Source organism: Saccostrea echinata, unplaced genomic scaffold (genome assembly GCF_033153115.1).
Source record: "Saccostrea echinata isolate AGI-Se365-2 ecotype Australia unplaced genomic scaffold, CSIRO_AGI_Sech_v1 ptg000001l, whole genome shotgun sequence".
NCBI classification, from domain to species: domain Eukaryota; kingdom Metazoa; phylum Mollusca; class Bivalvia; order Ostreida; family Ostreidae; genus Saccostrea; species Saccostrea echinata.
Genome location: NW_026889750.1, coordinates 32593517 through 32655654, shown reverse-complemented (window position 1 = coordinate 32655654; position 62138 = coordinate 32593517). Strand labels below are relative to the sequence as shown.

General features: G+C 33.1%; 1 protein-coding gene across 1 annotated transcript; it reads left to right on the top strand.

The window, feature by feature from the left end:
• The first annotated feature begins 16018 nt into the window (after positions 1 to 16018).
• Positions 16019 to 60085, top strand: LOC133196872 (uncharacterized). Its single transcript, XM_061332724.1, has 34 exons — positions 16019 to 16235; positions 16625 to 16747; positions 17384 to 17557; positions 21106 to 21187; positions 21363 to 21457; positions 21726 to 21911; positions 22007 to 22252; positions 22591 to 22704; positions 22933 to 23155; positions 23796 to 23913; positions 24086 to 24239; positions 24334 to 24401; positions 24520 to 24673; positions 25691 to 25860; positions 25947 to 26055; positions 26209 to 26404; positions 26566 to 26629; positions 26898 to 27118; positions 31780 to 31930; positions 32085 to 32189; positions 38019 to 38023; positions 43679 to 43824; positions 44061 to 44240; positions 48564 to 48710; positions 48869 to 49060; positions 51333 to 51454; positions 51820 to 51973; positions 52067 to 52137; positions 52281 to 52434; positions 52583 to 52752; positions 54410 to 54518; positions 54904 to 55099; positions 59608 to 59761; positions 59855 to 60085. Exons 1-34 carry the CDS (start codon positions 16019 to 16021, stop codon positions 60083 to 60085), a joined length of 5001 nt encoding a protein of 1666 aa, XP_061188708.1.
• Positions 60086 to 62138: the final 2053 nt, after the last annotated feature.

Sequence of the window (62138 nt, the reverse complement as noted above, 5' to 3'; positions counted from 1 at the left end):
ATCTGACTGTTTTTAGCCATTTACCTGGTGATTCGAAATACCCGGAAGTGACCTGCAATACACTAAAAAGGTGATGTAAATATAACCCCTGTCAAGACCGCTGTATCGTAGATAGACTCGCCGTGTAATGTAGATTTCATTTTTCATTGAATTGGCTTTCCTTTAATACCAACCAACCATTTATAAACTTATTAATAAAATCGTTTACCGTCAAAATGTAAAAAGTGATTCGGAATACTCTAAATGTACTCGTTATAAAAACAACTCATTATCAACTCAGTGGACCGATAATTTACTTCAAAATAAGCTATAGATCAATAAAATTGATTTCAGATTAACCAATATTTTGTTGCAAAGATAATGTAAAACAGAGACCGGGGATTTTGTATTTCTCTGTATTTTAAACACTCGATATGCGTACATTTGGGGCGCTCTTGCATATACATGGACACTTGTACATTCGAATTCATGATCGTGCTTATAAAAAGAGCATGTTCTGTACTTGCATGCATGTATGTATGTATGTATGTATGTATGTATGTATGTATGTATGTATCCGTAAAACTTTTCGATTTTCCCGAGAATTCATCCTCACAATGTCAATTAAGGTTACGAAATCACATGTGAGGATGCCGAGAATTGAAAAAGTCACCTCCACTTACAATTATCATGCATGTGTACATGCAGTTTAAAACACGAGACAGAAAAATAAATTGTTGCAAACTTAATGGTTAAGTCGGCAATTAAAATGCGTAAAACTTGAAATGAATAAATGCACGGGCGGTAAGGATTGATAAAAATAAGCGTGAGATAGAGTAAAATAAAATAATATGTAAGATTCGAAATGATTTCAAACCCAATTTTCCATTAATCGCTATGAGTACACAATGTATTTTAATACCGATATGACCCCGGCTCTCTGCGGCCACGTGTGCACGAAGACTGGTTTACAAAGCGACAGAGCAGAATGTAAACTGTGCTGTAAGAAGGCGTGAATTATTGTATGTTTAAAAGTATTATTTGATGTATATACATGTAGTTTAATATTTAATTGAAAAATTAAATGAAGAAACAATTAGGAGACTAATAGTAAAAATTATACTTTACACAAGTATTAATACTTAATACTTCCATCACTAATTGCAATTATTTGCCTTAGCACCTTTTCAATTACAATTGAAATAGAATACAATTACACGGGACAGAGAAATAAATTGTTTGTTTGTTTTTTTAAATCGTATTTCTGTGTCGACAGTGAACAGGCCGGTAAAAGCGATTAAAATTCGAAATGATTTTATGCACTAGTGTTTGAAATTAAGACTAAATCAAAGATGCAATTACACGGGACAGAGAAATAAATTGTTTTTTTTTTTTTTTAAATCGTATTGCTGTGTCGACAGTGAACAGGCCGGTAAAAGCGATTAAAATTCGAAATGATTTTATGCACTAGTGTTTGAAATTAAGACTAAATCAAAGATGCAATTACACGGGACAGAGAAATAAATTGTTTTTTTTTTTTTTTGTTTTTTTTTTTTAAATCGTATTGCTGTGTCGACAGTGAACAGGCTGGTAAAAGCGATTAAAATTCGAAATGATTTTATGCACTAGTGTTTGAAATTAAGATTAAATCAAAGATGAGATTAAGTTATTTTAAAGATTCAATATAAATTTAAAAAACACAATGTTTCATTAGTTGTTGTTTCTACACGATGGATTTAAAACGTGATCACAGTCTTCACAGATATTTGTTTTGTTTACATGGTTTATGACCGCAGGTGGCTGGTCGATGGTGACCTCGGCAACGTGGGATCGCGGGTTGTGTTACATAACTAAAAACATTTAGGTGAACATGGAGAAATGCGTACTGTTAATGATCATTAATTATTCGATGCTTAAAGTTTAATATTACTTATATAGTTATATAGATACATTTAATTCCTTCCTTTATTTGAAGACGTGTTCCCTTTAAATCTAAATTAAAAAAGAAAAGAAAGTTGTAAAGAATAATTTATGAGTGAACCACAGAACACGTTTAAAACCTTATTTAGAAGAAAATTAGCATTAAATACAGTAGGGTATATAATTTATTGCAAGTTTGTTAAAGTTATACACATGAAGAGTTCCGATTTACTTGCCGAATGAAAACGCTTACCTGTTTACGGGACCTGCTTTTAACCTACATATTACGACATATTACGCAATACTCGAACAAAACAACATTTGTATGAGATCAATAAGGTGTTAAAGAACAACTTTAATTCCGAAAGCCATATCGAAATATTTACCGTTTTTGAGTTATAAAGCGAAAACTTTCAAGGGCTCTAGATCCCTAATTTTAGGGGCCAGCCCCTTTTAAATGATATCAAATGAAAGCTCTTGCTATTATGCACAACTTTTATTCTACATGTTTTAACAAAATATTTTTAGTTTTAAAGATATAAAGGAAAATATGTCAAAATTTTTGCTCTTTTCCGCGTTCTAACTTTTGACCCCTCTCTAGCGCCATTTTTAATGCAAAAATCAAAAAACAAAAACCGATGTGCACAACTTCAATGCTTCTTCTTTTCAATTTCAAAGGGTTTTGTGCTCCAATTATTACAGTCTCAGAGCCTTTGTCTGGAAACCAGAGGCATAAAAATTTCAATCAAAGGGGAATAACTTGTGAACAGAAGGTAATTTCCGAATTGTATTACAGTATTCTGAGAGTGTTTTGCAAAGTCTAAAAGCTCTGAAAATTTGAACAAAATCCGTTCAGAAATGAGGAAGATATGAAGCTTCAAAGTTGGCGTCTAGGAAAAAAAAAAAAAGAATAATAAGAATAATCTTAACCATCAGAATCAGTAGAAGGTCTTCCGTTGGAAACGGAAGACCTTAATTAAACTTTAAGCATCGAATAATTAATGATCATTAACAGTACGCATTTCTCCATGTTCACCTAAATGTTTTTAGTTATGTAACACAACCCGCGATCCCACGTTGCCGAGGTCACCATCGACCAGCCACCTGCGGTCATAAACCATGTAAACAAAACAAATATCTGTGAAGACTGTGATCACGTTTTAAATCCATCGTGTAGAAGCAACAACTAATGAAACATTGTGTTTTTTAAATTTATATTGAATCTATAAGATAACTTAATCTCATCTTTGATTTAATCTTAATTTCAAACACTAGTGCATAAATCATTTCGAATTTTAATCGCTTTTACCGGCCTGTTCACTGTCGACACAGCAATACGATTTAAAAAAAAAAAAAAAAAAAAAAAAAAAAAATTATTTCTCTGTCCCGTGTAATTGCATCTTTGATTTAGTCTTAATTTCAAACACTAGTGCATAAAATCATTTCGAATTTTAATCGCTTTTACCGGCCTGTTCACTGTCGACACAGAAATACGATTTAAAAAAACAAACAAACAATTTATTTCTCTGTCCCGTGTAATTGTATTCTATTTCAATTGTAATTGAAAAGGTGCTAAGGCAAATAATTGCAATTAGTGATGGAAGTATTAAGTATTAATACTTGTGTAAAGTATAATTTTTACTATCAGTCTCTTAATTGTTTCTTCATTAAATTTTTCATTAAATATTAAACTACATGTATATACATCAAATAATACTTTTAAACATACAATAATTCATGCCTTCTTACAGCACAGTTTACATTCTGCTCTGTCGCTTTGTAACCCAGTCTTCGTGCACACGTGGCCGCAGAGAGCCGGGGTCATATCGGTATTAAAATACATTGTGTACTCATAGCGATTAATGGAAAATTGGGTTTGAAATCATTTCGAATCTTACATATTATTTTATTTTACTCTATATCTCACGCTTATTTTTATCAATCCTTACCGCCCGTGCATTTATTCATTTCAAGTTTTACGCATTTTAATTGCCGACTTAACCATTAAGTTTGCAACAATTTATTTTTCTGTCTCGTGTTTTAAACTGCATGTACACATGCATGATAATTGTAAGTGGAGGTGACTTTTTTAATTCTCGGCATCCTCACATGTGATTTCGGAACCTTAATTGACATTGTGAGGATGAATTCTCGGGAAAATCGAAAAGTTTTACGGATACATACATACATGCATGCAAGTGTTTAAAATACAGAGAAATACAAAATCCCCGGTCTCTGTTTTACATTATCTTTGCAACAAAATATTGGTTAATCTGAAATCAATTTTATTGATCTATAGCTTATTTTGAAGTAAATTATCGGTCCACTGAGTTGATAATGAGTTGTTTTTATAACGAGTACATTTAGAGTATTCCGAATCACTTTTTACATTTTGACGGTAAACGATTTTATTAACAAGTTTATAAATGGTTGGTTGGTATTAAAGGAAAGCCAATTCAATGAAAAATCAAATCTACATTACACGGCGAGTCTATCTACGATACAGCGGCCTTGACAGGGGTTATATTTACATCACCTTTTTAGTGTATTGCAGGTCACTTCCGGGTATTTCGAATCACCAGGTAAATGGCTAAAAACAGTCAGATAACAACATTATAATTAATTAGTTGGTATTGTTTACCAAAAGTATCAAAAAATAAAAAGAATTATTTTCTTGTTGAATGTTGTTGGGTTTTTTTATTAAGTTATTAAAGCCCCCCCCCCTTCTGTAGACAACACTATAAAACAGCGTTCTCAGAGGCGGATCATGCAGAAAAGCAAATACCAACAGAATATTTACTTTCTGAAATTACCTGATTGTAAAGTGTTGTCCTGTAAATATAATCATGAGAATTATGTAATTTTTTTTTTTTACCTATGTGATTTTTTTAATGCAAATAATTAACATTGAACTGTCATAATTCTACGAGTAGGCTACCAAATAATGATATAATGATGATAAAAAAAAATTGTGAAAAGGAATTAAACCAACTCATGTTTAGATTTCATGATTATCAAGAATGACGTATATCACTGCATACGTGTACTCGTACATATCAACATTGATCAACACTGATCAAGTGTATACCGGGACCCGGGATAGTCTTATTATAGCTCTTGCTTTGTCAAATCATTACTTTCATAGCCCTTGCATTTAAGAAAAACAATGTTATAAAAAAAATAATAATCTGACATATAACAAGTATACATGTAGCGTGTGCAATTTATTTGGCTAGGGGCATGTACACACGTGGTTCGAAACTATAGGGGGCCACAAATTCGACCATAACTAGTATATTTTTGAGGTGTTATAAAAAAACAAATAATACTCACAAAAGCTTATAAAATTGCCGTTCTATCGATACCTTATATGCCATGTTTCATCCACCAACAACGCCACGACATCGATGAGAAATACCATGCAACGTTTCTACACGGGCATTTTCTTCGAAAGGGGTAGGGAGTTGATGAATTAAAATAATTAATTCTTTTAGCTAACGCATTATGTTTACCTCTTTATTTGTTGTATGCAATAAGTATAGACCTTACTTATAATGACTGTTTGGTTGTCACACCTGTGCATGTGTCGTGCGAGGTACAGCGGTAAGGTAAATTACCGAGAATCGCGATATGCGGGGTGATTCGGAATACCCTAAATGATCTAACATGGGCCCACATAATACGACTAAATTCGTTTCATGAATGAACTGGTTCTTAACAAATATATGTACAGTATACAATATCTTTTCTTTAGATCTGTTTGTTTATTATTTTCAACCACAATCTGCAGTTACACGAAATCCATGCTCAACGGCGCTACACCTGTCAATCAAAATCACTCGATATTGTGAACTCAGTCTGGTGTTACGGCAGCATTTCCGAAGTGATTCAAAATATTCTATCGGCTAATTCTAATTTTTCGCGTTGAATAATAATATTTTGGAACAAAGTTGGAATTAAGGCTGGAGCTGCATGCTGTGAATTTATCACACCTGCAGTCTGCAGTCTATGTATATGAAGCATCTGCTGAGTAATGAATCAGAGAGCATAATATGCGGAACAAGTTTGATTGAGATTTTTACTTTTCCTTTAAGATAAAATGATTAATAACATAATTTATGCATCTAATAGATACATATCAATGTACATGTGTAGCTTTTTAAAAACAAGAATATGTAATTGAAAATGTGAAAGTGAAGAGTTTAGGTAATAGTTCTTAACCAAAATTTAATGACAGTTCATTCCTTCCTAGTCTCTATATAACTTTTAATTACGGCCGTGCCCTCTCCCCTTCAATTGATGTCTTATACATGCTTTTAAATTCTGTTTACGTATCAAGAAATTTCCACAGGTACTTGTGGACAGGATCCCCCCCCCCCCCCCCCAATTCAACCCCGATGTTTGTTGGACATTTTTTTCCACAAATTATATTTATTTCACTTATTAATCATGTGTACCATAGGAAAAAATCGAGTACAAGTACCTGTGGAAATTTCTATTTGCCCCCCTCCCTCCAAAAAAACTGAAATTGCTTTCTACGGGCTTGACAAAAGGTACTTGTGGACAGACCCCCCCCCCCCCGATATTCAACCCCGGGGCTTGTTGGACATTTTTTCCACAAATTATATTTATTGCACTTACTCATCATGTGTACCATATGAAAAAATCGTGAAAACCCCATTTGATAATCGTTCCACACAAAAAATGCCTCACTGTGTATAGTTAAAACATTAATTTTTCATATTTCTTGATGAAATTAACATTAAAAAAAGCAACACAAAATTAATACCGGATTACATATCACTTGAATTTATCATAAAGCAGAAAATCTGTTCTGCGGGCTTCAAGGCCAGCTCAGGAACCTAAAGATGTCCTCATTTTCCAAGTCCAGTACAGAACGTAAACTAAATGAAATAAATCACACGATCACTGGGATGAACTCAAAGAAAGAAGACTCTTGAGGAAAAGATATTTTGATTCGACTTATAGACTGAAATAAACCGATATTCTCTTTTTGCCACTCTTTCCTGGTGCCCTGGGACTCTGAATGTAGGATCAGTATTTTTTTCACAGGTCCGTTGTACGGATTGTACCGGGGGGGGGGGGGCAGACCTTCTGAAAATAGTCTTTTGCTGTAGTTTTAATATGTAAATTTTGATTTAGTTGCTGCTTGCACCCTCCCCACTCTTTGTTTCTCTACGGTCATACATAGGCGAATCCCAGCAAAAATGTAATGACCCCCCCCCCCCCCTCCAACACACACTTTCTTTTAAATATGTATTGCGATAGGACTTAAAATAGGAAAACATTTTCTGCATATCTCTATGTCGAAAAATATAAAACAAATATTTTTTTATATTTTCTTTTTAAAACAACATAGATAATTATGCATAGCTAATTAAATACTGAATTAAATATTTATCTTTGCAGACAATATGCTCTGGGTTATAGAACATGATGTGAAAGCGTATCGTAATGCACCTTGTAATCCTTTGGATTTTCAGATTTAAGGCCAATGCGAAAACCCAAAGACGCCGACATTTTTTATGCTACTGTAATCGAAGATCCCGGGGGCAAACAGTTTTTGTCCTGTCCACCTGTCTATTTGTCTGTTAGACTGTGTTAGCCTCTTTGTCCGCAAAAAACTATGCCCATAAAATTTGATTGGTTGGAACTACTGCTTTCATATTTCTTATGTGTATTCCTAGTAACAAGGACTTCCTTCAGGTACCAACATATTTGACCTCTTGACCTTGAACTTGGAGTTTGATCCTCTTTCGCAAAATTTTACCAAACTATAACCTTGGCCAAAACTTTTGAACAGTTGGTGTTATGGCGTTTATACTTCACATCTGTATCCCTTGTGATAAGTCTCCTCCTTGGGTATAAATATGTTTGACCATTTCACCTTGATCTTGGAGTTTGACCAACTTTTAAACAACTTTAGCCTTGACAATAACTTTTGAATGACTAGTACTAGGGCTTTTATATTACATAGGTAATTTTCTTGTGACAAGGCCTGTCATTGTATACCTTTAATTTTGACCATTTTACCTTGACCTTTGAGTATGTCCTACTTTTGAAAAACTTTAACCTTGGTTTTAACTTTTGAACAGTTGGTGCTAAGGCTTTTTTAAAACCATATGTGTATTCCTTGTAACAATTAAGACCTTCCATCAAGTACAAACAATTATGATCCCTTGACCTTGGAGTTTGACCTTTTAAAGAAATTAACCTTGGCAATAACTTTTAAACTGTTGCTGCTATACTAGTATATATTTCACAGTATATTCTTTGTTCAAGACCTTTATTTGGGTAATAACATTTTTTTATCTTTTGATCTTGACCATGGAATTTGACTTGCATTTGAGAAACTTTAACTTTTGCCATAAGATGCCATATGGGGGCATCAGTGTTTCAAAAATCACACGTTGTTCAGTATCCAAATCGGGCATAAAACATTTACAATGATCCTTTAAAGCAGTGAGTTGAACCTAATAAATTACGACTATAGAAATTATGATAATTTATTTCGATGTATGGTCTAAAAAACGTTTATTATACCTCTGTGAAAACTAGCTTACAAGTGAAAAATCACTAGTAAAATAGAATTTGATTGGCCGAGAAAGTCACGTGTCCATCATGTTTGCCCTGCAACAAAACGTCGTGTTTCACGATCGTGACGTCACAATTAAACGAGTGAGGAGTTAGATTGTTTATAGCGACGCTGCTAACTTCGTTCGCGCGGTAACAACAACTAAAAATTCACCCCAAAAAATCACCTTAATTAATGGAATTGCATACAGATAGTAGATTAAACGTTCTTTGTTAAAATGTTTGCACTTTTCAAAATTCGTTTATGGAAGTACAGCTAACATACCTCATGAGACGTCACAGTCTAGACGTTCCAAATGTCTCGTGCTGTTTGAAGAGGCGGATCTTAAAATTAAGTGAACAATGCACTCGCCCAACGGTCGTACCGTCAACATATTATCGTTGATTGATTGTGTCGATTTAAATGTGTAAAAATGTAATGGTGTTTGAATGTTACTGGTGTGATCACACAAACTTGTCACGTAGGATTTTTTTTTTTAATGAAACGAGGCTATTGGTGTACCTGTAACTTACATCTCTTTCATATCGTTCTCATCAAATGCATGTTTGCTTTATTCATTGGATCTCCTTTGTAATTCCTGCATTTTGGTTAATTCGGTATTATAAACAATTTATTGCAGAATAGAGACATAAAGATTTCTTCGCAAACGAAAAATCATATTTCCCTCTGGCGTTGCCTTCGGGGAGTATGATTTTTCATGGGCGAAGAAATCTTCATGTTGCCCTCGCGGAATATGATTTTTTATGGGCGAAGAAATCTTCATGTCTCCCTCACTATCATGCAATAAATGCAAACTGTGAACTTGTCAAGTCCGAAACACACAAAAGGGTATCGCTGATATCATACAGAGTGTATCATTGCCTTGATCAGGCCCATAGGAAGCAAATTCAGTTTTTTTTTTTTTTTTTGGGGGGGGGGGGAGGGGGCACAGCCATACATTTTCAGTTGACAGTTGAGGGGGCACTACTACCATAAATTTCCTGACAAGCAAAAAAAAAAAGGTCACCAACTACCAAAAATCCCTTGACAAGCAAAAAAAAAAAAAAAAAAAAGAAGGTTATCAGACGTTTTTATTGAGGTGGCACAAGCTATAGTATCTATGTCTACTATTGTAATCTATATATCGGCAAAATTATTGGGGGGCACGCCCCCCTCGGTTCCTACGGCCATGTTGATTAAATTTAGGGTCACTAAGGAAAGAATGTTTTGACTGGATGAATGGTCTGAAAGAACATGTGTTAACTTGTCGAGTCGGTTACACATAGATGGGGTTTTCTTATAACCAGAGTGTGTCATGGTTTGATGCAAGGTCATTTGAACGAGTTCAAGGTCATCAACGGAGAAATAACATTCCTTAACTGTCTTTCTACTGGTGAGACATTGCAAGTTGATACCCCTTACAAGATTGCTTATAACCTTAGAGTGTGGCATGACCTTGACTCAAGGTCACTTCTTCCTGTTCGCAGCTCCAACGGAAGACCTACTCGTTGCTTTGCAACGAGCTCTGCTCTAGTTTTTTTTATGTTACAAAGATATAACAAAGATAAACACTGGATTTGTCATAAGGTATACCTACTGTATAATATTAAATTTCAAGGATAAAATAGGCTTATTTGACTTTCAAAAATTCCAGAGTCTTATGTACAATATGTATACAGTCGGGTCTTCTTAATCCGCGTGGTTGTGTTTCCAAGCAAATTCTCCGGGTTAATGAAGCGTCCGGACTATTATTGATACAAATCTTTTATAATTGGAAAATATAAATGCAAATTCCGTTCCATACAAATATCGTCCGGAAGGTGAAGCGTCCGGGTTAACGAATCTACATTGTATTTCTGAATATCTGTCCGAGACGTCGTAACCTGTGCCAAGAAAATCACAAGATTCTGTTATTTTGTTTTGTTTTGTTTATTATTATTATTACTATTATAACCTTTCTGAATGAAGTTTTTCAAGAAGATTTTAACCAAAGCAAAAAACAAAAACAAAACAAAAAGAAAACCAGAAAAATCATTATGATAGGTAAAAAGATTTACGCAAAAATAGAAAAAAAGTTCTGCTATTTAAGTGAAAATGCTTCTTTAATTGAAACAGAGACAAAATTAAACGAAAAACAAACAAACAAACTTAACTGAAAAGCGTTTACGTTGACGTTTTCAAGATCTGAACCTTCAATGTTTCATTTTTGGTCAAGATTATTTTCAATCACGTAACATACAAATCTGTAAAAATCAATCCGTTCTGTTTTTACATGTGCGGATATATGCTATAAGATCTTATTCAAAGATTAAAAAAAAAAAATTAAAAAATGAAGGCCATCTTTAAGATTAATTCTTAATGTTTGAATATTTAGAAATCTATCATGTTATCATTTTTCATGAATAAATTGTACAATAAATCAACAATTTAATTCTGTACTTAATTAATTTTCGAGTAGAGGTAAGCATTATGTGCAAGATATAAATACTCAAGATTTAATAATACCATTGGCATGAAATATGTGAAGAGTTCGACACAATAATACATAACTATATATAATGTTGTAAATTGTGTAAAGTTAATAATAAATTAGCATAATTTATACAACTCATACTTTGTTCCATATAAGTAATTTAATGATCAAATATTTATCTGTTCATACATGTAAAGAACATACATGTAACTAATCTCAGATTAGGCATTACTTCATGTTAATCTTACAATTCCTTGACCTGACATATTTTGTAGATTTTTTTTCTTCGTAGCATTGCTATCAAAGTTTTCAAAAACAATGAGAAAACTACCCTTTGTAGGCTCCTTTAAAACTAAGGCTCAACGTCTTTTGAGGGTTTTGCTGGAGAGTAACAACTGTATGGCTGTATATGACATATTTCATGAAATTTCTTCTGAGGAGTTGGTTATTAGCAATCTATTTTTCAAAGGGCATGAACCAACTGTATCTAATTAAACTGTGTTGGTTTGGAAATGTATTTGATGTAACAGTAACAGTCCTAGCAGGACAAGAGGTTAAATAAGTGAGCCATAGGAATTTTCTCCGTTTTTTTTTAATTATCTCGAAACTTCCAGAACTTGATTTTTGCATATTTATTTCGAAAGCTGGTGTATGTTTGGTTTTTTAAGGGAGCCGACTGGGGTTTTATTGTGTGAAAACTACTATAGAGAAACTCTTTAATTTTATACCATATATACCTTACATTGACTTCAGTAAATATGCCAAGTTTATTGAACATCTACCGTCTGGTTATTTTTTAGGGACCATCTCAAAATACAGGTACATTTACTATAGGGTTATATAGGAAAATACCATTTTTTCGCACTTCGGAGCAAATTATACAAATGCTACTATAGACTTTTTGCTCAAATTATATTATTTGATGGGTAATACTATATTGTACATTTTTTGCAAGAAACACAAAATTCTACCGTCTGGTTTCCAGAGGGGGCATCTCAAAATGTCAAAAATCGTGATATTTTCCTGTTTTTATGGAGTACAACAAAACATGACAGATACCACAGATTTATATAAAAAAATAATAAAAATGATTGTGAGATTCTCAATTTCCTATGTTTAAAATTTCAAGAGCATCTATTTTATACTTTTTTATTTTATGACATAATTAATGACCCCGCTTAAAGAACTTCGGTTATTCATAACATCAGAAACACGCTGTTACGACGTCTATCTACCCATCATTTGAAAAATCGTTTAAAAAATCAGTTATTTAAAAACGTAATTAGATTTTTTAACCTTAGTTTTCCTAAATTTGTTAATTTTTGTAAATTATGTAAAAATAGTTGCTTTAAAAGAGTAAATACGCTTTATTTTACTATGCTGCGCGAAGTATTGCGCAATGAAAACCCCAGTCGGCCCCCTTAAAACGTTTTAGAAATATATAATATTAATTAAAGAAACGTATTAGAAAGTTGAAATATTCGAACCGTCTATCCCTCCGTTTTCACTAAATTGGAGGTGATAAAAGAATTAGAAAGACTAAGTGAACAATATGTTATGGTTCCAGCAGACAGCAGAATATCGTCTTTGTTTGTAATGCTCATTATTATAACTGTATTTTAGAAGAACTTGGTTTTAATACAGTAACTATGTCTGGAAATCCAACTTATACTTAGGGTTCATTTTCTAAGAATGAAATTCTTCAAAATCATTTCAGTCTTAAATACTTTTAACATTCCGGTCAATAATGACGAGTTCGAACTACCCTACCTCTACTGGATTCCTAAACTTCATAAAAATCCTTACAAAGATACATTGCCGGTCCATTGAATGGTATACAAAGCCCCTATCTTTACGCCTCCTCGTCTACCTGATCAATACACAAGGCTCACGGCGGGTATAACCGGTCGATAGGGGATGCTTACTCCTCCTAGGCACCTGATCTCACCTCTGGAATTACCGGGGGTCTGTGTTTTATGCCCTGTTTACAGATTTGTATTGTTTGTTAAAAAAAAAAAAATTGAGATCAATCTTTGTTCATCTTCACCATTTTCAGTAAGAAAATTATTTTTAAACTAGAATTGGTTTCGGATTGTTCTGTACATCTTTTCAATACACAGGGCTTACCGAGGTGTGACCGGTCGACAGGAGATGCTAAATCCTTCGTGGCCTGATACCACCTCTATGATTTCTAGGGATCCGTGTTTTTCTGCCCTGTTCACAGATTTGTATCGTTGGAAGGTTTGATGAGATTTATCACTGTTCGTTATCGTCACCTTAAGCTTTGTCATTAGAAAATATAAGAGACATCCCGGAACAGCAATTATTTCATGCTAAATAAACAAAATTACATATATTACTTTTAAATTTGGCTTAATATTGACATTAACAGGTTCAAAATATTTCAACATCAACTTAACTTCGACATTTTCACAATTTGTTGAAAGCGTAACAAAACATAAAATGATTTCTATGAATAAAGTAGAAAAAATGTACCAAAAACGAATGAAAAACTACAAATTAAAAGGAATTCTTCGTACACTTCCTGCACTACCACAGATTTAAATAAACATAAGGGCGGATAAGACTTTTGACGTGAGGTATTAAAGGTATCCTTGGTATTGATGTAGTTTTATTAAACCTTGTCTGGCTGTCATTTTTAATATTAAAAGCTATTTCAGAACAAGAGGCTTAATGGCCACAACGCTCAGCTGAGAAACTTTGGCCCTGCTGTTCTTCACCAGATTTCCCCCTTGTAATACCTATTGTAGCCATACCCTACCCCGGGGTCATGATTTGTACAATTTAGAATCTACACTACCCAAGAATGCTTCCACAAATATTTCAGCTTTTTTGGTCCAGTTGTTCCTGAGAAGAAGTTTATTAAAGATTTTTTTTCTATATATTTCCATGTAAAACTTCGCTATTGTGGCCCCATCCTACCCCGGGTGTCATGATTTGAACAATTAAGAATCTACACTACCCCAGGATGCCTCCACAAAGGTTTCAGCTTCTCTGGCCCAGTGGTTCTTGAGAATAAGATTTTTAAAGACCTTTTTCTATATTTCAATGTAAAACTTGGATTCTCTATGGTCCAACCCTAACCCGGGGTCATGATTTGAACAATTTTGAATCTACACTACCCAAGGATGCTTCCACGTAAATTTCATCTTTTTTAGCCCAGTGGTTCTTGAGAAGAAGATTTTTTAATGACCCCACCCTATTATTGGCTTTTCTTGATTATCTCACCTTGTAAGGAGACTAGGCCCTTCATTTTACCAATTCAAGCTCCCATTCACCCAAGGATGCATTGTACCAAGTTTGTTTAAAATTGGCCCAGTGGTTCTTGAAAAGAAGTTGAAAATGTGAAAAGTTTACAGACTTACGGACGGAGGGACGAGGGACAACGGGTGATCAGAAAAGCTCACTTGAGCTTTTAGCTCAGGTGAGCTAAAAAGATGAATGAATGTCTCACATAATGCATCCTTAAGTCTGCCCTTCAAAATAAATACTATATTTACTTTTTAAGAGTTTATCTGGAGAAAGTTTTAGCACTATCATGCACACATACACAATCACTATCTTTTTGTTTATAGATAGATTTAGATCTGGAGTCACTGAGTATGAAAGGATTTGTCTTGGTTTAAATTAGCGATTGAATAACATGACTTCCATTCTGGTCTCCTTACTTTGAACCTTTTTCCAAAAATTTTTGTTTTCTTAGAAAGCAGTCAAATCTTATTTGTCAGATTTGAAAGCTCTTTTAAAAAAATCTCAAATAGAAATTACTTTTCAGGAGGATTTGGTAAAGTATATAAAGTAAAACGAGAAAAATCAAATGATTTTACAGGACTGTATGTGAATAGAAACAAGCATTCTGAGAGTATTGCATTAGCAATACTAGTCCCCTGCCGGCATGTGTAATCTGGTTCCCGTTAAAAATTGAAAAAGCCATAATTCCGTCAAAAATCATTGAAGCGGAATGAAATGCAAACTTAATCTATAACTAATCAAGGTAAAGTTACATACCAAATATCAGCTCAATATCTGCAAGCGTTAAGAAAAAAAATTGCGGAAACCCCTTAGAAATTGAAGAGGTCGTAATTCCGTCAAAAATTAATGATGCGAAATGACATGCAAACTTGATCTGTAACTTTTCAAGATACACTCACATACCAAAAATCAGCTCAATATCTTTAAGCTTTTAGGAGAAAAGTGCGGAAAACAAAGTGGGACAGACTGACAGACAGACAGACAGACAGACAGACGGACGGACAGACAGACAGATGGACGGACAGACTCAGAGGAAACCTATAGTCCCCTCCGGTTTCACCAGTAGGGGACTAATAAGGAGAAGTAGACAACAATGTAACGTCGATGTAGAGTTGAAATTAATGTTTTTTATCTTCTTTCAAATTTCCTTTACTTTCTTGTCCTTTGTTTAACAAAGTAAAATCTGTTTTATTAATATTATCACTGTAATTTTCACTTAAACACAAAGTGTGATTGTGTAGTTAACTTTTGTATGCAATTGACAGAAATTGAGTATTAGTTATATTGTATATTGCTAATAATGATATTTGTATGAAAGCTTCACAATAATGTTTTATTTATTATTTTGTTTATGATTTTTCATTGGTAATAAATATTCTGATACATATAAATAAACTAGCAATATCACTAGCTTTCATTCCATAAAATGACACTGCACTTTATATTGGACATTGAGGTAGAATTAACACAAAATGTTAAATGATTATTCAAAATAAAGATTATCGACATTTTCGGCACTTTAAAAAAGAGGAAAATTAAATGTTCTGTGAATGTGACAAGTTCGTGGAAAAATGTCTTTCGAGGACACCAGGCCTGGACTGCAAGCACTGTTGGAAGCCTTATATCTGACGACCAATAAAACATCTGATATCATTTCGTAGACATTTAAGGTACGCGAGCAGTGGATATATAAGTACACAAATTTCATTTCGGAGGATTTATTTAATACGAAACGGAATCAAGAGCACAGCAGTTGTTATTAGATATACACCGTAAACATGAAATTGCTTATTACATTTTTACTTGGATGTTGCATTCTTTTAACGAAGGCATTTTTACCTTCTAAAGAGAGTACAAGTGGACGACCAGATTACACCCATGCCAGCATCACACAGGCCGGTATCTACTACGCTGTTGCAGATGTTATAGCTGACGTCATCAATCCAGGAAAATACAACTCGTCTGATCCCGATGGTACCATCATGAATTTTTTTGGTAAATGTTCTTTTTCAAAATTTTGTTAATTTTGTTTTGACCTTATTCCTTTTTTTATTGTCCAAAATGTCACAGGTATGCATCCATTAATAATCTAAATCAATTCAGTAATATATCTGATATTTACTCTGCACTTCGTTCATGTACATGTACCTTTTCAACATTTAACAGGCCTCAAATAGTCTCTTGATTAACTGTTTTCGGTGTGTTTCAATCTTATACTAATTCTATTTTTTAAATTTAATGAACATATAAGTAGGTTAAGGGGATGAAACATATTATATGTATAGAATATACAAAACCTTTTTAGAAAAGTTATTGATATTTTTGAAATCTCATTTATATATACTGTTCAATTTTTTATTTTTGTTTTTTTTCTTCTTCACAAGACCGTGATGGGCTTATTCATTTTGCCAAAACGGTTGTGGATATTGTAAACAAGAACAACATGGCACAGAGAAATTATATGGACGATGCTTCGAGGACGATGAATTGCGAGCAAATTGTTTCTGGTAAAAGAAAAATATCAAACTGTTATCTGTTGTTCAAGGAAAAATCAAATCTTTATGCATTACAACCAATGTTTACAGGAAGATCATCATAATCAAAATGTTATTAAAAAAATAATCATTCGTTTCTTTTTCCACTTTCACTTGTAAACACAGTTTTTATTTCTAGCTTTGTATTAAGCACTTCCCCCTGATTGATTAAAATATTAAAGTCCATAGGTTTAAAAATACTTGCTTTATAATGTACGTACATGTATGCCTTAAAATCAGTCTTATTGTTGTGCATCATTTAAATATGAACAAAACGTTTTCTCTCTATTTGATGTACATGTAGAAGCTGCCTTTTTATAAATTGTATATACAAACTACAAAAACAAGTTTATGTATGTAACAGAATCAAAAACTTTTTATATAAAAAAACTAATATCTGAAATGACAACTCAGATATACCAACAGAATGGAACAAGCTTACAATGATTCATCCTAATTTTTTCCCATATATCACCGTTTGTGACCAGGGGAATTGAAAATGTCAGCACTTCTTGACTTGAAATATTATCAGAACTTATTTTTTTCACTTTAGCTCTAAACGTTTAATTCATAAAAATGTTATTGAAGTACTTTTGTACTTTTTTGAAGGTCACTTGCTTCTGCAGTCTCTGAGGGATAACATTGTCCACCAATCACAAACAGCTAATCCAAACTGGGATGCTGTCAGAGATTTGATTGGTCAATATCTCTTTACACTACAAGAGTTTTACAGCAATACAAACTGGGTAGAAATGTTTGGAAATCGAGTGTGTCGTGAATTAGGTAAAATATTAATGATTCTTCATATGTTAAATTGAAATACAATTTGAAATACAAATACTGTAAAACCTGTGACATTTTGATAACTAACACTTCTTTCACCAGTAATCTTACTGGACAGCGCTTTTATACCAAAACTTGGGGAAATCTGAACTGCAAATCTTCTAATGTTGTCTGCTGATTAGAATGTAATCTTTGTGGAATTGTTTATGTTGGTGAAACCAAGAGATCACTTAATAAAAGAATATCAGGTCATAGATTTCAGATAAATAATGGGCGTCAGCAGCTTTTATACAAGCATTTTAATTAACCTGATCATTCTATTTTGTCAATGAAAGTTAGAATTCTAGAAAAGATTTACCACCACACAAACAGTCCATCACTGAGTACACCTTTCCGTAGACAACGAGAAGAATATTTTGGATTAGAAAACTAGGGACAGCCTTTCCCTATGGATGTAATGACAATGTCGATAGTGTTGGAAATCTTTCCAGTCCACAGTGTAACAATATAAATGTGATGGGACTTTTTTACCATACACAGAGATGTAAGCGTAGTCATTGGCATCGGTCTTACGATAAACCTTTAATACACGATGTCTCTTTTGATTCATTACTACCTTACATAAATCAACAGTTAGGTCTACATCATATTCGCACCAAACTTTACTCTGTCCCTTTGAAACTTTTAAATAGTCTTCTTGAAAAGGTCAAGGAAAGTCCATTTTTTGATTCCTCGACACCAGAATATAGATTCGGATCTGTGATTATGGATATTGCAAATCACAGGTTTTTTAAACCCCCGCGTTTTATTGAAGAAAATGCAGCTAAAACAATCCGTTTTTTCCTTAAACTTCAATATGCCAACAAAGGAATTGACGCGGTTAATATAAGTAATATCCTTAATCACAAAAGGGTCCAGTCTTGTATTCCACCATATTTCAAGTTAAGGCTACACCTTGTATTTCCTACAAATATACATCGACTATTGCTTCCAAACTTTTTAATTACAAGAAAACTTTGCAGGGCCTGGATATCGAATATCTGAAAGATAATCCTCCATCGTGTTCATGTTCTTCTTCTCCCTATAACTATAGTCCTGCTGGACACATTATTACTGGTGACGTAAATATAGTTAATAATGAGGACCTTAGATCACTAATTTTAAAAGGTCCAAATATAGGGAACCCCGATCCTTCAACTGGCGTCGGAATTTCATAAATATTATGGATTCTGTAGAAGATTACGCCAGGCGATGAACCAGGCATGAAAAAGAAGACCTTGACACTTTGTCAGAATGGATTAAATGTATCGGATGTATGTTAAAATCGCGCATTAAAGATTGAGGGGCAATATGAGAACCATCTATCCTTCTGTATTCAATAATCCAGAAATGAAAAAAGAATTAGATAGATTACATGATCAGTACGTACTGGTCCCTGCTGACAAAGCAGGTAACAACATTGTCTTTGTAAGGCTCATTATATTAAATGTATTTTAGAGGAACTTGGATTTAATTCCACAAGTGGTTATCCAAATTATACTCATAGTTCCCTTTCTAAGGAAGAAATTCTTTAAAATCATATTTCAGTTTTAAATATTTTTAATATTCCAAACAAAAAAAAAATGAATTTGAATTACCATATCCATATTGGATTCCGAAACTTCATAAGAATCCTTACAAACAAAGATACATAGCGGGTTCCAGTAAATGTTCTACCAAGCCTCTTTCTTTACTCCTAACTAAGATATTAACAGTAGTGAAGGAGAAACTTCAAGAGTACTGTGCAACAATATATTCGAGAAATGGTGTAAATCAGATGTGGATACTTAAAAAATCCAAGGAACTTTTGGAAAATTTGAAATCACAAGATTTTACCAAAATCAACAGCTTAAAAACTTACTTTTCAACTTTATACACAACCATTCCCCACGATAAATTAAAGTCCAGGCTTTTTGATATCACTGACAGCTGCTTTTTTCAATAAAATTTACTTACCTTGTCATTGGTCATTTGCAAAATTATTTTGTTAAAAAACATTCGGATTGTACACACAAGTATTGTCAATTAACAATAGTTATTTCCATTCTTATGTCGATACGATATATCCTGGTAAGCTTGAGATAATAGATATCACAGAGTCTGACACATCTATTTCATATTTGGATAATTTACTTGAAAAAGACGTTAATGGTAACCAAACAACCAAGCTTTATAATAAACGTGATGACTTTAACTTTTCAATCGTCAACTCCCTTACTTATGCAGCAATATACCTTCATCACCTGCATACGGGGTTTATATCTCTCAGTTGATTCGATACACAAGAGCATGTTTTACGTATGTACAATTTCCAAAACAAGGTAAATTATTGACAAACAAGTTGATGAAACAAGAATATCATCAGCTAAAAGTCATCATTTCGTTCATTTCGTAAGTTCTATGGTCGATACAATGACATTGTCAGCAAATACAATTTATCATTGAGTCAAATGCTGACTGATGTTTTTCAAACTAATTGTTAGACCATTATTTACACACTGAATTGTCGACGGATTTTTCCGTTATTTCCCGATCATGACAAGGAGCACATGGCGGGTGTCACAGGTCGGCAGGGGATGGTCACTCCTCCATGGCACCTGATCCCACCTCTGATGTTTTGGAGGTCCGTGTTTGCTCTGCTCCTATTTTGTATTGTATAATGGACTTTTGAGCTTGAATACTGTTCGTTATCTCCATATATTTCATACAGAATGTTTCCAAAGTTTTCTATATAATGATTAACGCAAATACTCTGCCCAAAAGTACACGTTTTGTCTTGTTAGAAAAAAGTGATGAAATTTTTTTTAGAATTCATTATTTTAAAATTTAAATTAAGCAAACACTTGCCAGATAAATCGAGATATTAAAGATAAAATTCTGTAATTTTTGTTTGATGATGTGATGTAATTTGAGGTAAAAATACGTATAGACTATGATCAAAAATGACTTTCTTTAAAAAGTCTTTGATGTTTTTATACACAAACCATACACAACAAAGTTGCAGCACAAGAATTTCATGCATTTTATTGAAAACAATTGAAAGGCATCGAAAAATAATAGACAACTGTTTATATCTATAAAAAAAACTAATAGTTTGTTTTAACGACCTCCCGCTCATGCATTGTTTTAAGTGTACACCTACGATTAAGGTAATGTTATTCAAAGAATAATAAGTGTTTATGAAATGTTCATGAAATATGTGTTTACCTCTATATCTGTCATTATTAGTTTGAAAATTCTAAAACGAAAGTTAGATAAATATATTTATTAAACTTTTTGATATATTTCACAACAAATTATATAGAGATAACCCGGGCAAAGACCTCTAGCGGGTAAGTTTCCTGATATTCAGTCAATAGCCCATTATTATCACTAATTGTACCTCCTTACGTTTATCAAAATCTGTTTGACACTAGAAAAAGTCATCAAAAGCTGCACATGTGTATACCCATTTCGACACTATTTATGCATAACACTAATTCATAGTTGGGGAAATTGATATATTTCAGGTGTTTCAGGTCAATCTCTTCCTTATAAGGTGTCTGACCCTAATATGGTAGCGTGTGTCAATTGTAACTACTCTAAGGAAGCGTAAGTTTACTCAGTAATACAAGACATTCCATGATCTTTCTTTTTTTTTATTCAATGATTTATAACTAGTTTCTTTAATTTATAACTAGTTTCTTTTATTCAATCATTCATGAGAATAGAGTTAGTAAATCTACCTCTTGGCATTTATTTTATTTTATTATGTTTTGTTTCCTAGAGTGAAGGACTATTCCTGCGTTGACAACATGCGATCAGATGGTCAACTTCTTACAAGTGGCTATACCAGCTACCAGCACATTAATAAACCAATAGGTATAGTGTTATAACATATATCTTATGAAAGTAATTCTTTTATTAATATTTAAATGGCTTGTTTATAACCTTACTTTCAAAAAAGTAGATTTCACTGAATATGAGACACTTATAAGAGTTATTTTTGTATGTATTATTATCTCCATTTTATGTAGCATTATGTTTTTTTTTAAATAAATGAAATCATGGTATATATTGATTTGAACATATTTTATTATGTAAAATGGTATATGGTATACATCCTTTTAACAAAGAATATTGCAAATAGGTAATTTTCCTTCCGGTATGGGGAAGTGCAGTCATGGAGGGCCTTACGATATGAGTAAAGATATCCCAGCAACAGGGGGTATAAACAAAGAAACATCAAGTCCGGAGTTATCTCCCCATTTTGACCTACATCAACAGGCGGGTCAGGCAGCGATACAAGCTACCTATGAATTTTTCATTGGAAATGGTAACAAAGTTTTTATCATTAATTCTTAGATTGGTAGATATTACAATTTACTTCAAACTCAATAATTTTTTTTTAATTTTAAAAACTTAATTAAGGTACTGGGCTGCTGTCAATTTTGGGAATCGACAGATTTAAGGAAATGCTAGGGATGACATACAAGAACCCATGCTACAACTGTTTGGCTCCCGGTCTCTCTGTGGTATTTGTGATTGACGATACAGGGTCTATGAGTGGAGAGATAAGGGAAGCAACTCAGCATAGCATAGATATCGTCAACCAAGCATCTCTTCTTGGATCAAATGGACCATCAAACTACATACTTTCCACATTTAATGATCCAGGTAGGTGTGCTTAAAATGCTTAGCGTCTTTATTTGGTTCTAAATACACAGGTTTCATATCGAAAGAAAAAATGCCTTAGGGCACTTAGACCTGTTATCCTGAAGTTTATCTTTGACGATTAGAAACGAACGACAGAATGCATGAACAAATAAATCGTAGTCTTTATACCTTTATGATACTTTATTGTTGACTTCAACCTGATTATACACTTCCATTAACGTGTACGAAACACTTCCTCTGTTCCAATAGCTGTATATTAATCATCTGTACAAGTAAAGTTCGGACATCTGATAGAAGGCTAAGAAATATTTTATTTGATTTCCTACATTTTGTATCAGATACAACCATCCACTCTACAACAGATGGATCAGAGATGAAACAATGGCTGCATGCTATGGTGGCACATGGTGGTGGTGATTGTCCAGAAATGGCAATGGCGGGAATCGTAAATGGTACAGTTTTAGTTCCGATGAATTATCATAGTTATGGACTTTACAGGATGTAATCAATTTACATCTATGCATTTATGTTAAGGATGGATTGCAATATACGCCAATTTTGAAGCACTGTTTTTCATATTTTATGTTTTAAAGAAGAACGGACATTTCTCTAACATTTTATATAACAGCCAAATTGTGATGTCCTCTAAAAAAGGGTGAAACACGGCATTTTTTTTCCAGCACTGAAGATGGCAAATCCTGGATCATGTGTCTTTTTCTTTACTGATGCCGACGCGAAAGATCCAGAGAAAGCGAACGAGGTTATAAATTTAGTAAACAGCAAACACATGAAACTTGTGTACTTCCTGCGTGGGGATTGTGATGGGCGTAGACGTCGGTCTGTCTTCAATGTTCCGCAAAATGTCCAATGTATTCCAAATGAAAACAAAAGAAGGACAGGTTTGTGTATCTTGTTTTTGGTTTGTTTGTTTGTTTGTTTGTTTGTTTTTTTGCTTTGTTTTGTTTACGATATTATAAATGAACGTTACGGTTCACGGTAGCTCAGTCGGTAGAGCGCTCGCTTCGTGATCGGGAGGTCGTGAGATCGAATCTCGGCCGCGACTGACCTAAGTCGATAAAAAATAGGTAGCAACTGTTCCTTCGCCATGCGCTCGGCACTTTGAAGTGAAAGATGCGGGTCCTTCGGATGAGACCTTAAAAACCGAAACCCCGTGTCACGGCAGGCGTTGGTACGTTAAAGATCCCTCACTGCTCAATGTCCCTGAGTGCCGAGTAAAGGTCAAAATTTGAAGCCCTTCACTGTTAATTGGTGACGTCTCTATATGAGTAAAAAATTCTCGAATGGGACGTAAAACAACATACAATCAATCAATAAATGAACGTTGAATTACTTGAACAACTTTAGTTGTTTGTAAACATCGTATCAATATTTCTAAAAATATTAAATACTTTATTACGTACTTTTAAGAATTATATAGAGTTATATGATTAAAAATTGTTTGATATTTTTCAGTGCAATTTAAAATTTGAAGAAAGCGTTTTTTTTTTCAATTTTATACATTCTCCCTGTATGTTCTAGAAAGGAGACGCCGAAGCCTTGCAGGACTGGATCTGTTTGACAAAATAGCATCTGCAACAGGAGGGCAGATTGTGCATACGTCATCAACGTCTCTTGGGAGTATTCTTGGAACATTTGTTGAGGTATGATACAGTTGATGTTACCTTCTTCAAACTGACTGACAAATCTAAGCTAAATACATTAAGATAGATTTTATACCCTAGATAAAATACTTAGTATATGAATACATTTTGAGAAGTAAAACTGTAATAAAATTATTTGAAAATTGAAATAATAAAATTGTTTCGTCTCTAGAAAAACATGGGAGTATCGACATTAGAGGTGACATCTTTTGAAACCAAGCCTGGATCTATGCACACGATAACTGCAGATTCCGAACTTTCATTGATGACAGTAAAAATAGAGATACTGTCAAATGTTTTAAATGTAAAGTTGGATCGACCTGATGGTAAACAATGAAAGATTTATCTCCGTATTATATGAAAATGTTTTTTAAATTGATTGACTTCCATCGATAATATTATGTTACATTTACCCCATAGGCTCAGTTCAGCAATTATCCAATAGTTCAGTTGATGTTATCGGACGCACTACAGTGCTTTCTATTCCGGTAAGTGTTTTAGATAATTCCATTTTGATAGTAGATGAACATTGAAGAGTGTATTGCCTTTTGTACAAGTTGGCGTTTTTTGATCATCTCATCATCTTTGCATGTTTTTCATTCTTAGAAGCCGACTCCTGGAAAGTGGACACTTCATAATAATGACGTAAACACGTGGATCGTGAAAGTAGGAGGAAGCGGGAAAATTGATTTCACTTTCAAGTTTATGGAAAATATTCTTGGATTAATGTATCCTATCAGTGGAACCAATCCTATTACAGGCAACTATTTTACATTTTTAAGTGTCACTCGATTATAAATCTCTTGACAGAATTTCAACATTTTATTGCAGAATTTAGGTTACTTTTATTACAGAAGTTTGACTTGAATCAAATTAGGCTCTGAGCAGTACATTTTCTCTCTTATACATTTCAGTGATGAACTTGGCTTTAAAAATCAATGCATATCATTCATACCATTGCAAATATAATGATTTTCTCCAAGAATTATGTCATAAACAAGTCTGTTGGAACGGGAGTGCGTTGTGCGCAATCGCACCCCATTTGAAAAGAAACACACGAAAATTTCATTTTCGAAAGAAAATAAATTCATTACTTACTAGTATATTTTTTTTAAATGCTGCTAGATTTTCTACATTCAAGTTATGAAAAAATTACTTCAAGAATGCACCAGAATCCACCAAAATGGTACCCATTCATTTAAATTAAAAAAGTCTGGCTCAGAGGAGGGGATACCCCCTTTCAGACTCTCGACCGCAACCCTCTTTCCAGAAACCTATTAACTGCCCTGACAAAGAATTATGTCTGATTAGCCACTAAGTTGTAGTACTTTTTGTATCGAAACTATTGATAAAGGGTAACTTGTAGCATAACCTTGTATAGTGAAATAATTTACCTAAAATATTCTATGACTCTCGTGTGCAGTGTTCAAAAACTAAAAAGGAACGGTGCTCAGTATGTATTTTTTATCTCTTTTTATGATTCAATATAAGCAAATGTCCTATTTGAAGTTGCCGACAAACCTATTTAGCACAATAACAATAAAACAATTGACAATAAAACGTTGTGCCGTAAGCTCGAATTCTTTTTCAAAAGTTAACAATTCACTAGCAAAGAAGCATGAAGCACAAGTATAAGATGGTTATTCCATCTTGGTTGTATAGAACTTACGCATGCTACTCCTATGACGATGTTAATTTATTCTAATTACCTTTACTGAAACTTTGATTTGCAATGTTTCCAAGCAAATTTAAATACGTTCCCAAAATATAATTGCAGGTTCAAAGGTTGTCATTAGTATAAGCATCACTGGAATACCATCAACAGCTCGTGTAACTGACATCATTCTTAGGAAACCATCAGGAACTATACTCAACATACTTCCTGTGAAAGACACATCAACAAATTCACAAAGAGACGTATATGCCTATTATGACGTCACATCAGAGGTTTGAATATACCATTTTGCGACGTTACAAATAGGATATTTTTCAACTTGGAAATTATGTGTTGCTTAAGTGTATTGTCTTTGTAGGAGTTTTATGTAAGCATTAATGGAAGCATAAACTCAGAAATATTCACCCGAGAGAAGTCAAATGTTATTAAACCTGTAACTGGGAATATAAAGTTCTCTTCTAAACCAGGTACAATATCCAAATTCATACTTTACGAAACAATCTAGACTCTCATGCTCATATAAAATTTCAATATATTGTCTATAACATTAATGTTTAAGAATTAATGCATTGTATCTATATTAGCCTCGACTTAATACTTCTATATTTACTGCATGTCAGAGACCCTTGTTCTTGGAAAGACTTCTGCAATCAAAGTAAATGTAACAAACACGGGGAGCACATCCCAAACTTATCAGGTGACAGCTACATCGGTCCCTACAGGATTCGTCATTGGATCTTCTCAGATCGTGTCTGTCGGAGCACATAAAAGCCAGGAAAAAGAAATAACACTAACAGCCCCGAATTTGACAATAGCGTAAGAAAGTTACAAAAGCAGCAATATAGATTTCTGATATTCTAATTTTCCCGATATAAAGGATAGCACAGGATCAAAGTATTATATTTCATATTTCATGCTAGAAATTGTGACTGTATTTTTAAATTAATTAATTAATTAATTTTTTTTGTTCTTTGCAGGACTCTGTCTATTAAACTTAAGATTAGTGGAAATACTTTACAAACGATCATGAGAACGCTCACGGTACAATTAATGTTTTGTATTTTGCACTCTGTCGATGCGGAAATCTCTAAACAGTAACTAAAAGAAAAACTCATTACAAAGATAATGCAAAATTATAAATTTGATACAAGTATATAATTCTATAAAATTGTTTTTGAAGCATTTTTATTGAATTAGTCTCATCATAAAAAGGGAAGAATGGTAAACAGCAAAATTGAATCCATGCATATAAATTTTATTCTTTCGTTCACTGAAAATTATACAAAAAAATATTATATGAACATTGTAGGTGACAGCGTTACCACCCCCTGAAATCACCCAAATCAACCGTACAGCTGATTGTCGACAGGAGGTGATGAATTACCTCAACTGCTCACAACAAACCTGGTCTGTCTCCCTCGACGTAGAATTTAAGGCTCATCTGAGCAAGCTGTATGTTACACCAAGTGAGATCGAATTTATATACGTAAAGAAAACAACAACTTCATCGACTTATGTTGCAACGTTAAGGTGCCTTATTAATTTTATCTTTCCTATATATACAGAGAGAGAGAGAGACAGAGAGTCTTAAATAGTTTGTGATGGTTAGATTTTTATGTAACGAGTTGTGACTACTAAGGCGAGGAGATAAATACATTTGTATGAAAATATTATCCAATCACAAAGCATGGGAAATTTTTTGTTAAATAGTTTTTCTTCGAATTGTATTAGTTTTAAATCCCGCCTTATGTTTTCCTGTCCGCAATGTTAATGAAAATACCATGCAGAAAGTAGTGTGTAATGATGCTTTTTCAAGAAGGATCTTCCATTTTCGACGACGTAATTGTCAATTAACAATGGTTATTTCCATTCTTCTTCGATATTTCCCGGTGAGCTTGAGATAAAAGATACCATAGAGTCTGACACATCTGTTTCATATTTGGATATTTTACTTGAAAAAGACGTTAATGGTAATCTAACAACCAAGCTTTATGATAAACGTGATGACTTTAACTTTTCAATCGTCAACTTTCCTTACTTACATAAGCAATTTCGCCACATATGATCCACATATTCATTGCCTTTCATATGAGGATCATATGAGAATCATATGAGAATCATATGTATATTCAAACATATGAGTATCATATGTGACAAATCATATGTGGATCATATGTTTACACATATGTGAATCATATGTTTGAATATACATATGAAACACATATGAAAGTTCCTGCATATGAGAATCATATGCATACTTTGAAAATGATCATATGAGAATCATATGAAACAGATCTGTGTGTGTTTATTTAGTTGTCCTTGTTATGAACAGGTAAAATTCATTTTTATTGTAATTCATTGAGATAAAAAAAAATATATGTTTATTCAATGTTAATCAGTTAACACTTGAATAATTTCCTATTAAGCTTAATATGAATAAGTTGGTGTTATATAATTTAACAAGTAGACTGCATGATTCAAAAATAATTTCAATAACATATATCAAGATGTGTTAATTTAAATGTATATTTATTCAAAAGAATCAAGATGTTCATTTCCTTAAGAAGCTTGGATAAAATGGGAATAAGTACTCTGTTACTCCCCCCCCCCCAAAAAAAATCCTTTCACAAAATTAAAAATTCGTTTTCTTGAAAAACTAAATTCATCAAGAATAAATTAATTTGTATTTTATCCAAAAACTGTTATGGTTGGGTTTATTTTATGAGTAAAATATTAAAATCATTCCACATTTTATTTACGGACCGGTTTCGGTTTTTATCAGATGAAAGTGTACGTCATGTTTGACGTCACTACTGCAGCAGAAGAGTTGGGTGTTGGAAAAAGTAAGTGATCTTAGATACGTTTTAAAAGACTTGTTAAAAGCTAGTTCATTGTGTTCAAATCATTTCATTACGGTTACAGATCCGTATAAACTTTCTAGTACTCTCATCACTTGTATGTACATGTAATTGTTAAATTAATGCAGTTCGTAAAAAGCCGATAAACCTAGTGATCAATAAGTAATTTTGGAATTGTTAACGATGAATGTTCAGGCCATTTAGCATCACTATTTTTTCAGATTTGTTTCCCTTTTGTTAATAGCTACGCTTGGATATTTATATTCGATATGAAAGTGAAAGTAGAAACCTTGTATAGTAGTTAACGTAAAATGTTTGTTGAGATCGTTATTCATTCGGTTCTTTCATCAAATTAATGAGAAATGTGTTTTAAATAATGTTTTTAGAAACTGGAGTTCAGTGTCACAGTGCTGTTTTTGTATTATCTTTTTTTTTTCCAAAGAACCTTGTATTGTATTTCACAAAAGCCACCTGTGTCAGAGTTAAGTGAAATTGCCATTGTTGCTCAGGTGAACAATGTGGTCCCTGGACCTCCTGTTATTATTATAAATGCTAATTATTTTAAAAATAATTTTTAGAGATTATTCTATGCCACAAACAAATTGTTCAGAAAGAGGAAATTGGTGGATTTGCATTTTGAGTACAGGTCAAAGAGTTTTTCTATATGGTGATGGAAGATCAGAGGGAGGACTAATGGGAAAAGTTGACAGAGAAAGAAGAGAAAAGAATTAGGAAATATCAGGAATAAATATGAATGAGGAGGATATACTTAATCTTGTCAAAATTTGACATGCAAGGCTTTCTATATTTATATGTATACTGGAATATCATTTTGATTGTAAAATCTCATTGTAATATATTCACATTTTATATTTCATGCTTTATGCATAAATACATAAACATTTTTATGAAAAACTATATATATGTATATATGTATCTTTGTTTGTTAGATCGAGACACCATCCTTTATGATTTCATACTCATTTATGTGTTAAATATGCTGTAGGTACATGTAATCTGAATTACTTATGATTTGTCATAAATTTACAACAGAGATTACAAATATTGACAAATGTTATTGCAGATATTTCAATTTTGCTAAGGACACTTCCATGTCATATGGTATTTTTATACAAGTTCATGATCTAATTATGTTATTCATTGGTACATGTATACATGTTCATCTACTTGATCATTTTGCTGAAATCCTTTCAAATAATTTGTACTCATTTTAGAATTTGTAAAATACATGTATCGACAAATGCTACTGACTTGTTTGTATACTTTCTTGTTTAAAGTGTGCATTGTGTGAAATTAGTTATTTCTGTTGATGAAGATATTTTGGAAAATTGTGCAAGCATTATCAAATATTTACAGGTATTTAACAGATCATTGGAATGTACTGAAATTTCATCTAAAGCAGAAATACCTGATTTTCAATGTGTAAAAGTGTGTCTTTCCTTTTGATAAATATGAAAAAAAAACACATAAATGTTTCATATGATATACATATGATGTCCCTTTCATATGATTCTCATATGTAAATGACTTGAAACACACTAAAACTTTTCACGTGCAAATCATATGAAGTTTTTTCATATGATTCACATATGTGAATCATATGTGACTCATATGATTTGCTTCATATGATTCACATATGATGCCCTTTTTTTATGATTCTCATATGAAACCAATCATATGATTCACATATGATACACATATGTGGATCATATGTGGCAAAGTTGCCTGTGTATGCAGCAATATACCTTCATCACCTGCATACGAGGTTTATATCTCTCAGTTGATTCGATACGAAAGAGCATGCTCTACGTATGTACAATTTCTAAAACAAGGTAAATTACTGACAAACAAGTTGATGAAACAAGAATATCAGCAGTCTAGTTTAAAGTCATCATTTCATAAGTTCTATGGTCGATACAATGACCTTGTCAGCAAATACAATCTATCACTGAGTCAAATGCTGACTGACGTTTTTCATACTAATTGTTAGACCATTATTTACACACTGAATTGTCGACGGATTTTTCCGTTATTTCCCGATCATGACAAGGAGCACACGACGGGTGTGACCGGTCGGCAGGGGATGCTCACTCCTCCATCTCACCTGATCCCACCTCTGATATTTTGGAGTTCCGTGTTTGCTCTGCTCCTATTCTATAATTAATGTTTAATGGACTTTTGAGCTTGAATACTGTTCGTTATCTCCATATATTTCATTTTATGGATAACATTTGGAATTCTATCTTCATCTTCCATGTATACAGACAGAGACACATGTATTTGTTTAAATGCCATCATAAGGCATGTGAATAATTTTAGTTTACCTGAGCTGAAATCTCAAGTGAGTTTTTCTGATCACCCATTGTCCATAATCTGCCTAGCTTTCCGTCTGTCTGTAACCTTTTAACATTTTCAACATCTTCTCAAGAACGACAGGACCAATTTTAACAGAAATTGGTACAAAGCATCTTTGGATAAAGGGGATTCTATATTGTCAAATGAAGAACCAAAGCCCCCGCTAAGGGAAGATAATGTAGATTCTAAATTGTTTAAATCATGGTCCTTGGGAGGTAGGTTCGGGCCACAATAGGGGATCATTAAATATATAGAAGAAATCTTTATCTCAACTTTCAAGAAGAACCACTGCACCAGAAAAGATGAAATTTAGGTGAAAGCTTTCTGAGATAATATAGATTCTAATTTTTTCAAATCATGGCCCCCGTGGTCGGGTGGGGCCACAATAGGGAATCGAAATATATAGGAAATACCTTTTAAAATCTTCTCATGAACCAATGCACCAGAAAAGATTAAATTTAGTTATGAGCTTCCTGAGGTAGTATAGCTTGTTAATTGTGCAGAATGTGGTCCCTGGGGTTGGGTGGGGCCACAATAGGGATTATATAGGGAAAAAATCTTTAAAATTCCTCTTCTCAATAGCAAATCCATGATGAATTATATTATTGTGGAAGCATCCTCTGGTAGTGTAGATTAATTTTTGTTCAAATCATGGCCTCTGTGTATAGGGTGGACCCACAAAAGGCGACCAAAAATAGAGAGAAATACGTGTATTTTGGGAAAAAAATCTAATGCATAACAGCAGGACCAAAGTGACTCAAGTGAGCGTTGTAGTCCTCGGGCCTCTTGTTTTTTTTTGTTTTGTTTTGTTTTTGTAAGAAATATATATTCAATGAGTGATATCTACTTCATCAAGAGGTAAAATGGGAGAAATATGTAATATCTTTGTGTGTTCTTATAAAATGAGATAAAATGCATTGTAAGACAGTTCTCTTATCATTGCGTGTTTATTTCCAGAGGAAACTGCTGTTCATACATATCAAAGTTGACAGCCATAGACAAGCAGGGTAATATGAAAATGGAACCCGTCAACTTATCAGGTGGACATTTATTTAATACAACAGTAGAAAACATCGATCTTCTCCAAAAGCCCCCTGTGTCTGGAAAGGTAAAGTGGTTTGTGGAGTGACAATGTCATTTCATGGGAGTGTAGGACTCTCTATGGAACTTTTATAATATGTACTGAAAAATTGCATAATTAAAAAGAACTGTCAATAAATTGCTTTTCCTCAAAGTGAAACTTGTTTTATCTTTACACACAGATAAATATGTCAAACAAATCTGAACTAGACTACAACGTGATTTTGGAACTGATTGGTGCCGGGACAGCTTGTTTAATTGTTGTTGTTGTCATAGTAATGGTTGCTGTACGTATAAAACTAAAAGAAAGGAGAGCATTGAAAAGCAAACGAAGAAAGAATATTAAGAATGGTGATTCTTTGAAACAAGTAGAGATAAGTCGCAGACGGTTTGCTATGGACATTTAATGATAATAATTTGTGCCCATACTATGAACGAAACTGCACAAAAAAAAATTGGTTATTTGTATTTTTATTTTTTTTTTCTCTAAATAAATTACACAATAAAAAAAATAGTTAATCCCTTTCCATAGTCTACTTTAATGATATAGATATTCGACATATGTTTCACTTTTCATGTATTTCCATCTCTCTTAAAACCAATGTAATGCTTTATTTCTTGAATTTAAAAATAAAAAAAAATATCTTAAAATTTCGATTCTGCAACGTTGTAACGTTTCAATCAGAAATGTTTTACACAATTCCTTTTCGGATACCGTATACTCCATTGCCAAGTGTTGAATGTACCATATGCGGACTGATTTATATTTGGAAACAAAGGGTTAGATCAACAAGAGAATGCCGGAGCATGGGTTTGAAATAAGAAAATGAGGGCTATCAACATCTTCTTAACATTTCAATTCGCCTGATCATCCAATCTTTTCAACGAGGGTTAGAATTTTGGGAGAACATATATCTTATAGTCCCACTTTAAGTACTCCATTCCGTAGACAACGAGAAGACTAATGCATCAGGAAACTAAGCAACTAGGCACTGCATTTCCGTATGATTGCAAGACCACATAAAATTAATAATTAATAAGAAAGGGAATCTTTCAAACCCAGTGTGAATGAGATGGGACTTTTTAACAATACACCTTGACGCTGGCGTAGTCATGGATATCGATTATACAGAAGACCAAATATATATGATATCTCTTTTGATTCATTTTTACCTTACGTCAATAAACAATTACATCTTCTTCACATTCGCACAAATCTTTATTCGGTTCCCTTGAAAATTTTGAATGTACTATTTGAAGAAGGTAATGCAAGTCCATACTTGGATTCTTCAACTGCAGAATACAAGCTAATTTTTGTGATTATGGATGTTGCCCTGCACAGGCTCTTTAAGCCGCCACATGAGGATTATAATTCGATCGGTTCCTAAAAAATTGCCAGCAAAGGAATGAAAACTTTGTCAAAATGAATTTTAAGTGTTTTAGAAATACACATGTATATCAAAGAATCGCGTTAGAAAGTTAAAAGGCAATATACGAACCATATATTCTTCCGTTTTCACAAAATTGAAGGTGAGAAATACTACATGAACAACATATTACGGTTCCATCGCACAAGGCTTGTAATAATATCGTCTTTGTTTGTAAGGTTTATTATCATAACTGTATTTTAGAAGAACTTTGTTTAAATACTACATCTGAAAATACAACTTATATTCACAGTTCACTTTTTAAGGATGAAATTCTTCAAAATAACATTTCAATCTTTAATAATTTTAACATTCTAGTCAACGAAGGTGAGTTCGATCTACCCTACCTATATTATATTCCTAAACTTCAAAGAAAATCCTTACAAACAAAGATACATTGCCGTGTCCTGCAAATGTTCTACCAAGCCCCTATCTTTCCTCCTAACCAAAATATTAAATGCGCATGCTGTAAAGGAGAAACTTCAGTCGTACTGTGCTACATCATATTCGAGAAAATGGTGTAAATCAATTAGATTCTCAAAAACTTAAAAGAACTTTCAGAAAATTTTTAAAAAATTTAAAAGCCATTAGCATTAAATTTATTACTTTTCTACACTTTATACAACCATTCTTCACGATAAATTAAAGATTAGGCCTTTTTCTTATCATAGACAACTGCTTTGTAATAAAAATGCAACTCGAATTATCATATTTTGTAATTGGTCGTCAACAAAAATATTATAAAATCACTCTGATTCTACACACGTTTACTCTGAAGTAGATATTTAAAGGATACTGGAGTTCCTCATTGACAACGTCTTTGGAGACCAGGTTTTCCAACACCTTTAGAATTTTGTGGGGCATTTTTTGTGCTCCTTTATTAGCCGACTTATTTTCATATTCCTATGAAGCAGAATTTACTAAAAACCTCTACATGAGAAGAAGAAAACACTTCAGATATATTGACAACGTTTTATCAAGTAACAATAGTTACTTCCATTCTATTGTCGACTCGTTATATCTCAGTGAACTCGAAATTAAAGAGAATCTATATATTTGGATGTTTTACTGACTATAGACGATAAGGGTCAACTGACAACTAAACTGTATGGCAAACGAGATTACTTCAACTTTACTTATTTAGTAATGTTCCGCTATCACCTGCATATGGTGTTTATGTCTTTAACTTATTTAAAACTCAGTAGCATGCTCTGAGTACAAGAAATTCTTAAACCAAGGCAGGCTACTGAAAGATAAATTCATGTTACAGGAATTTCAACAACCTCATTTAAAGTCAGCATATCGTAAGTTCTATGGTCGAGATAAAGACCTTTTTAGCAAATATAACCTATCATTAATTGAGTCGTATTTTGACTGATATATTTCACATCAATTGTTTGGCCTTTGTTTTTATACTATGATTGACTGCGGAATATTCCTCATCCTGATCAATACATTGGACCCACGGCAGGTATCCGATCGACAGGGGATGTTTTCTTCTCCTAAGCACCTGATCCCACCTCTGGATTTTTCGGGGATCCGTGTTTTATGCTCTGTTCACAGATTTGAATTGTTTGTAGTTTTTATGCCACCATATCGAAGATTCGGGGGTATATAGTTTTTGCCCTGTCCGTCTGTCTGTCTGTCTAGCTGTCTGTTTGTTTGTTTGTCTGTTTGTTTGTCCGCAAAAACTTTAACATTGCTCATAACTTTTGATTGGTTGGAGCCATAGCTTTCATATATCACATGTGTATTCCTTGTGACAAGACATTTCTTTGGGTACCATCATATTCGTCCTTTTGACCTTGATCTTGGAGTTTGACCCAGTTTTACAAAATTTCACCCAACTATAGCCTTGGCCATAACTTTTGAACAGTTGGCGCTGGGGCTTTCATACTTCACATGTGTAAACCTTATGACAAAACCTTTCTTTGGATACCAACAACTTTGACTCTTTGACCTTGACCTTGGAGTCTGACCTAATTTTGAAAAACTTTAACCTTGGCCATAACTTTTGAACAGTTGGTGCTAGGGCTTTCATTCTTCTAAAGTTTATTACCTATCCCAAGACCTTCCTCCTGATACCAACAATTATAGCCCATGACCTTGACCTTGGATTTTGACCTACTTTTGGAAAACTTTAACATTGGACATTACTTTTTAGCAGTTGGTGCTAGGGCTTTCATACTTCACATATGTAATCCTTGTGACAAGACCTTCCTTTAGATGCCAACATCTTTGACCCTTTGACCTTGGAGTTTGACCTACTTTTGAAAAACTTTAACCTTGGCCACATCTTTTGAACGGTTGGTGCTAGGGCTTTCATATTTCACATGTGTATTTCTTGTGAGAAGGCCATTCCTTGGGCACCATTAATTTTGACCATTTGACCTTGACCTTGATGTTTGACTTCCTTTTGAATTTTTTTTTTTAACCTTTTCATATCTTTTCAATGGTTGCTGCTAGGGCTTTCATATTTCACAGGTATATTTCTCGGGACAAGACCTTACTTTGGGTACCAACATATTTGATTTGTGTTTGAGAAAGTTTAACCTTCACTATAAGTTGCCATACGGGGGCATCAGTGTTTTACAAACACATCTTGTTTTTTTTTTTAGATCAATCACTGTTCTTTATTTACTCCTTTTTCCCTATATACCACTAGAAGATCTATTTCATGTACTAAACAAATGTTATTTAAACATGTGTTTCTAATTTGTCAACAGTTTTATTTCACTCACTATCACGATTGATCTTAGAGCGTGAAAGAGTGCAAAATGTACATTCTTTGGAAAAATCAAAAAATTAGAATTCCACATTCATCTTCAAAATGCCAGAGGTATTTATTTTAGGAGGAAGGGAATGTAAATCGGCGTTTTGATCCGAATGTACTAAATGTTTTGAATTGGAATTCTGCAATTTTAGGGTCTTCGTCCTGAATGGAAATTTTGCAATTAAAATAAGTAGATCATTCGAACCATCATGCAAATATACAGCGAACAATATATCAAAGCTTATGGTCGACTGATTAAATTGTTTAAAGTCTTGTGTATAATTCAGAACATATAGTCTGAAATGCAATTCCCATAAATCAAATGAAAGATGGTTTTCTTTTTATATTTCTTTATTTCTTTATTTCTTTATTTATTCATATGAATATTTTACATACATTCAAATACATACACAGTTCAATACTTTTAGCAATACAGATTTCACATATTTATTACAGACATCGTTTACAAAGAATATTTTACTCTTCCTTCATTTCATACATAGGTTAAAATCAAGAAAAATTATATAATTTTAAAATAATCATCTGTAAAAATCATATACATAATAAGCAGTTTTTGAATGTTGTGAATGGTGTAGCTATGTTATATATTTAAAATAAATACCAAAAAAGAATTCCACGTTACGTTCTCATCCTAAACAAAAAGCTTGTTATCTTATTTAAAATTTTGAAAGAAGTCAATGGTGTTTTTCTGTTTGTTTTGTCATTTTTAAACAGTTTGGTTAGAAGTCCACAAATATAAGGATCTTAATCATGCACACACTTTCGCTTCTCTAAATAGAGAAAGTAGGTAGTTTGCCGGCTTCTGAAAACATATCATTAATAAATAATGATATAAGATCTATTTCACGGCACTGAAAAGGTTTGAATTTAGATTACGAGTAAAATACTAGGAATCGAATTGCCTGTAGTCATCACTCGAATATTTTTTTCCACATGGATTGCCAAAATATGTCTACAATGAATTCATTTTTAATATGTTTGAAACCGAAAAATGTAAATGTATGCTTTATAGGATAAAGCTATATATTCATTATGTCAACTTACCATTATGTGATGTGAACATATCTTTACATGATGTCAATTTTTTATGAGGTGAAGTAAAGATATCTTAACATTATATCAATACTGTATTACATGAAGTAAATATATTCTTCCATTATGTCAACACTTTATAACTTGATGTCAGAAGTTCATTATGTGAAGTGAAAATATTTTTACATTATGTCAAAACTTTATAACGTGAAATGAATGTTTCTTTACATCATTTCATTTCTTTATTACGTGATGTCAAAATTGCATTACGTAAAGTAAAAATATCTTTACATGTATTTTATAATTAAACTTAGCATTACTTTAGGTCAGAAGTCCATTCCTTGATGTGAGTGTATTTTTACATTATACATATATAAAAGCATTATGACGTGATATGCTTGTATCTTTATATCACGTCAAAAACATGATGGTGTGAGGTGGATATATCTTTAAGTTAACTTTATGTCAATATTTTATTACGTGGTGTGAAAGAGTTAATTATATAATGTGAACATATTTTTATGTTATATCAACACTTTATTACATGATGTCAAAACTCCATTCCATGATGTGGATATATAGTTAAGTTATGTTAACTCCTTCTGATGTGATGTAAAACTATCTTTATATTGTGTTAACCCTTTATTACGTTTGAACCAAAAGTTCATTACATGATGCAAAAATACATTTACATTATTTCAAATCTGTATCTCTTTTGTCGAAATTTCTACATGTAATATGAACACACCTTTATTATATCAATACTCATTATGTGCACGATTGTTTGGTAAGTTTTCCGTGAATTTATCTTTCCATTGGTGTTATTGAAAAATAGAGAACGCTTGCGTCAATCTCGTGTAGAGTGGATGTGGACGATTGTTTTCACAATTGAGAAGGGGGATCCTGATAAATTAGGGCGAATCAGTCATTTTTTTTCAACCATTCCAGGGCCAGAATATCTATTTCCAAAATCTGCCAGCCCCTCATCTAAATTAAATGACCGTGCCTTAGAAAGCACGTACATACATGTGATACGCTGTGTTTTCACTTCTTGAAAAAAAGAGAGGGGTTAACAGCTGATAAAAATCCAAGGATAATGTCTTGTAGCAAGATTAGAAGTAACGGACTTTTATGGGAGAACAATTCCAAAATTAAAACCAATATCCTTTGTACTGCATAAAACCAAATTTTATGTAACATTAGATGGGCGAAAATTGTCAGATTAAATGTTATCGTATTTCGGCGTGAAAGAAAAATAATTTTACGTCGATGAAGATTCAACAGTAACATAACCCTACATAAGTTTAAACTTAATACTTTGATTGAGAAATAATTAAGTCTTGTATATAATTTTACAGTAGATGTCTTTTTTTTGTTTTGCATGAGTAACATAATATTGACCCCACAAAATGAACTTTCTGCATAAGCTAATGAAGGAGTATATTCTGTGTAATGGTCGGTAAACCTACATCATATAGTAGACTTTCTGTATCTTATTAAGATATATTCACTCGATCCACATAATACAGAGTTGAAATAATATAAGATATGCTGATAACAAGCTATGTACTTTTGTCACAGTGTAAAAATAGGATGGCATAACGTAATAATGATTTGCCAAAACGTAACGGCAAATTCACATCACGTAATAGATTTCCGCCATCATGTAGCATATTGATGACATAATATAGTAAAGAATTGACCATATATGAACATTATTTTCAAATTCTGACTGCATATGATAAAGAAGTGATAGAAAGATAAATTCACATCATGTAATGCACTACTTACACCAAATAGTAAAGAGTTCACATAACGTAATGATAAGATGATACAATGAAACATGAAGATAACGAACAAGATTCAATCTCGAAAGTCCAATGAAACAATACAAATTTGGAGCAGAGCAAACCTCAAATTTTAGAGGTGGGATCAGGTGCCATGGAGGAGTGAGCATCCCCTTCCTACCGGTTACACCCGCTGTGTGCTCCTTGTCATGATAAAAAAACCCTGAAAAATCCGTAGACAATTCAGTGTATATATAATGGCCTAACAATAAGCATGAAAAACGTCAGTCAGCATTTGACTCAATGATAGGCTGTATGTGCTGACAAGGTCATTGTATCGACCATAAAACTTGCGAAATGATGATTTCAAACGAGACTGTTGATATCTTGTTTCATCAACTTGTTTGTCAATAGCTTGCCTCGTTTTAGAAATTTTTTGTACGTAGAGCATGCTCTTGCGTATCGAATCAACTGAGAGACATAAACCCCATATGCAGGTGAAAAGGGTATATTGCTACGTAAGTAAGGGAAGTTGACGATTGAAAAGTTTAAGTCATCACGTTTATCATAAAGCCTTGTTGTTATTTTTTTTTTTTTTTTGTATGTTGTTTAACGTCCCTCTCGAGAATTTTTCACTCATATGGAGACGCCACCACTTGCCGGTGGAGAGCTGCAAATTTTGTCCTATACTCGGCACTTACGGCCATTGAGCAGTGAGGGATCTTTTTCGTGCCAGCACCTACTGCGACACGGGACCTCGGTTTATACGGTCTCATCCGAAGGACCGGTCTCCACGTCCCACAGTGGGATTCGAACCCGCGACTTAAGGATCAGCTCCTTACTTCGCGACTCTAGAGCAGACGCTCTAACCACTGCGCCACGCGGGCGACCCTTGTTGTTAAGTTACCATTAAAGTCTTTTTCTAGTTAAATATCTAAATATGAAACAGATGTGTCAGAGTCTGTGGTATCTTTTATTTCAAGCTCACTGGGATATATGGAGTCGACATATGAATAGAAGTAACTATTGTTAATATAGGTATATTCAAAGCATTCATGGATTTTCAATGACAATTGATAGAGTTGACATAATATAATAGATATGTTGACATAAAATAAATGATCTTTTACATTAAGTTAAGAATTTTTGACTTGATGTAGCACTGAATCGAAATAAAGTGAACACATCATTACATCACGTAATGATCATTTCACATAACGTAATAAAGAGTTGAAAAAATGTTAAGATATCTTCACATCACATAATAAACTTTTGTTCTAATGCCAAGCTAAAGAATTGACTCAATGCAATGTAAGGTTGACACAATGCAATTAAAGTGTTCAGCTATAAGGCAGTGAAGGCGTTCCATAGAAAACGTTAACGTTTATGTTTAACGCTTCTGTACCAAATCGCACCGCTGAGGTCCGGTGGTTTTAAAAATACATAGAGGATATTCAATGTTTTGTAGTTGGATATGGAATTTATTTCACGAGTGGGACAGGGATTTTTGATATTTTCAAGAGTGCGAAGCATGAGTGAAAATACCAAAAAATTCTGTCTCACGAGTGAATCTCATTTGAAAATGTTGATTTATGGGGGTCAAAATTGACCCTTCTCATATTTAGTCATTTGAAAAAGCACCTCGCCTTGAAAATGCTAAAAGCAATCTTTCTAAGTTAGAATCTGACCAAACAAGTGATTTCACAATACATTTTATTATCTTCTTAATTACCACTTATTCAAAAGAAATCCAGAAATAAAAATCTTCATGGGCAGTATATTCGGGAGTGAAATGATTGTTGCCAACATATATACAATTGTTTTTATAAACATAACTTTATGACCTAAAATAACGAATTTTTAATAAATATTCTGAAATATTTCTTACATGAGTTAGTTTTGAATTCTTTCAACATAATAATTGTGTATATAATTGTTTTATTTAAAGAAATAACAGAAAATAAATAATACCTTACTGTAACAAAATATCAAAGTATTCATCATAAGTTTTAATGATTATAAGAATTTACACAAATAAAATTAGGAAAAATCGATTCTTGCTTACACGTTTTGATTACATGGACAATGCTGCGTTTATGCGTTTTATTGATTTTTAATTTTCTACTCATTTGAAGTATTTGCACATGCAATGAAATAGACACTTTGCTTTTCATTTAAACTTCTTCGTAATCTTATGTCTCGAAGGATTGCACTGACTATGGTTGAAAAGTGCTTCAAAGTTCAAAATTCTTCCCTTCGAAAGTTAAGCAAATAAACCAATCATGACAGATTTTTCCCTCGTGTTCGCAAAATTGAAAAGTTTGGTTTGTATTTAAAGTATATCACGAAGAAAATCGAACATACGTGTTAAAGGGGAAAAAAAACACGTAATGGTTTTAAAATAAATTCAAATTTCATTCTGAAAGAGATGAAGAAGGGTTTCCTTGTATGCTCTTTGCTGATAACTTGTGTAAGAGCGTTTCTACCTTCTAAAGAAAGTACAAATGGACGAGCAGACTATACTCACGCCAGCATCACTCAGATTGCGATCTACCAGGCTGTTGCTGATGTCATAGATAAAGTCATAGATCCAGGAAAATACAATTCTTCTAATCTTGATGACACTTTGCGTACCTTCTTTAGTAAGTAATAATGTTATTTAATTCACCGTAAATTCTTATTATCTTTTCTTTGTTTTTATTTGAAAACCTAGACGTTTTGGACAATGACTTCGCCAAGCGCCCCTGCATTAGAAGTGAATCAGGGGACCTAAAAACGGAAGTCTCGTGTCATTGGAAGCATTGTCTTCACTGCTACGTACAACTGAAAGACCCATGTATAGGTCAAAATGTGTACGAAAAAAAAATCTCCAATTAGACATAAAACAATATACAATCAATCAATTAATTTATTCAAAATTGCTAAAAATTAATTGAAGTACATTTATCTTAAAATCGGAAAATTCTTACTACAGTAAAAGCAACATAAAGAACAAATATCTACAAAAATATTTAAGAAAATTAAAATAGCATAATATTTCGTATTTACAAGCTTAAAAATTTTCAAAAATTTCGGATATTGCTCTCTATACTCTTTAAAAGTACAATAACTATAATAATCACGTCATAGTAAAATATTAACAGTATTAAAATACATGGTATATACTATATATATATATATATATATATATATATATATATATATATATATATATATATATATATATATATATATATATATATATATATATATATATATATTAATCAACAATTTTTAGTACAAACTTTAATATTTTAATTGACTATGAAACCTCGAAACTTTAATTTGATACTTAACCATAAAACTTTGATTTACTGTGTACTTTATTAGAACTCTCTTTTTTGAGATCTAGAGCGTAAGGACCGAATGTCTCTTAAATTCCACATCAAATATGATAACATTGGAAATATATTGAAATATTCAAGTAATACTCCTTTTTAATATAAAAAAGTGACCACTAAGGATTGGAAGTTATATAAAAAAAAATAACCACTTGAATTTCACAGTAAAAAATACTTTGATATTGTAGTAAATTTTGATACTTTGATATGATCTGAAGACAAAGTTACTGAAACAGTTTTTTTTTACTTCTAACCGTTGAGTAAATAGGTAATTAATTAATAGGTATAGGTATGACTTTTTACAAGATGATTTACAAGATTACCTTGTTTGTACGTTCATATTTTTAATCTCTAAAGTGTATTTATACATAATTATTATTCTTGTATTAGAATTGGCTACAATAAGTGTGTTTTAATAATTGCAAAAAATAACAGGTTTTTAAGATGTATAACCCTACTGTGACATACATCTCAATGCTTATGCATGTTTATAACTGTACATATAGGTTGTGTATTAGTTATTTGAGACAGAGACTGATATTGGAAATCCTTTGATAAAGATGTCTGTCAGTTTTTTTTAAAACATTATGTTTCTGCCTTCTACGTTTATTGATGATATCGAATTCAAGTTACTGTGTTAAGAAATAAAATATTTTTTTCATCCCAAAAGCACTCTAATGGAATATACTTTAAAGCTATATATGGCGTATCTGAGCTAAAAAAAAAAATAATAATAATAAAAACACGAGATGGAGTGTAGATAAACATGATATATGTTATTTACGTTCAAATTAAAAATTTCACCGATTTTGAACTTGAAAAACCTCATGTTTCCATAGTTAAATTGACTTTAAACTGTCTGTTAATTAAATGCGGAGTCGGTAAATAAATCGGTTATTGTTTTAAATTTCTAATATCTTTGAAACGTGATTGATTTCAATTGTGTGATTTACAGAAAAGTCCTATCTTTATATAAAGTAGTAAAACAAATAGAAAGATCTTTTTAATTTTAGTTAGTCTGAACTTATAAAAAATACGCCATATATGACTTTAATGAAAATTTCAGAAAACTGGAGAAATTGACATAAAAAGGAGTTCTAAACACAAACTCAACAAGTTCAAAATAAAAACCTTTCCTAGAAAGCACTCCTTTTTATTTTGGTAAAAATATTTTGCTTGTGGAAATTTTGGGGGGAAAAATTCCATAATGAATATTAGGAATCATCGCTTTTTGTGTACATTTTTGTGTCACTTCTTACTTAGAACGTTTGAGAAGTAGTTGATAAACAGAGGTTTACTCCTCTCTTCATTTCCTTTACAAAGAAATATACTTTATAAATTAATTTTAACTTTAAGTGACTTTTTATCTGTTCATATAGGCAATGACGAACTGGAGAATTTTGTCCAAACTGTCCAGTATATAGTTGATAAAAACAACATGGCCCAAAAGAACTACATGGACGATGCCGTCAGAACAATGAATTGCGAACAAATTGCTGCAGGTGGGTTAAACTGTATCAAAAATACAATGAAGCTTGAATTTGTTTATTCCAAAACTTCGCTCTATATTCTGTTTTTCATACAAATTTAGACACTTATAAAGTCTATTAAAAAAACTATATTTTTAGGTCCTTTAGTTTTCAGTTACTAATTTACATAGAATGAGTTCATATTTTGTCTTTCACAATGTCTTTTAATCAAACTCTCTTTCATTCTTATTTCTATATTTATTATAAAGGGCATCTGCTTCTTCAGTCCCTGAAAGAAAGCATAATTCATAAATCACAGGGAGCTAAAACAAACGGGGATGCCATAAGAGATTTGATTGGTCAATATCTCTTCACTATACAGGAGTTTTACAGCAATACCAATTGGGTAGAAATGTTCGGAAATCATGTTTGTAAGGAACTTGGTAAGTGCAACGTCAAATTCGATGCAATATACCTAATAACTGAGTGTTTGTTTACATGTTGGTGAAACCAAGGGATCACTCAATAAAAGAACATCAGGTCATAGATTTCAGATAAATAATGGGGGTCAGCAACTTTTATACAAACATTTTAATTTACCTGATCATTCAATTTTGTCAATGAAAGTTAGAATTCTGGAAAAGATTTACCACCACACAAATAGTCCATCACTGAGTACACCTTTTCGTAGAAAAGGAGAAGAATTTTGGATAAGAAAGCTAGGGACAGCCTTTCCCTATGGATGTAATGACAATGTCGATAGTGTTGGAAATCTTTCCAGTCCACAGTGTAACAATGTAAATGTGATGGGACTTTTTAACCATACACAGAGACGTAAGCGTAGTCATGGGCATCGGTCTGACAATCAACCTTTAATACACGATGTCTCTTTTGATTCATTACTACCTTACATAAATCAACAGTTAGGGTTACATCATATTCGCACCAAACTTTACTCTGTCCCTTTGAAACTTTGAAATAGTCTTCTTGAAAAGGTCAAGGAAAGTCCATTTTTTGATTCCTCGACACCAGAATATAGGCTCGGATCTGTAGTTATGGATATTGCCAATCATAGGCTTTTAAAACCCCCGCGTTTTACTGAAGAAAATGCAGCTAAAACAATCCGTTTTTTCCTTAAACTTCAATATGCCAACAAAGGAATTGACGCGGTTAATATAAGTAATATCCTTAATCACAAAAGGGTCCAGTCTTGTATTCCACCATATTTCAAGTTAAAGATTACACCTTGTATTTCCTACAAATATACATCGACTACGCAGGTAGGTTAAGGCTTCCCGTAGAATATCACAGTGCACTCTGTGCATTCACATCTCTGAACCACCAAAATATGACGTCATAATGGAAAATGACGTCAAGTCACTGCAAACTTGAGGTGTTATGACGGGGAGAGAGTCATGAACTTTACACTTTATTTCAAACTGCATGTAAAATGCTAGAGACCTATTGCAAAATTCACGGGTCGTTAAAGGTTTTTTAAGTATTATATGTCCGAATATTTTAAAAATACACTGCTTACCTACCCTTGATTAAAATTCAACATGTTCAAAATGCTCATGAAAAATATACTTTTGAAATGTACTCTGTTCTATACCCGTGGTTGGAGGTAGAATTTATTTTGTGTGTATAAACGAGTCTGGCGCAGGTGATTAATGAGGATTAATCTGAGAATTTTTGTGGAAATCTGTAAGAAGAGGTTGTTTTCTAACTTAATCTTACTTGGGAAAAATGTGTGTTGGCTTTGTTTTAATACAGATTACGATATTGTGTGGAAAATACCCTCAAATTTGTAGGTAAGTTGAATTTCTCAGGAAATATTTTGTTTCTAAGTAATACTATGACTTTTGCCAAGCACATCTCGGATACACAAGGATACGATGAGTTTATTTATATAACAAAATGTTGATAATTATTGTGTTAATCAGCTGCGCCGAAGCGATTTATATGGAACAATTCAAAAAAATATAAATGATCGTCACGTGATCAACAAAGTCATGTGATATCATAACAAATATGTTAATATATAGCCGAGGAAACCCTCTATATAAATTGGGAGTACTTAAGTTCAATACCTATAAATTAAAACTAGAACCAACCTCGCAATGACATATTATGTTTTGAGCGCATTTTAGAGCTTCGGGAAGCCTTAACTTAGCTGCGTATTGCTTCCAAACTTTTTAATTACAAGAAAACTTTACAGGGCCTGGATATCGAATATCTGAAACATAATCCTCCATCGTGTTCATGTTCTTCTTCGCCCTGTAACTATAGTCCTGCTGGATACGTTATTACTGGTGACGTAAATATAGTTAATAATGAGGATCTTAGATCACTAATTTTAAAAGGTCCTAAATTTAGGGAACCCAGATCCTTCAACTGGCGTAAGAATTTCATAAATATTATGGATTCTGTAGAGGACTACGCCAGGCGATGGGCCAGACATGAAAAAGAAGACCTTGACACTTTGTCAGAATGGATTAAATGTATCAGATGTATGATAAAATCGCGCATTAAAAGATTGAGAGGCAATATGAAAACCATCTATCCTTCTGTATTCAATAATCCAGAAGTGAAAAAAGAATTAGATAGATTACATGATCAGTACGTACTGGTCCCTGCTGACAAAGCAGGTAACAACATTGTCTTTGTTTGTAAGGCTCATTATATTAAATGTATTTTAGAGGAACTTGGATTTAATTCTACAAGTGGTAATCCAACTTATACTCATAGTTCCCTTTCTAAGGAAGAAATTCTTCAAAATCATATGTCAGTTTTGAATATTTTTAACATTCCAAACAACCAAAATGAATTTGAATTACCATATTTATATTGGATTCCGAAACTTCATAAAAATCCTTACAAACAAAGATACAAAGCGGGTTCCAGTAAATGTTCAACCAAGCCTCTATCTTTACTCCTCACTAAGATATTAACAGTGGTGAAGGAGAAACTTCAAGAGTACTGTGCAACAATATATTCGAGAAGTTGTGTAAATCAGGTGTGGATACTTTAAAATTCCAAGGAACTTTTGGAAAATTTGAAATCACAAGATTTTACCAAAATCAACAGCTTAAAATCTTACGACTTTTCAACTTTATACACAACCATTCCCCACGATAAATTAAAGTCCAGGCTTTTTGATATCATTGACAGCTGCTTTTTCAATAGAAATGGAACTCGTAAATATACTTACCTTGTCATTGGTCATTTGCAAAATTATTTTGTTAAAAAACATTCTGATTGTACACACAAGTACTCTGAAGTTGACATTAAAAAGATGCTTGAGTTTCTGATTGACAATATCTATGTGGTTTTTGGAGACCAGGTCTTCCAACAATCTATTGGAATTTCTATGGGTACCAATTGCGCCCCGTTATTAGCAGACCTTTTTTGTATTCATATGAAGCAGAATTTGTTCAAAATCTTGTACGTGAAAAGAAGAAAACACTTGCTGTGGCGTTCAACTCGACATTTAGATATATCGACGACGTATTGTCAATTAACAACGGCTATTTTCATTCTTATGTCGATACGATATATCCTAGTGAACTTGAGATAAAAGATACCATAGAGTCTGACACATCTGTTTCATATTTGGATATTTTACTTGAAAAAGACGTTAATGGTAATCTAACAACCAAGCTTTATGATAAACGTGATGACTTTAACTTTTCAATCGTCAACTTCCCTTACTTATGCAGCAATATACCTCTATCACCTGCATACGGGGTATATATCTCTCAGTTGATTCGATACGCAAGAGCATGCTCTACGTATGTACAATTTCTAAAACGAGGTAAATTATTGACAAATAAGTTGATGAAACAAGAATATTAGCTGTCTCGTTTAATGTCATCATTTCGTAATATCTATGGTCGATACAATGACCTTGTCAGCAAATACAATTTATCATTGAGTCAAATGCTGACTGACGTTTTTCATACTAATTGTTAGGCCATTATTTACACTCTGAATTGTCGACGGATTTTTCCGTTATTTCCCGAACATGACAAGGAGCACACGGCGGGCGTGACGGCTCGGCAGGGGATGCTCACTCCTCCATGGCACCTGATCCCACCTCTGATGTTTGGAGGTCCGTGTTTGCTCTGCTCCTATTTTGTATTGTATAATGAACTTTGAGCTTGAATACTGTTCGTTATCTCCATATATTTCATGTTATGAAAATTATTTCCAGGCGTTCCTGGTGAGTCACTTCCTGTGAGGGTTTCTGGCCCGGAAGAAGTCACTTGTGTCAACTGTAACTACTCAAACAATGGGTAAGGAATGCATTATCCTCAAATCCATTCTATATATTTTCAGCTCATCGTTACATTGTTCTTGTGAATGTCAGAAAAGAGGATACATTTGAATTATTACAAGACATAGGTGTAATATTGTAACATTTTGAAACAATCGAACTTTTACCATCCTTTTCTTATTTCCTTTAAAAGATATGACGGAATTTCATGTTCTGACAACATAAAACTAAATAGACAGCTGCTCACCAGTGGTTACACAAGTTATCAAGAGATTGATAAACCGATCGGTATCACAATCTTTTTTTTTAAACAAAATTTTTGTTGTGTTCTATGATTGAAGCGCCTACATTCAAAGTATATTGTTAAAGGTAATTTACAAATATGATACTTATATCTGAAGTAAAAAGACATTTTCATTTATTTTCCGAATGAAATGAATTCTTTATTATTATTTAGGACCATTCCCATCTGGCATGGGGAAATGTAGTCACGGAGGCCCACTTGATAATAGTAAAGCGATTCCAGGCAATAGTGGTATAAATAAGGAGACATCAAGCCCTGAATTATCTCCTCATTATTATCTACATCAACAGGCTGGCGAAGACGCAACACAGGCTACAATTGACTTTCTTGTTGGACATGGTATATGATCAAAGCACATCTAAATTTGGGGAATTTCACTGCTTTGAAGTTTAAAAATAACATTGATCAAGGAATAAAAATCAGCAACAAAGAAACTAATTTCATGTTGTTTTAAAAAATAACTGAACAAGGAAGAGTCTTGTCCTGTTTTATTTCAGACACTGGACTTTTATCCATCCTCGGATTAGACACATTCAGAGAACTGATGGGTATGAATTACAGAAACCCGTGCTATGACTGCCTTGCATCTGGACTCTCTGTTGTATTTCACGATACAGGCTGCATAAGTGAGGATATAAAGATGGCAAGTCAGCAAAGGTTTGATGCCGTCAACCAGACACTAATTCGTGGTGCATATTCAATGTTCAACTACACATTTACAGCGTATAATCATTCAGGTCTTAATTTTTTTTTTCTTCAAGTAAAAAAATGTTTTAAAGATTTATGGTAAATAAGTATTATTTAGTTACATTTGCTGATTGTGTTTCTCTCTGTCAGAGATTGATTCTGATTCTGCATTATACTTTTAGCCCTGATTGTAAGACGAACGACAAATGAAACAGAAATGAAGCAATGGCTGCGTGCAACGGGTGCTCATAGAGGAGGCAATTGTTCGAAAATGGCCCTGGAGGGCTTTGTTGATGGTATTTGAGTTATATAATATAACTATGAAGGACTTTGTTTCATTGTTGTAGGAAATTCATGAGTATTCAAATGTACCGTATAAGTAGAAATTTTAGCAATGATTAAATTTTGGCATTTTTAACGAGGGTGTTGAGATCGCTAAAATTGAATATCGCTAACAATTCATTCTGCATTGGAGGTTACCGTTGTCTTTCTAGAAATCATTATATCGCTAACATTACTTTTTGCTAAAAAGATAAATAAAACTTAATTTTAAGGACGAATCGCTGAATTTGCGGTATATAGGAGATAAGTATTGTTGTAAGTTTGTAACGTACTCCAGTTTTTTCTATGTCCATTTCCTATGAATTGTCTATGAAACAGCATATATTAAAAAACTCTGCACGAGAAGAAGAAAACACTTGCAGTCGACTTCAGCTCCACATTTCGATATATCGACGACGTTCTAGCAATTAACAAAAGTTATTTCCATTCATGATCATATGTTGACTCTATATATTCCAGTGAATTCGAAATAAAATACTATACATACTATATAGAGTCTGCCACTGTCTCATATTTGGATGTTTTACTGACTTTAGGCGATAAGGAACAACTAAAATGTATGACAAACGGGATGACTTCAGCTTTTCCATCCTCAACTTTTCTTATTTTTGTAGTAATATTCCGCAATCACATGCATATGGTGTTTTTGTCTCCCAACTTATATGATACTCAAATGCATGCTCCGAGTTACGATCAATTTTTAAACCGAGGCAGTTTACTGACAGATAAGGTGATGTTACAGGGATTTCAATTAAATACATTCATTTAAATACAGAATTTTGTGAATTCTATGGTCGTTATATTGACCTTGTAAGCAAATATAACCTTTCATCTTACGTCGTATTTTGGTTGACATGTTTCATACCACTTGTTAGGCCTTTGTTTCTATGTTAAATTTCACTTCCGTCTACCTGATCAATACATGGGGCTGTCGGCGGGTGTGACCAGTCAACATGGTATATTTACTCCTCCTAGGCACCTGATTCCAACTCTGGAATTTCCAGGGGTCCGTGTTTTACCTGTTTGCAGATTTGTTTTGTTTGTAGATTATTTTTAGACTGATCACTGTTCTTGATCTTCAACTTTTTATAAGCACTCAAGATCACCAACCCAGGGTCCTGTCTCTTCTTCTTCACGGACGTCGGGGCAAAATACGATATCAGGTCGCACAAGGTTATTGATTTGATCAGAAGCAAAAGTATAAGGGTTGTGTTTTTCCTACGAGGAAAAAGTGATAGAAGAAAATTTCGACGTCCTCTCAACGTTCCCGGGGATTTGCAATGTATTTCCAATAAAGTTCCAGAAATGAAAGGTAATTGTACTTTGTAGGATCAGTCATCTTAAGATTCCTCGAATGTATATGAATTTTAACTATTACAAGCATGTCAGTAAGGTTTTTTCCCCTTAATATATAGTTTGAATTACCTTGGTAAATAAATTAAGTACAAAATGTGAACATTAGAAATATTGATGATCATTTGTAACATGAGTTTGGAGTTTTGTCATACATGGGCAAAATAAATGTTTAATTTTCATGGTATTGCCTTTTTACTCTATATTTACCTGTAAAAAAAACATGAAGAAAACATCAGATTAATAGGAGTATCTCAGTTAAGCATTCTGGTCGGATTTTTATCTGTAACAACATCTTTACCATAGAACACCTAAAGTATTAGTGAAAGTAAAAGATACATCGTTCACCTTGTGGGATTGGGCCTCAGCCCTCACGACGTTACGTCGTGTTAACTCGCAAAACAAGAAAAGGACGAGTGCTGCTGAAAATATACATGTATATGCCTTTACCTGAACAACCTTACCAGAAGGATTGGAATATCGTTTGCAACGATTATCTTAAAATGTTTTCTTTCCATTGCAAGATGATTTGTGTTTTAAGTTGACGGTGACCTGACATTTTTCTTTTAATTTGATTAGAGCGCAATAGACGAGGTTTTGGAGGTATAGATTTGTTTGAAAAAATAGCGTCAGCAACTGGTGGACAAATTGTTCATACGTCATCATCTTCGCTGGGAAGCATCTTGGGAGCTTTTGTCACGGTCAGTGTCTCTATCAATTTGTTTCAATAAATTAAGTAACGACATTTTTCTCTTTGAATCTTCTCTGCTACCTTTGGCTACCATTAAAGATAAGGTTTTATTAAACATAGACAACTATATACTAATAAAGACAATATTTTTTCAACAAATCAAAATGCTAAACGCATACTATATATGGAGATAATGGAAACATACAAGGGCGTACGACGAAAGGTACAAGTCAAAGTCGATGTGAAATTATTCTAAAACCTAGAAACAATCTTCGAATGTTTTTGTTTTTTTTTTTTTTGTTTTTTTTAGAATTTACAGACAAATAATTGTCTACGGATAGGTATTGTATTTCAAAGACTAAGATTTACTTACAGAAGAACATGGGAGTTAGCTCCTTAGAAGTGACCTCATTTGAAATGTCGACTGGTTCTGTACATTCATTAGCCGTGGACACGGATTTATCTCTAATGACCGTCCGGATAGAAGGGTTATCGTCTGCCTCACAAGTCTCACTTGATCGTCCAGACGGTAAACAATTCCAACGTTTATCATAAAATTCATACCAGAAGAATACAGATTATTTAGTTCAATCTCAATAATATAATCTGACTATTTTTGTAGGAACTAGTCAAATATTTTCGGGCACTTCTTCTGTTGACGTGATAGGCAGCACAACCGTAATATCTGTAAAGGTTAGCCATTCACTAAATATACAAATCACTGTTCTTTTTTTTTTAAATAATATGTCCAAAAATAAATGAATTATTCTCTCTTATACATATTTAGTATCAATATTTTATAAACATATTTTATAAACATGCCATATTGTTTATAGAATCCTCCCTCTGGAAGGTGGAAACTACATAAAAATGGAGCTGGCACATGGAAAGTAAAATTTGGCGGAAGTGGAAACATCGATTTTACATACAAATTTATGGAAGACGTGCATGGAATACAGTACCCTATTAGTGGAACAAGTCCAATTACTGGTAACGTCAAAAGCATATTACCCGAAAACTGAAATTTAATAATTTTAAGTAGAAAACCTTTATTGAAGAAAGCTGTCTCTAATGTGAATTTGAAAGAAAGCAGTATTGTCTTTGTGAAAGATAGTGATAAACAGTTTAAAATTTTCAGGATCAAAAATTACCATCAGTGTCACAGTCAACGGATTGCCTGCAACAGCACGTGTTACCGATATAATATTGAAGAAACCAGACGGCACCGTTCTAAATGTAATTCCTGTAAAAGATACATACAGTGGCACCAGTCGCGTTCTATATGCGAATTACATCGTTACATCTCAGGTATTTCCAAATGTTTGGTTTGTGCCCCCCCCCCCCCCTCTCCCATCCCAAACTGAAATTGCTCCCTATGGGTCTGTACCCTTAAAAATGTTAATGTTAAAAACGTTATTATATTAATAAAAGCCAATGAAGAAAGTAAAACTGCTATTATGTAAGGAATGAATATCCTCAATCATCCTCATACATACCCAAAAATTGGCATTTATTTCTTATGTTAGAATTTTTCTTTACAGTTACAATAATATGCTTTTTAGCTCACCTGAGCCGAAGTCTCAAGTGACGTTTTTGATCAAAATTTGTCCGTTGTCTGTCGTCGTCGTTGTTAACTTTTCACATTTTCATCTTCTTCTCAAGAACCACTGAGCCAATTTCAACAAAACTTGCCACAAAGTATTCTTGGGTAAAGGGAATTCAAGTGTGTTCAAATGAAGGGTCACGCCTTCTTTCAAGGGGAGTTAATTGCGAATTCGTGAAAAATGTATGGCATCTTTTAAAAATCTTCTTCTCAAGAACTACAGTGCTAGAAAATATGAAACTTATGTGGAAGCATCCTCAGGTAGTGTAGGTTCATGTTTGTTCAAATCATGACCCCCCGGGGGTAGGGTGGGGCCACAGTGGGCGATCAAAGTTTTACATAGGAATACATAGGGAAAATCTCAAAAATCTTCTTCTCAAGAACAGCAAAGCCATGATTGGTCATATTTATGTGGAAGCATCCTCAGGTAGTGTAGATTCAAGTTTATTCAAATCATGACCCCCTGGGGTAGGGTGGGACCACAGTAGACAAAGTTTAACATAGGAATACATAGGGAAGATCTTTAAAAAGCTTCTTTTCAAGAACAGCAAAGTCATGATTGGTCATATTTATATGGAAGCATTTTCAGGTAGATTCAAGTTTGTTCAAATCATGACCCTCGGGGGTAGGGTGGGGCAACAATGGGCGATCAAAGTTTTGGATAGGAATATATAGGAAAATCTTTAAAATTCTTATTCTCAAGAACACAAAACTGTGATTCGTCATGATAAGAGAAAGCATCCTCTGCAGGTAATGTAGATTCAAATTTGATCAAATCATGACCCCCAGGAGTACAGAGGGGCCATAACAGGGGATCATAGTTATACAAAGGAATATAAAGGATAAATCAATAAAAATTAAGAACAGTAAAGATATTATTAGTCATGTTTGTTAAAATCATACCCCCCACCCCCACCCCGGGAACCACTTTAAATATTTAAACTTTTCAATACTGAACTGATTTCTGCATTTTCCTAGCCAGAGTGCTCAGGTGAGCTATGTGGCCCATGGGCCTCTTGTTTCTAAACTATTTTCTAAATTAACGTTTTGTCGCCTTCCCACATCTCTCATTCCTAATCTGTATATTTATCCACCCCTTTTTTGCATACTAACAACATTTTACAAATTTTACAAAGAAATAGTTCAGAGGTTGAACAAGATGCAATGCGGTTATGAAAGTATAACCCAAGGTTTTACTGATATAGTTATTACATGTATTGACTAAACTTTGGCATATACATGTATTAATATATAGAAGTGTATTTTCTAAAAGAACCTTGCATTTTCATGAAAGCTTTTCTTTCTTTAATTATTACTTGAATATATTTCTTATATCTGTTTAAAATATGGAACTATTTTTAGGAGTTTTTTGTCAGCATCAACGGCAGTTTAAACTCTAATGTGTTTACTCGAGAGAAAGCGGACATTGTAACTCCAGTCACAGGCAGTATACAGTTTTCATCTAAACCAGGTATTCATACATGTACATGTAACTATTTTATGCAATTCAAAATTGTGACATCAATTTTCAAAGATCACAAGGAAGTTAAAAATATGAAGTTAAATATTAAAAATACATACTGAGTAAATTACGTATTGTATTTGTATCTAATCGTCGGATTCATATTTTAGCCCTCAAACCATTTGATTTAGTATTCCTGATTATATCTCTAAAAATTACATGTAACAAGTAAAATATAAATGCATAATGTTCTAGACTGAATGAATTAGTACAAAATAAAGCTTTTGCTCTATTATTTGTTTTTTACCTTTCAAATACAGCATTAATTTCAGAATTCATAACATTTAAAGACGTATCGGACAAGAAGACATTACATATTAAATAATAATTATAGAAAAATTAGTCCTTGGAAAATCAACAGTTGTGAAGGTGAACATTACAAACACAGGAAGTACGACTCAAGCCTTTCGTGTGACTGCAACTTCCGTCCCTACAGGATTTGTATCCAGCTCCCCTCGCAGCATATCAGTAGGCGCTCACAGGAGTCAAGAAATGAACATAGGGGTTACCAGCAAATCAAATACATTAGCGTGAGTATATCTTGATTGTTTAAAGGGATAGTTTATTCACGAATGAGAAAAAGTAGTGAGATGATTAACGTGGAATGTTCTTAAGAGCTAAATTAACAATAAAATTGTTGTAGTTCATAAACGCAACAGTGTGGTAGCCTACAGTGTAAGAGGTGAAAATGACGAACAGTGATCAATCTCATATATCCAGTAAACAAAACAAATCGTGCACAGGACAAAAACACGGACCCTTGAAAACACCAGAGGTAGGATCAGGAAGCTTGTTTCATTTTTAGCCGGGCTCAGCTCATTGCTCGTAGAGCAATAACCGGCTTATGTTATGGTGTTCAACCGGAAATGCTGCCTCCTCACCGCCATATCAAATTTACGAGTAAGAATATAGTACGTATGCTCAACCGCCTTTGAGACAATACAAACAAAATTAAACAAAGTTAAATGAAATTCTCTAAACAGAAAAAAAACATTAATGGTAATATACTTTCTCCCCTCTTCTTCGATTAATTATTTTAAAATATGCGAAAGGTTTTCATCAGGTCTCCCTGATCTGCGTCACATTCTATGAATAGAGGCTGGGTTACCAGGCTAACTCTAATGCGGGGAGCACGTGACCTGATGTATACTCCCCGCTGAGGACTCATCTGTATGGAACGCCAAATTAACATATATTCAAATATATGTACCTATCGTATAATGAAGGGAGTAGTTATTATTGCCAATATCTTAGTAATTAAAGATAGGTTCAATTCAATTGTACCTATCTTTAAATCAATTATACCTATCTTCAATTCATTGCATTTGTACCTATCTTCAAATCAATTGTACCTATCTTCAAATGAATTAAAGATAGGTATAATTGAGTTATACCTATCTCTAATTCATTTGAAGATAGGTACAATTGATTTAAAGATAGGTACAATTCATTTGAAGATAGGTACAATTCATTTGAAGATAGGTACAATTATTTGAAGATAGGTACAAATATTTGAATATATGTTAATTTGGCGTTCCATACATCTGTGCATAAACGTTTGACCTTGCTGCATCAATGTTTATTTACTTTTGTAAGTGGTATAAGACCCCGAAACGATACATGTGATAAATTGTTTACGCCATTAAATTCTTACTACATTTTATTCCATTTTTTAAAACAAATTTTATTACTATATGCCTTTGGAATATATTTGTTGTGTTATATATTCTCTCGGTGTCTGAACTTGTTGTAATTCATCTGTTATTACAATGTATGTTTTATGTAAAACGGTCTTTGTTCACTACTCTGTAAGTGAGCCCTGCTCTCTGTACTTCTGAGTACTTTGATTTTATTTCTTCCATACAAAATTACAGGGCAAAGAGAAAGAAATTTAAATTATTGTTTTGTCATTACATTGACCTTGGTACCCTGACCTTAATTGAGGATCATGTCACACCTCCAGATCAGCAACATAATTCATTCCAATCGTTGTTTTGGAATCCTATAATTTTCACATCTTTTTGCTATGTCATTGCTCATTGAGATAACCTTTCAAACATGAACTTGAATGATGATTTTAACAAGCCTTTAGCGCATCGACTACAATATACTAAGATTGAATCAAGGATATGCAAGGTTCTTGGAGTTATGACTTGACATCATTTCACTATCCCATTGCTAAGTACTTCTGCCCTTTTCGATCTGACTTATAGTCAAGATCGTGTTGCATTTTTATGTTATAACAGAACAAATGTTTGAATTCACCCCAATCATTCTAGGAATTATGGTCTGGTTATGACTTTCTGACAGACAGAAGGCAGAAAGACAATCATGCCTGAAACCAATATTTTTCCACTTAAGAAAAGTCTTATCTTTACCCGTGACCGGTCACAGTAGCCTAGTGGTAGGTCGTTCGCTTCGTGATCGGAAGGCCCGGGTTCGAGTCTCGTTCGCCGCACCGCACCAAACCTAAGGCGTAAACATAGGTAGTGACTGTTCCTTCGCCAAGCGCCCGGCATTAGAAGTGAAAGTCACGGGCCTTAAAAACGTAGGTCCCGTGTCACGGTAGGCGTTGGCACGATAAAGAACCCTCACTGCTCAATGAACTGAGTGCAGAGAATAGGTCTAAATTTGAAGCCCTTCACTGGCATACGGTGACGTCTCTATATGAGTGAAAAATTCTTGAATGGGACGTTAAACAATATACAATCATTACAATCAATCTTTACCCATGGTCACATTATCATTAAAACCTGACATTTCCCGAAAGTCTCCGTGCCAGGTAACATAAATAATACATGAAAAGCTTTTAACTCTCAAAGTTCAAAAGGATGCTACAGAGGAACAAAGTTCTCTCAAAATGTCACTCTGCTTTGCAGTTGACATTAAACCACATTCAGAGCGTAAACAAGGGGACAAAGAAGAACCCATATGAACAGCTCCCGTGAGCCAAGTATATCATTTAAACCAGTTAAGCTTATTTTTATATTGCTTTAATGGCGTGCAGTATATGAAGACACAAGATATTGTAATCGTCGAACTATATTTGAAGCCACGGTAGAAAAAGGCATTTATGTTTTTTCTTACTTAGGCAGCGCATAGATCTCCATCTAGTTCAAGCTTTACCATGACCGATGACATTCGAAAGAGATTGTGTTTCCTTTCCTGCTGTCTTCCCAGATATCCTAGTTTTCCCAGAACGATTTACACTGATTTGCATACAATTAAGGAAAAAAATGTTCTAAATCCGTAAAATCGTGCTTAGTTTTGAGGATGATTCAAATAAAGATGCAGATGTAAAGATTTCTTTAATATGTTAGTGATACTCGTGTCGAATCGTTGGAAATCCAAAACTTTCAAAAAAAGACTTTGAAGAGCTGAAAAAAGGTACCAAAAACTGGAACCAAATACGTCGAAGGATCAGAACTATGCATGCGGAAAATAATCCTTACTTTTGAAATAAATTTCTAAATTTTACCACAGCAATTAAAATATATATCCGTATTTTTAAGCTAGTACCGAAGTACTTAGCTACTGGGCTGTAAAGACCCTGAATGTGATGTTTATGTCTTCCAGCTAAATTAGATCGAAAAAAGAATGCTCTGAATAGGATCGTTGGGTCGTATTTTGACTTATATGTTTCATATCATTTGTTATGTTTTTTTTTACTAATTTTGACTGTAGATTCCTCTTTCTACCTGAATCAATACAGAGGGAGGGTTCATGGCAGGTCTGACGGTCGACCTGAGATGCTTACTCTTCCTAGACACCCAATACCACCTCTGCTGTTTCCAGGGGTCCGTGTTTTTGTTACTTGTACCACATTGCCTAAGAAATACCACTCATACTGTTCTTGTCTTTCCAAATGGATATTTAGATTAAATATAGCTGAAAAAGTTTTGTGGAGATATGCTAGAATTGGGATAATTATTAAATATTTAAAATGCACTATTGATACTATGTAGCATTAATTTGTGACTGCATCTATTAGTGAAATAATCATTTTATCGTCAATTAAAAACGTGTTATCTATTACTGACACCTTTTATTTACGGATAGCAGCGTCATCCATAAGTGAAGCAGAACTTTGTGCAATAATGAAAATATATCTTTAGTAGATACAAATCATCCACTAATTGCTTTAGCACATCATTAGTGCGTTTATGTCTTAGTGGCTACCACAGTTCTTCCACGGAGTGTTATGTAGTTTAGGACATGTAGCTGCTGAATTATTTTTCCTATCCATGTATTTGAAGCCACGAACGATTCTTGTAGGGGCACTGCATGAAAAAAAGATCCCTGATTTTTGTATGTTTCAAAGATAGGCAGGGATATTAATGATAATAAATTCGATAATTATCTTCAAAATTGTGAATCAGTACAATATCTGTCAAGTCCTTACGAATAAAACATGATTGGTTGTGCTTCAAACAAAGTTATGGTATTTTTTCCCAGGCTTTTGACAGTTACGCTTAATATTGGAACAACGACACTTCAAACAATTAAAAGGACTCTTGAGGTATGATTCCGAAGTAAGCGTGATAATACATTTTAATTTATTCATCTAAAGATTTATTTTATTGATTAACTCGTCTTGATTCAAAGAAAATACGTTCTATATACCTTAATAGGTTATCGAAATAGAGCCGCCACAAATCACAAAAGTTAATAAGACAGAAGATTGCAAACAGAACATGATGAATTATTATAACTGTACAAATCAACAGTGGACAATTGTCATTGATATTGAATTTAAAGTCAACATGAGCAAACTTTATGCAACGCCTAGTAATGTTAAGTTTTCCTATACCAGCAGTGCTCCAACTTCATATATAGCTACAATAAGGTATTTTTAATCGCATTTCAATTTTATTTCATTCATGATTTGATATATTATTACAGCTTATAACTAAAATTCTGGAATAAACTCAATATCTTAAATTATTTATTGCTACAGAAAAATAACACTATGCTTCATTTTCTTTATTTTGTGTGACATTTATTATTATATTTCAAATCTTGTCATAATTTTCTTCAGTGGAACATGCTGTTCATACCTCTCACGAGTGACTGCTGTAGATGTACGGTCAAATATGAAAAGCGAATCCTTCGATTTCTCAGGCGGAAATGTCTTTAACACCACAGTTGATAACTTCGAACTTCTTGTAAAAGCAAGCCCATCACTTAAAAAGGTAAAGTTTCACTAGAATTAAAAATCTATAATTATCTTGTGAAGCAACAAAATTTTGAATAAAAAACGTATTAGATGTTTTGTTCTTATGTAGGAAAATCTACCCTCTGGTGTGGATAAAACCTTGCTTTATGGTTTAATCGGTGGAGGTTTAGGAGGTCTCTGCATAATCGCTGTCGTCCTGGCAACTCTAATTCACGTCAATAAATCACAGAGGCTGGCCATGGAGAAGAATGCGATAGACTCTTTGTCATCTGTATGTTTTGACGCTCCTTTGAAACATGTTGAACGCAACAGCAGATCAAAATTTGTTTTGAAAACATGAGGAAAATGATTATGCTATTACTTTTGTAAGTCTGCATTCTAACTGTTTTTAGAAAATGACTTGCTAAATAAATTTTCCCTGTCTTCCTGTTGTTTTGCTATTGCAACTTTTTTTTTCTATGTTTCATAACATGTAAATTGCTGATAGTAGAAAAATAAAAATCATTGGAAAAATGTATTTATTCCTTTTTGACCTGTCTATAAATAGATATTATATATTTCTTTCTCTATCAATTTAGGATAATTATTGAGATTAAATGTCACCTAGGAGACCATAACCAATTACATGTAGTTTGTTCTTGTTGTGGAGGCCTGTTCTAGTTTCACTTCATCTTTCTCAAAAATTACTTACACTTTTTTGTGTCAATTCATATCATCTTTCTTAATCATTCTATAATTTCAAAGTCGAAAACAATATTTTATTGCTTTTTGTTTTGGAGGTTTTCTATTATTATGAATATATAAAATTAGCCTGAAACTAGTTTAGGACAATATTTTGGAGAGAAATTTCTTCCAGAATTGTTTGTAATTAATTTTGAATACTTCATCAGTTTGACTTCGAATTAATCCCAGGCCAGAATATGGATAGATAAATTGCCTTTAAGCATTATATATTAAGAAAATTTATCAATATATTATAACCAATCTGATCATTTGTAAGCTTAGAGCACCTATCACTGGTAGACCGGGAATGCTTACTTATCCTTGGTACCTGATCCCACCTCTGGTGTTTCCAGATTAGCCAGTTTTCCATGTTGTATTGTTTTGATACATTTTGAGGTTGATAACTTTCTCGTCTCGTACTTACTGATACCCTAGAAAAGTTTTACATCATAGTTCTCTTGTTTTGCTTTCTTATAATTTTTTTCTATTTCTTTGTCATAACTTGCACAGGAAGAAGTAATGGTAATGGTTCATCATATTGGGTCTGTTTTAGTTTAGCACTCATCAATTTGATCTTGATATTTGCATATAAATTCACTTTTTTATATTTTCTCTCAGTATAGCTCAGATAATATCTTAATCCATACTTTAGAAGAGGTGTCATTTAGAAGGAAAAAAATTGTTCAGTTTTCATTGTCGTATTGCCGCATGGCTGGTTCTAGACATGCTTTTTTTAAATAAACTTGTCAATGGCAAAAGAGGGACAGGAAAGGTATGATAATAAAACGTTTTCTTTTTATTCTTTTACTCCTACGTGTACGTTGAAAGTCAAACTAAGAGAACTTTTTCAGCATGCTCTAAACTGTTTTTAATATGGTATATGCAGTTAAGGACATACGCAACGTACCTTACCTACTGATAAATTTTCAAGATATTCTTAATTTAAGATTATAGTGCCATCAGAAGTTCGTAGACAAAAGATCAGCATGCATTACCAGGGGTTTTGAAAAGATATCAATTGATGAAATTTTTTGTATACTTCAAAGAAAAATACACAAAAATTACTAAACATATATTCTAGATGTTTTGTTTATCCAAACTTGTTTTAGAAGAAGCGTACAACAGCATATATAGACATGAAAATGTAGCACACAATTCCTTTAAGTATCGGAATTCTTCAAATCCAGGGAAAAAGACAATAAAGTTCAAACTACGTTGCGTATGTCCTTAACATTAAAAAAAATAGAAAAGGATGTGTGTAGCTAAAAAATATGGTGCATTTTGTCTTATTCAGTCATCTTATCTTTGTCTCTTTATCTCTTGATTGGATAGTATCAATCTTACTAAAGGTTCAAGTAGTTTTTCAATGTTTTTGTGTATTTGTGTGTGTGTGTGTTTTATCTGTTATCTTCAAAGATAATTTTAAAGTGTGCATGGTTCCTAGTACTTATCTATGTGTGTGGTATTTTACTATCAACACAGTTTTTTTTTTCTTTTGTTATTTCGGTCAAATTGACATAACAATTTTCAAAGGATATTCGAATCCTGAAAAAGGTGAATGATATTCATTTTGAGACAAAAACACTCTTTATTCTTAATTGTTTTAACAGCTTCTTATAAAATAAATGCAAGGTCGAAGCGTTTACAAATGTACATGTTTTTTCTTTTAT

What these genes read in the sequence shown, in the direction of transcription:
- LOC133196872 (XM_061332724.1), top strand. Translation starts at nt 16,019, where the DNA reads ATGAAATTGCTTATTACATTTTTACTTGGATGTTGCATTCTTTTAACG. An exon ending in CGATCATGAGAACGCTCACG is followed by an intron (nt 26,630 to 26,897) that starts GTACAATTAATG and finishes TGAACATTGTAG; the next exon opens with GTGACAGCGTTACCACCCCC. An exon ending in ACTTATGTTGCAACGTTAAG is followed by an intron (nt 27,119 to 31,779) that starts GTGCCTTATTAA and finishes GTTTATTTCCAG; the next exon opens with AGGAAACTGCTGTTCATACA.